The sequence below is a fragment of the Eulemur rufifrons genome, chromosome 1, assembly GCF_041146395.1.
Source record: "Eulemur rufifrons isolate Redbay chromosome 1, OSU_ERuf_1, whole genome shotgun sequence".
Lineage (NCBI taxonomy): Eukaryota > Metazoa > Chordata > Mammalia > Primates > Lemuridae > Eulemur > Eulemur rufifrons.
Window position 1 is genome coordinate 1,488,716 of NC_090983.1, and position 60,948 is coordinate 1,549,663.

Consider the following 60,948-nt stretch of genomic DNA (forward strand, 5'->3'; position numbering starts at 1 on the left):
GGTCTGGAAGGGCTGTGTGTGGGCGTGGCTTTCTTGGTTAACAGCGGAAGTCCTAGCACGCGGGAACTCTGGGCGCTGGAGATGGTCCGTCCGGTGTCCAGGTGGTGGTGAGCAGGTGCACAGGTGAAAATTCAGTGTGCTGAGCGCCAAGACGGGTGTGCTTTTCTGTGCAGTGTACCTCGGTGAAGCAACACAGTAAAAGCTTTCAGTCGCTGACTTTACAATGCCCCCATCAGTCTGTGTCAGCCCCCGTGGGCAGGACGGGCCCACCTCCCTTCCTGGCCGAGGAGGGCTCCAAGCCCCTGCCTGGCCCCAGGGCCCCTGCTGCTTCCTGAGACCCCCACACTCCACCCCAGCCAGCCCTGCCGGAGAGTTCCAGGACCCCCTCCAACCCGGCAAAGAGCCAAACCATGCGCCACACCCCGCCCCTCCCCACTCTACTTCTGGGAACATGGTGGGATGAGGAATTTGGGGCCCAAAGGAGTGGCTAAAAGGCTGGGTGAGCGTTACATAGATTCCCTAGCGTGGGCCTCTAGCGGGTGTGGGGGCCAGGGGAGTCAGAGCCTGCGGACAGGCCTCTGCCAGCCCCTTTCCAGCGAGCAGGGTCTCGTGTCACCAAGTTGGGTCACCTCCACTGCAGTCCCTGACTCCGTGTCTCCAGGTGTCCTGGCCCAACTGGGATCCATGTCAGTGGCTTCAGGAGGGCACAGCGAGAGCCAGATGGGCCACTGTGTGGGCGTGGGCAGGGGTGGGTGTCCCGTGGCTGGGTGGGCCCAGGTCTGACACCAGCCCTTCCGCAGCTGTGACCCCAGGGAGTCTTTCTCCATGAGGGAAATAAGTGCGGGGAGAAAAGGAGGCCACCAAGGACACATCAGTGTGGGGTGTGTGATGTGCATGTCTCTCTTGGGGATCCAAGTGCCCATTTGTGTCCCCATCCCTAGCCCCAAGCCCCAGAGAAGGGGACTCTGCCAGCAGTGGTCTGCCTGCCCCTCTGGCCCGTTGACGAGCCCAGCCCAGGCCAGCTCAGACAGCCTGCGTCCCTGGGTGGGTGTCCCAGGCCAGGGGCCTTGGTGACCTGGGGACTTCAGGGCTACAGCCTGTGGCTGGTCCTGTGTGATGACCTGATGGCTGCAGGGGGTGGCATTTCACAGACGACCCTTGCAAGCGTGGAGAGTTGCCTGCCCTGCCCCGTGGGCTGGGGCCACGCTGGTGGTCAGGGCTGGAACCCCTTCTTGCTGCAGGAAGCCTCGGCCCTTGGCCAGACCTGGGCAGGGGGCCACGGGCCAGGTGGGGCCGCATGACTCTGTCCTGCACACGGTTGCCCGATTTAACAGATGAAAACAGGTTAAATTGGCATTTCAGCTACACACGGAATAACTTTTAGTATAAACATATCCCTGGCAATATTTGGGACACACTTACACTAAAAAGCAGTCATTGATTATCTGAAATTGACATCTAGCTGAGCATCCTGCATTTTTTTCAGGCCAGCTGGGGTCCCAGGGTCCCCAGAGCCCCAGTCCCACCGCAGCCCAGGCCGGGCTCCCCTTTGTTTCTGGAGAGGCCCTGTCACGGGCAGAAATCTCCACGGTCACTTAAGGGAAGGAAGGAGATCGTGGAACGAGAAGAAACATACAGGCCTTAAACATTGCGCCTCTCGTGTACACAAACGCACCTTCTCGGGCAGCCTCGTGACGTGGGCAGGGACTTTGCCTTGACCGTGTACCGGCATAAACCGCACCCTGGGAGGCCCCACTGTGCAGAGTCCCCTGAGATCCTAAGAGCGGAGTGCCTGGAGCCTGCCCTCAGAGGCACACCTCCGTCACCCCAGCTTGGGGTCCTGGAAGGGAGCGGGGAGGACGCCCGTGCCCTGCAGCCTGAGGCTGGGTCCTGCTGGGTTTCCGATGTCGGCTCCAGGCTTCTAAGTTGTCACGACAACATCCAAGCTGACAGTTTTTGCCATTTTCACCTTACGCAGGCCTTTCCCAGTTAACCTCGTTTTCTCCCCCCAAAGCCCTTTTTTTTCATGTTCATTAGAATTCAGGGTATTTAATTAAGTTCTTTTATTAAAATAAAGAATGATAGAACCTGTGGCTTGTCCCTCACCTTGCTCCTCCGCATCCAGGCTCCGCCGCGGGCTGCATGGAGGAAGGACAGCAGCCGAGGAGCCCTCAGGCAAAGTGAAGTTTGTTAGGGTCACATCCTTGTGACGGCCAGGACAGCAGGGTGGCCGTCTGCAGGGGACTCTGGGCTCTAACACTAACCAGTCGGGTGAACCGGGCGACACACCAGGGCAGGCTTGGACAGGAAGCGTCCAGAACACAGCCGGGCATGAGGGCGGTGTCCCCTGCTGGGACCGGGGACACAGGACAGTGTGATGGGGGTTGGGGGCGGGGCAGGTGCTGACCCTGGTGCGGGCTCAGGTGCGGCGGGCCCAGCCTCCCGTGGACAGGTGGACGGGCCTTCGGCTCCCGCAGTGCTGCGCGCCGGGCGGCAGGGGGCGCCGGAGACCAGCCAGTCGGCCCGCCGGGGTCTGAGTCAGTCCCGCCCGCCCGGGTCGCCTGGGTCCGAGAACCGTCCTGAGCGAGCAAATTGTCCCTTCCAGAGGACCCGTCCGGGCCCTGCCCGCTGCCGGCTGGGCTCAGCCCCGGGTGGACACTGCGCTGGGTCCTGATGGGTCTCGGCCTTGGGCCACCGTGCACTGGGTCCTGCGGCCTTTGCAGGGAGTCACCGGCCTGGGGTGGTCTCGGGGCCCCAGACACAACCGCCCGACAGAATCCATTGCCCCCGTAGCCACGGCCCAGAGTTCTGAAAACGCAGCCCGAAGCCTGACCCGGGAGGTGGCTGCTTCACCTCATGAGCTGAATCCAGGACCTCATGGGGACCGTGTGAGATGAGGGCACTTGCGGGGAAAGTGAGTCCTTATGCTCTGGGTGGGGACGTGTGGGCAGCTGCGATGAAGGTGGGGAACCGCGGGACACAGGGGCGAGGAGGTTCCCAGCGTCCTTGAAATGCCCCAAGGTGGCCAGGAACAATGTGGACAGGCTGAGCCCAGTGGGGCGAGGGGACCCCAAGGGGCAGGGCCACGAGGCTGCCCTCACTGGGGAGACAAGGTGCACGGGGACGTCGTGGTCAGTGGGGCCGTGGCGTAACGAGAGTGGCCCGACCCGCAGGGACCCTCGGTGCTGGTTGCTGGGGTCCCCGGGGCTGGGACTGTCTCCTTCCCAACCACGGGCTTATGCGCAGTAAAGGCAGGAAAGTTCCGGTCTGAGGACACGAGTCCAGCTTGACCCCACACTTCCTGCCTGTGACCTTGCTCAACGTGAGCCCTGAGGCAGGAGCCCCCGACCGGGCTGGGGGCTTCCGAGGGTCTCCTCCTGGGTGGGCAGCTCTGGATTCCTCGGCCCCTCCTCACGGGGGCGGAAACCCAGCCAGACCCAACACTGCGCAGAGCGTCTCTCCTTGGGGAGAGGAAATTGGGTTTATTTCAAGTACTGACATTGAATTCAGTCCTAAAAATTTTAAAAATGGTCTGTGCAAAGATGTTTTTCTCTCCGTTTGATCCTTGGATACATTCCCAAAAGTTGCTCCCTGACTCTGCCTGCCAGCGGGTGACAGAGGCCCTCAGTCCCCTGCGGGGGATGAAATATTCAGGCTGACAGTTCAGGCAGGTGACACTTCCTGCCTGTCTCCAGCCCTTTTGTATAAAGAGCCCCGGAGCCGGCAGCAGACCGTCCGGGCTGTGGCTGGGCTGAGCGGACAGGCCGCAAGGTAACCTTGGGAGGGCTCGGACTGCACCCTCGGCCAGCTGGGGCTGGGGGGTGAGCGCGACTTCTTAAATAGTGAAAATTAAATCAGGCCAACCGAGGCAGGGATTTCACCTCCGAATAATGGCCTAACTGCTGACGTTGAAATTGCTTGAAAACACTAAGAAATTGTCTTTCTACCAGCACTGTTGGCCCCAGTGCTGCCCACGCTGGGGCTGGAGGAGGCAGCGGCCCCGACAGGTGGGTGTCTCTCCTCCCGCTGCAGGGGGACCTGCGAGAGCCGACCAGACGCCTGGGGAAGATGCTCGTCTGTGCGGTGCCGCCGGGGCTGGTCCTCTGCCTCCTGCTGGGGCCTCTCGCAGGTGAGGGCCACGAGCCGTGACCTCCAGCAGCCCTCCTGTGCCCTCCCTGCCACAAGCCCTGCAGTGGGTGTGGGGCGGGCTGGGAGTGCCCTGCTGTCCGCCCTGCCTTTCCCGGGAGCGTGGGCTGCCTGGGTGATGTCCCGTCTCTTCGCTTGCAGGGGCCAAGCCTGTGCAGGAGGAGGGAGGTACTGTGCTGCGGCTTCTTTCCTTTCATGTGTGGCAGTGACCGGTGCTCTGGGTGCGGTGGGGAAGAAGAGGTTTCGGGGAGGGCAGTGGCTTCTCCTCCCAGGCAGACACGTGGAGAGCCGGGCTCAGCGCAGGCCTGAGCACACAGCAGTTGGCCCTTGGCCAGCCTGGAGCTGCGCAGGCACAAGGACTCCGAGCCTCCGGGCCTGGGCCCTGCCCTCCAGCAACCTGGGAACACCCTGGGCAGGCAGCCAGGGCCCCTGCCCACCCCTGGCCTTCCCACCTCAGGCCTGGCTCCAGCCCCCAGGCCCTCCCCCCTGGGTCCTAACTCAATCCAGAACTGTCAGGGCTGTCCTCACCTGCACTCCAGGACCCGGGGGCTGTGCTCACCTTTGAAATCCCGCCAGGACACTGCCAGGGCCCCTGCACCCCCAACCCCAGCTCTCTGCCTGCTCAGGACCCTCCAGACTAGAACAGGCCCCATCCTTCCCCTCCTCCTCCTCCTCCTCTTCCTCTTCCTTGTCCCCCAGGTCAGGTGTCCCTAAGGGCCTAGGTCATCGCCCCACCCATGTCAGGGACAGCCCAGGCTCCGGCCCTGAGCCGGAAGGTTCCATCAGTGCAGGCACAGTTGGGCACCATCCACGTGCCCTGAGGCCTCCATGGACCCGACTCCGGGCAGGACAGTGGGGACAGCCCTGAGGCAGGCGCTGTGTGTCTTCCAGACCCCTATGCGGAGCTGCCGGCCATGCCCTACTGGCCTTTCTCCACCTCTGACTTCTGGAACTACGTGGAATACTTCCAGACACTAGGGGCCTACCCCCAGCTGCAGGACATGGCCCGCACCTTCTTCGCTCACTTCCCCCTGGGGACCACCCTGGGCTTCCACGTCCCCTATCAGGAGGACTGAGCAGCATCCAGCCTGGGGCCAGCCGCCCCCCTCCAGGCTGGGCTTGGCCAGGCCTCGGCGTAGATCTGGGGTCATCCGGGAGCCACGGCCCTGTGGGGGCGTTGGGGGGGCTGGCCTCACACTCAATAAACTCCTGATGGAAGATGAACAACAAACGCCTGTGGGTTGTCTTTCGAGAAGCAGCTGCACTTGGGTCCCATTTACTTCACCTGACAAATTAACCCAGTTGTATTTTGATTACTAGTGAGCACTTCCTCCATAAATACCTACACGTTTCTGTCTACACGCGTGTCAGCAGGGCACGCTCACAGGCTTAGGACTGGTGCTTCATGAGTTGCTCTCTCCGCCTAACTCTCACCATGGCCTGGGCGGCTGCAGTTCCCGCAGATTATGGGTGGGGAAACTGAGGCAGAGACGCAGGTCGCTGCCTGACTTAAGGTCCCGCAGCTGAGTAGAGGGAACCAGACCCCAGTCCAGGCGGCCCCTGCCTGGCCCCTGACCTGGGCAGCAGCAAACCCGCAGTGCCCACGCCGAGGCGGGGTGGCCACGCCTCACGACACGGCACGTCCCAGAGCGGTGCGCACAGGAATGACAGGCTGTCTGTGCGGGAGCGTCAGGGCCCGGGGGGCTTGGGGCGCTTGGTCTTCCCGGAGAAGGCTCCGGGCTCCGGGCTGCCGGAAGGAAGGGGGCTTCCCTGGGCACTCTGGGGGGGGGTAGGCAGCGTGGACAGAGTCTCAGGGACGGGCCTCCAGCAGTGGGACAGCGACTGCACAGCCAGTGACCCCCCAGCCCCCAGAAGTGTGCAAGTGGACACTGGAGCCCTCAGCTCCGCCCCGCTGCTGGGGAAGAGCTTGGTTTATGGGCTGCTCCTCTTGGTCCCCAGCGAGTCCCTGTCTCGTGGGTCTGACCTCCACTAGGGTACTTCAGGGTGACTCGCGTCCGTCGGTGTGGACCAGAGGCTCAACCACGTGTCCGGTGCTCTTCTGCCTGCACCTAGTGTCCACGCCGGCCGGCCGGGCGGCCCCTGCCCAGCCCACACCTCCCTCACATCTCCGCCCAGTCCCGTCTCCCCGGACCCACCCTCCCCAACACATCCCTTCTCTAGCGGTCCAGACCCCAAGCCAACCTACTTCTAAAGGTTGTTAGAGAAAAAATTATCCAACAGTCCTTGATAAAGCAGACGTTATTCAGGACCCTTGTGACAGGTGCAGGGGCCACTGTGACAGGGTTTTGCATGTGGGGAGAGATCGGGCTCTACTCCCAACCCAGCCCGGGCAGGTGCAGTTGATGGCCAAGGGCCGGGCGGGCCCTGGTGGGAGGTGACTAAGAGGAGACGTCAGGGTGGGGGGTTCTGGCCCAGGGCAGCCGGTGCCCAGACACCCCTGGGCGGGGTGAGGAACCTGGTCAGATACTGTGGGGGGCTCCTGGCTACACAGGGCTCTTTGCTAAAGCTGGATTTTCCAAGGAAGTGTGAGGACAGGCCTAGGAGAAGGTTCAGGGCCTGCAGTGAACAGGATAATTTTTCCTTTAACAACTTTTAACTTTTAACCTGAATAAAGTGTGGACAAGCAAAGAATCTTTGACAAAGTCTGGCTCAAGTTCCTCCCTCCCTCCTTCTCCTTTCCTTCCTCTGTCTTCCCTTGTCTCTCATTCACATTCTTTTTTTACAATCATGGTGAACTATAAGATAGAATTGGCCACCTCAACCATCGCCAAGTGCACCGCTGGGTGGCATTAAGCACAGTCACACTGTGGTGCAGCCGTCACCACCGTCTGTCTCCAGAACTTTTTCATCTTCCCTGAGCTGAAACTGTCCCCACCAAACGCTGAGTCCCCAGCCCTGGACACCCAGCGTCCTGCTTTCTGTGTCCACGGTCTGACGACCCTGGGACCGCAGGTGGGTGCTGTCAGACAGGGTTCGTCTTCCCGTGAAGGGCTCATTTCACTTGGCACGACGTCCTCAGGGTCCGTCCATGTTACAGCGTGTGACAAGACTCCCTTCCTATTTAAGGCTCAGTCTGTTCCCCACCTGTCCCCCCGCTCCTGCCTCAGTGGACCCCGGCTGCCACGAATACTGCAGCCACGAACGTGGGCATCCCAGTGTGTCTTCAAGTCTCCGCTTTCAGTGCTTTTGGGGACGGCCCAAAAGGGAAACTGCAGGATCGTATCTGACAGCAACTCTGTTACACACCAGCATCTGCCCGCGCCCATCGGCCTCTTGCACGTCCTCGTCGTCTTAGGAGAAACGTCTGTTCAGCTCCTTGGCCCACTTTTGAATCTGGCTGGTCGTTTGTTTTTGGCGTTCTCCCTACTTTCTGGCTGTTAGCCCCTTATCGGTGACTTGCGAGCTTTCTCCGGGCCCTGTTCTGCCCGTGGCCGCCCCGCTGCCAGCCCGGGGCGAACACCTGCCGCGGGCCACGACGACACCACCGAGTCGGCGGTCCTCCGGCGTCTAGACCTGCCGCGAAGGCCGCACCGGAAGCGGCCGCCGCGGCCGGAAGTGGTTGTAGAGCGCCGCGGGCCCGCGATGAAGCCGGCGGTGGACGAGATGTTCCCCGAGGGCGCCGGGCCCTACGTGGACCTGGACGAGGTAAGGCGGGCCGGGCGGGCGGCTCCGAGCGTGGGGAGCGGGGCCAGGGTTGCGGGGCCGGCCCGGCGGGCTGGGGAGCGAGGCGCGAACCGCCCCTGCCCGCGGAGACGAATGCGGACCCCGGGGGGACCGGGGAAGGCGGCGCGTCCGCCTGCGAGCGTGCAGCACCGCCCGGTTTCGTGGGCGCGGGCGCGGGCGCGGGGCCCGCCCCAGCCCGGGGAGCCGCGACGTCCGGCTTGACCGGCCGGGGCGTCTGCTGGGACCACCGGGCACAGCTGCAGTCGGAGAAATTGCGTTTATGGCTCCTTTGATGGAGGCAGCACACCCTGGGGAACCACGGGTTTCTCCACGAGCACGTGTCGGGAGTGACCGTTAGGGGATTTGTGGGAAGAAGGCGGCGTTGCTCCGGAGTGGCGCTGTCGGGAAGCGAGGGCACCTCTCTGAGTGGGCTCTCGGCAAATCTTGAAGGAGGGAGACCGGAGGGAGGCTAGAAACTGCCCCCGGTAAAGAAGGGGCTGTCAGTCATCGTTAACTATCGGGGGGAGAAAGGGGTGTTTGGCATTTTCGTGTTTTGCACGGTGACCTTGTTCTTTCCTGTAGTTAAACCAGATTATGAGGTGGTCTGGTTTTGTTGTCCTGACTCCCTCATGGTCACAGAGGGACCTTGTCTGATGTAGGTGTTCTGGGGTGTGGTTCATGTTCATCAACACTACAGCATAGCTCGGAGTGTCTGGCCGGTTCTGGGGTGTCAGGGCCGCAAGTTCTCTTTCTCAAGGCTTGGGGGGTGCAGGGATGGCCAGACGCAGGCCCTGTCCCTGGAGGTTCTGGTATGGCAGAGCGAGGCTGATAGCAGACACCACGTGCAATAGAGAGCTAGAGTTGCACTAGGGGAAGACGCCTCAGGGCTTCGGGGTGGCTCAGAAGGCTGAAGGACACGGTGTTTGCCAGGCAGACGGGGGCGAAGGAAGCAAGCCTGGCAGGAGCAGAGTCCTTGCCTTCCCTTAGTGACACCCACGGTTCACTAAGGGAAGGAACATCGTGCAGTTTGACGTGGCGGAGCTTACGGTGCCAGGTCATGAAGCAGCCTGTAGCCGCGCTAGAGCGGGTAGCTCTGTGCACCCACTGCTGAAGCACTTCGGTAAACCCAGTCTCCTCAGTCCTGCTTCAGCGTCAGTGCCTGAGGCAACACGGAACTGCTGGAGGGCTGTGCAGCCGGAGGGACAGGCTCTGATGTGCTCTGTAGGTTTGGGCTGAGAGAGTAGAAACCTGGGGACAGGAGACTTGAAGAGGGCCTGGATGAGGCAGGTGGGAGTGGGGCCGCACTGAACCGGTGTTTAAGTGGTGGCATGTGTGTGGCTGAATGTGATGGTGCTGAGGAGGGAGGCTGAGACGAGAAGGGAGGAAGCCGGGAGTGCTGGGTTTTGTCTGGGGGGGCTGGGGCATCCACGAAAGGGGACACAGGCCGTGCTTGGCTGCTTGAGGACCAGGGACGGGTTGGGCAAGCAGCTTTGGGAATGTGGGAGCCAGGGCAGCTGGGGATTTGTGGCCAGCTGTCCAGGGTGCTGCTATGGGAGGACTCTGCTCCGATTGTCACTAGGCAACTCTATGCTTGATTGAAAATCCTGAGCACATCAGATTGCCGGGCTTTGGCCGTGGCACGGTTTTACCACCACAGCCGAGCTGTGGCAGTGACGGTCCTGTGACGGCAGCCCCCACCAGAACCTCAGGGCCAGGGCAGGTCACTTTCCCGAGGCAGGTGGATTAGTTCTCAGCAGAAAGCAGGCAGGATGCGGAGCGGAGAAACGACCAGGCTCGGCTCTGCACGTCTGCGGCCTCTGGTGCTGTCCGTAGGGGCTGGAAACCCCGAGGTTTACGGAGAAGTGGTTGTGCTTCGGGAAATGGCAGGTTTGTTTTTAAAAGGCAAAGAGGAATCAAGGAATGCGTGGCCTTGAGAGACCTTAAAAATGTTTGGTATTAATAATTGCTTTGAATCCCCGACACGCTACCTTTGTCTGGAACTGTAATTTTGACTCCAGCTTGAGCACTTTTCCCATCACCCACCTTCCTGTTCCCTGGATACCGCAATGTGCTTGTCACCAGTTCTCGGAAAACACAGCTGACATAGCCTCGCCTTCCCGTCCCCAGGCAGGCGGCAGCACCGGGCTCCTGATGGACTTGGCAGCCAATGAAAAGGCCGTTCATGCAGACTTTTTTAACGGTAAGGAGCCGGGGTGGGGGTACCAGGTGTAATCTGCATGTTTCTACAGGTTAGGGCAGTAGAGCAACTTTGTGACATGAATAATTTGGATCAAAGGACAGTAAAGCCCAGACCCTGTGCCACTGTCAGGATGCAGTGCAGCCATACGAGTGAGGAGAGTGGCTGCGGGCGCCAGCCCTGGTTCTCAGGAGAAAAGTAGCAGAAATTGCTCCGTGTCTTGTGTCCCTGTAGTCGAGGGTGAGCCCTGGCATTAGTGGTAGCGCACGCCTGTGGACCCCAGACTGTAGCAGGTCTGGCCTGTCGCCTGGGACGTGGGCGTGAGAGCCCAGTCCGCTCGCCCGACGGTGCTCTCTTGTCCTGTGCTCTCCAGATGGCGCCTTCACGCTCCTCTCCCAGCCACCCCCGCTTGCCCGCGGGTCCCTGTGCTCTCACTCAGCTGCCTTGGCAGAGTGACAGCCACGCTCCGGCGCTCACCGCTCCCTGGCCCCTGGACACAGGACGCAGGGCGTGTTTCCGTCTTGTATTTAGAAGCTTTAGTGCTGTTTGCCAGGAACATGCCAAATAAACAGTGACAAGCTCACTTTATGTAAAATACGTAAAATCTTCAGATACGGTGAAGGGATATTGCCCTCGCTGTCTTCTGGTTTCTGAAGGCCTTGTTTCTTCAGATCATGTTAACCCTTGCTAAGGGTTCAAATAAGTGGAAACACAAGAAATGTTTCTTGCTTGGGAGAGTTAAGTGGTGTTTTTCTCCCTTGTTCATCCTGCTGCAGTCCGTGGTGCTCGCCCTACAGAGGACTCTGGCTTCCAGTGGCAGCTGGGGAGGCCGTCTTGCCGCGGTGGTTCCTGACGCACCGAAGGCCACTGGAACCCCGAGTCCACGCTCCTTTGTCTGCTGTTTTCAGCCAGTCACCTCCTGAGGGGAGAAGCCAGGCAGCTGAATTGGGGTGCAGGCTCCCCTGGGGCTACATCCTGGCTGTCACCAACTAGGAGTCGGTGACACTTGAGCCCAGCCTTAAGAGCTGAGTAGCCTTTCTCGGTTCTTCATGCAGGGGCGCAGCTGTCGGAGGGAACAGCTTGTGCAGGGGGGCGGAGTGCCCTCCAAAGCCGCCTTTGTGAAAACACTGCTCAGGCAGGGTGACCCTGAAGGTTCCTCACGTGGGCAGGACCGCGTGATTGCCAGTGCTGGCACGGTAGACTCACAGTGTGACCCTCTCCTCTGGAGTCCCTTCATCCTCTGCCAGCCCTGTGGTTTGGGGGCGGTCGGCTGTGTTCTGCTGTTTGAGTCGTGTGATTTCTAAGAGCAGCCCCTCAATTCTGATGAGAAGGCATCTCTGAGGGGGCTGGGCTGACCTGTCAGGGGCCCTGACACCAGGAGCAGCGCGGCACGCGGCTCCCCTTACGCCGCAGCTGGGAAGGAGGGAGCACGGGAGAGCGTCGCCCCTCTGCCCACTGGCTAAGCTCAGAAGCGCACACTGCCCGGTCAGGTGGTGACGTCCCAGGTGTTGAGGACGCCGTTGCTGTGAGAGCTCCCTGTGGGCTTTGGGTGGGGCTTCTGCCAAGGCCCTTTGTTCATGGAACAGACTGGTCTGGATGAGCCGTTGTTCCCTGGGCAGCGGGGTTTTGGCCATTTCTCTTTCCTCACTGTGTTTTACAAAATAGCAGAGGGTCCAGACAAGTGAGCCAGCAGGGACGTCACCGTGATGAGCCCCGACACAGGACGGGTGGGATTGTCTCTAGGAGCATCTGCTAGAAGGTTCTATGGAGGGGATAGCAGAGCAGAGGCTCGAAGGGTGTGAAGGAGTCAGCCAGGGGCAGGGACCGGGCGGAAAGTTCTCAGGGCGCAGAAGCACACTCAGCGGTCAGGAGGCAGCGGGTGTGGAGCCTGGCAGCGCGGTTCTGTCTAACCATTGAGGACTCGAACTTCCTCCCTCTGATTCATGATCATACTGCACATTTTCCGTGCACACAAATGGGTTTTACATTTTGTCTTTGCCCACTGAGAAGGAAAGGGAGTTTGGAAAATATATAAAAGTAAACAGAAGAACAACACGGCCACAGCTTTGCCCAAAGCAGCGTGCTGTGCGTTTGCTGCGTTTCTTCCGGCAGGAAGGGGCTTAGCCTGTGTGTCTCGAGCTTGGCCGTCCTCAGCCTCCCTTACAGGAACGTTCTGTCGTGGCCACCTCCTGCTTTCTCCAGTCCACCCGGCACTCGTGTTCCCGTGGCACACGGCTGGGTGGGCTTCCCTCCGCCCCGCCAGGCCCCCCCAGCACCTTCCGCTCGACTCTGCCCTCCCATCAGCAGGGCAGTGCCGTGGCCGCAGGGCCCACACGTGCAGACGTGGGCACTGACGTGTTCCTGGTGCCTAGCCATGCTGTACCGTGCTGTCCACGTGCTCCGGAGCACCCCGGCCTGCATTTGCTTAAGATCGTCTTCTAAATAAAAACCAGATTAAAAATACACGCTAGATAACGCTTTCGTCTTGGACTACATCATGAGCCATCGTGGATAAAACAGTCTCTCATGGGAACAGTCTTCAGTTAGATTGTTCACTGTTTTCTCTGTATTTTGAACTCCCGTAGAATTGGTTTTGAAGTGATTCCCTCAGTTGCTTACCCGTGGGTGCCCCGTTAACATGGCTTTGTTTATTTACCTAGATTTTGAAGATCTCTTCGATGACGATGATATCCAGTGACGTGCTGCCCAGCCGCGGTGCGGCCACGCCTCTGCCACAGCGCAGTGTAGTGGTCTTCTCAGAGGACAGTTTCAAATGGCTTAAAGAACTTGTGGGCATCACTTGCAATCAGCAGCTGGTTAGCCACGAAAGCGAAGAACGGTCTCAACCACCTGCACGATGCCGGTGGCCTCTAAGGTGACCAGCTTTTGTCCCTGTTTCAATTAAAAGAAAGCAACACATCACATGCAGAGTAATTTTAATTCTTTTATTGTTGAGTGACTGTTACAATCCCTAACAGTCTGTGTGTGTGTGTGTGTGTGTGCACGCCCATGGGAGGACCGTGTTTGTAGCGTGGCGAGCGCTGTTTTCAGCGGGCCGTGTCGGGTGACGGGGGGCTCACTGCTGCAGTGGCGTGTGAGGCAGGGCACGCCGTGCAGCCGTGCGCGGGTCGTCCTGCTGGCGGCACCCTGCAGGCCCTGCCGTGGGTCCCGTCCCTCGCCCCGGGTGGGCACACAGGCACCGCGCTCCTCCCGCCGCAGCCTCGTGTTTCCTCAGCCGCCATCGCCATCCCGGGCCCCAAAGAACTAGGGTGACAGGACAGTGACTTTGAGAGAGATGCCTACTACAGGAGCAATGTATGTTGTCCATTTCAAAGGGGACTATAACATCGGGTGTGGGGGGCGGGGGGGAGTTTATTTGTTTTTTAGGTTTCTTATTGGTCCAGCTCAGTCATTGACAGCGGCTGAATAAAATTAAGTTCACTGTTTCGTGTCCGCCTCGAAGTGAAGAATGTTCTCAGACCAGGAAATGCCGGGCCTCGTGGCGTCAGCAGTGCCGGTTCTCAGAGTTAAAGCCAAGACACTAACAGGCGACGCTGACCTCCACCCGGAGAACTCCCCGAGGGCATCGCCTGGCGCGTTTCCGGAAGGGACACTTCACCGCGGCCAGGGAGGTTTTCGGCAGAGCCGGAGTCAGGTCTGCCGAGTGGGTTTCCAGCTGGCGCTTCAGCTGTGCTCCTGTCCTCTGCCGGAGCTCAGTAGCCGACGCCCACCGGGGGCAGCCCCTGTCCAGCACGGCTTCCCGATGACGGCCGGGGCGGCCGTGGGTGGGTCAGCGCCGACTGCTGTGTCTGGAAACCCTCCGTGTGCGGCTCTGTGTGCGGCTCTGTGTGCGGCTCCGTGTGCGGCTCCGTGTGCGGCAGGGAACGGAGGCTGCTCCCTGCGTCTGAGACACAGCTGAGTCTGCGGGCGAGGACCGCAGGGTTCCAGCCGCCAGGCCTGTGTGTTTCAGGGGGCAGTTTCTCAGCACGATGGTGTCGAGGTTAATTCACAAGAGTAGATCTTGCAGTTTCCTACGTGGATTCCTTGCAGCAAGTGTAAAAGGCTCAGGGCAGACAGCCAGGTGTTTGGGTGGACTCTTCAGTGACCACGTGGTTCCCGCAATCAGCCCTCCACTGAGGTTTGCGACGGTCTCCCGGGGCTTGCAGTGCTCAGCGTTAGGGCGGTGGTTACAGCTCGACCGGGGGCTCCAGACTGGCCCCCGCGGGCTGCACCCCCAGGGAGCTGTGGGGTCCTGCTCGAGCACCTCCTGCCTCGGTTCCCTCTTGGTGAACGAGGATCTCGGCCTCTGGTTCAGCAGGAAGGAGTGGTCCAGGGTGCAGGAAAGACGGTTGGTTGGGAGGTCGTTGGCGGATGAAAATTGTTCCGATGTTGGAAGGACGCGGCTCCTTCCCTGCCCTCGGGCTTCTCCTTCCTGGGCAGGGGAGCCTGCGTTCTCCCTGCAGCCTTTGCACCTGCCGCTTGTTTGAGGAGGAGGCGGCTTTGCCGTTTGTCAGGGCTCGGGAAGCAGCGAGGGAGAGGTGAGCAGCTGGGTCCTTGGACAGACACAGGGAAGCTGCCACGGGTGCTTCCAAGATAAGCCACGTTTGTAGAAAGGGATGTTATTGACTTGAGAACTCTCGCTGCCGTGATTCGTGCTTGGAGCCAAGAGCAGGAAGCGCTGAGAGGAGGGAGCTCAGACACAAAGCCCCTTTGTCCCTCAGGAGGCCACAGCTGGACGTCCGGGGGCTCTGCCTCTGCTGCCCGGGCAGGGCCAGTCCCAGGGCGGAGGCGGCTGCTCCCCGCCCCCGCCTCACACACCTTGCGACGGGCCAGGCCCCGTGTCCCCCAGTGTCTAGCCCGGGTGGCCCCGCAGGGTCAGCCCTGGCCCATGTTGGCCACAAAGCATAACAAGGGTGTGAGTCACGGGGCCTCCTCTGGGTCCCCAAGTGCAACTCGCAAGTTTGACTTCAGTGGCTCTTCCTGGTCACTGTGCAGGGTGGGGAGTGAGTGCCCTGCACAGAGCTGGCCGTCGCCTGGAGGCGCGGCAGCGAGTCAGGGTGGTGACTGCTCGAGGACAGCCTGGTCCCTCTGTCCCCAGCATCAGGCAGCGCATCCGGCGCACAGTAGGTGCTCAGTGTTTGTTGAATGTAAATACAGGACAGCAGGCTGATGTCCGAGGGACTTTGAGAATAACCGAATCCTGGGCCCTTCCGGAGAGGAGAGACCAGCCCAGAGGTGCTGGCCGCATCCCAGCCCACCGCTGCCACTCGCGTCCTCACGCGCTGGGACAGGCGAGGGCCTCTCGGGCCTCCTTTACGAGGGCACCGAGCCCACTGGTGAGGACTCTGCCCCGAGACCTGGTCACCTCCTGGACCATCGCCTTGGGGGTTGGCACTCGGGATGGATCTTGGGGGACACAGACATGCGGACGGCAGTGCCTTGGCGCTGGAGAGTGCACGCAGGCTCGACGCCAGGCCGCTGCCACGCCGCCCGAAGGGGGACAGGGAGGCTGACGCGTCCGTGGTGCGCGTCCCCACCAGGAAAGCGTGTGGCAGGCTGGGCACTGGCCCTGCAGCTCGGCCCAGGCCCGACTGCCCCAGGGGGCCTGTGAGGGGGGGCCACAACGGCAGCTCCCGGTGGCTCGCGGGCTGCAGACCGCACTGAGCGACGTGGGCGATTGTAGCACCGCGGCTGCTCGTGTATGTAAACACGTACGAACAGAAAAGTCAGCAAAATAAGGTACCGTCATCCTGTGGGGCCACTGTCACATACGTGGTCTGTTGCTGACCTAGGTGTCGTCGTGTGGCATCACACGCCACCTGGCACACGCTGCCACACCTGAAGGGAGAACCGGACAGCGCTCCGAGACCCGTGGGAGACTTCAGCACCCACTCACGGTAACGGGCCGCCCGTCCGGACAGAGCAGAAGGGAAAAGCGGACCAGACAGGCCCGCACGCGTGTGCAGACACGCCACCCGTGCGGCGGCATGTGTTCTGTGTGTTCGCCAGGCCTGGGGAATCACTGGCCGCAGTCTGTTTGAAAGCCGCGTGGCGACAGGTGGGACTGGAGATGCATGTGCACTTTGACCCCGTGAGACCTAAAAGAAATGTTCTTTGCAGCATGTTTTTCGTCACAACAAAAAACATGGAAACAAACGAACCCTCATCCATGAACCAGGAGATGCTGGTGTGTCCGTACCAGGGCCCTGCACCCGCCAGACAGAGTGACCTGGAGCTGTGGCCGCTGGCGATGAGGGGATTCCACGGGGCCCTGTGGGTGGGGACGGGGGGGTGCACAGAGGTGTCACCTGCTCACATACACGTGGAATACACTGCATGTGATACACACTTCTTAGGTAAGTATAAATGTGTGTGTGCACAAACATCAAATTCCACACGCCTGCAGTGTGCAGCCCACCCTGGCCGTGGGCTACGACCACACACCTGTGCGTGTGATAGCGCGTATCTGTGGGTGTGGAGGCTTCAGAGAAGCCCCGCAGGGACAACACTAAAGAGCCCGTGAGAGCCCAGCGTGGGCAGTGTGGGGGCAGGTGGAAGCTCCTGGCCGCACCTGGAGGAGGCCTTGCAGGTGACAGCGTGGCAGGAGCCTCAGGAGAGGGCACACTGTCCCGAGGGAGGTCCCCACGGGAGGAAGGCAGGGTGGCCGCCTGGGGCGCAAGGGGTCCCTAGCACGGGGAGAGCCCGGTGGGGACGGCGCTCAGATGGCCTTCCCCCCGCCGACCCGGGGCCTGCGCCCGCTGTGCGTCCTCCCTGTTCGCAGCTGAAGCCAAGGAGGAAGGTCTGACCCTCCGGGTCAAGGGCCAGGGGTTAGCAGGTGCCATGAAAGGGGGACCGATTTATGAGCTTGGAGAGGGGCAGGGCCTGGCGGGGCCTGCGGGGGGAGGTTGTCTGGAGGATCCGGCACACGGGTCGGTCAGAGCTTCCTCGCTGGGAATTTGCCACGCTGGCAACACAGAGGGGAATTCACACAACTCCAAAGTCACTTGTGGGGCCGCAGACTGAGACCTTCCCCAGGGCAGGGATCCAAGGTGCTTTGTTCCAACCGGCAGTCCGTGGGTGCTGTTTGGTTTGTTATTTCTTTGGCTATTCCAACTTTAAAATTCATTTTGCTGAGACTTCATTTATCCTGTCCCTTGGAAGGCTCACCCTGTGTCCCCAACTGTCCCCAGTGCGGTTATGCAAATGTTGAAAGAACCTGCTAGAACTCTTCTGAGGCAGGAAAACCGCCAACCTGCCATGAAAATAACGTTTGGAACATTTAGTGGTGTTTGTTTATTTAGCATCTTGCTGGTGACCATAATAATCCCCAAAGATGCCATTTTCTGAGAGCCAGCACGGAGTGCAGCCCTGACGTGTCTCATGTCATTCCAGAGAAGGCTGCGGTGGCGCACTTCGCAGAAGAGCAAACTGAAGCCCCCCACGGAGAGCAAACCCTCCCCACCCCCATGCTCCCTGCAGCCTCAGCCCCCTGCCTCCCCGTACACGGGGCCCTCCCAGCCGGGCAGCCTCTCCAGGGGAGGGTCCTGACTCGCCCCAGGCCACGCAGCCGGCCCTGCCCTCCCGGGTGCCCCCTGCTCCTGACCCTGGTCTGTGCTGATGGCAGTGAGGTGGGCACCGGGGGCCACCACCCCTACCGCATTCCATTACGCTATTTCCTACCCGGAACCGCCGTGGAATCAATGCGCATTCCGTGCTCCTGCTGACGCTCCTGTAGGTCAGAGTCCTACAAGGAGCATCATTGGTTATGGCGTCGTCATCTGGCTTTATTTTGGGAAACGCTCTCTCTCTCCAGTACTGTGCAATTTATTTTTGCCACTGGTGCATGAAGGTGTGGATTTACCTTCCCCACCAAGACTTAATGCCATCAGTTTCCCTGCTATCTGCACACCTGGTAGAGAGCAGTGTCTAATTTTAATGAACACATCTGTACTTCTAGTGATACTGAACAGCTTTCAATGATGTGGTTTCCTGGTTGTGATGTTGTGCTGCAGTTTTCCGAGATGTTAGCACTGGGGAAAATGGGTGGAGAGTATATTAGATCTCTCTGTTGTAAACTAAATGTGAAAAGCTGAGGCCCTCTACCCCAGAGCACCTGCACATGCAGTCAAGCATCACTTAGTGACGGGTGTGTTCTGAGAAACGCATCGTTAAACAGTTTCGTCACCGGGCCAGCATCACAGAGCATGACTCAAACCTCGGGGTACAGCCCACTACACACCGGCTGTGTGCCCCTGGCCGGTGGCTCCCGGCTGCAGACTGCACTGAATGAGGTGGGCGATGGTAGCACAGCGACTGTTTGCGTATCCAGACACGCACAAACAGAAAAGTACAGCCAAGAATAAGGTATTATAATCTCGTGGGGCCGCTGTCAATATATACGGTCTGTTGTTGATCCTACTTTAAATCAATCATGAAATTAAAATCCACATGAACTGTGAGTTCTTTAATATGAAAGACTAAACAACCAGACTTTTAAAATATAAATTAGAAGATTATCAATGACCAAGAGGAGGCAAAGATTTTTTTCAAAATGACACCGAATGCACTAATCATAAAGAAACAGACTGATAAATGGAAGCCACAAAGTGGAAGAAGAGATTTGAAAGTCACACAGTCAACACAGTGCTTGTATCCACAATATGTGAAGAACTCTCACAAGTCAATAAAGAAAAGGCAGAGAATGGTAAAAAATAAAATTGCAAAAATAAGTACTGCCATATTACTCAAAATATCTGAAGGGCCACTAAGTATATGAGAAGAGGCTGAACCTCATTGGCCCGTAGAGATACAAACTTAGTACGAGGAGCCATCTGCCAAGATGGCCAAATTACAAGTCCACAGCATCTACAGAAGGTTAACCTGTGCCCACCTCACCACCCACAATCCACTGCTGGGAATTCCCAAGAGAGATCCGTTCACATTACACCAAAATACATGCAAAGGATGTCGTCATAGCAGCACTATTTTATTATTTTATTTTTAAAAAATGGATTTTATTGTGTATATTTAAGGCATACAGCATGATGTTATCCATATAGAGAGTAAAATGGTTGTGATTCTGAAACAGATTAATGGATCCATGCTCTTCCATAGTTACCCATTTTTTCCTCCCTGTGGCGAAAGCAGCTATAATCCAGTCATTTAGCAAAAACGCTGAACATGATACACTATTATTAACTGCGGTCCTCATGCTGTACGTTAGCAGCCTTATTTTATGAGACGGTAACTGGAAGCGAGGCAGTGTCTGTCAAGGGCAGGATGGATAAATCGGGGTCTCGTCATAGGTTGGAATCCTAGACAGTGACAGAAATGAGGGAACTTGTCACACACCATCACGGATTAATCTCGCCAAGATAACGCTGAGCAAAGGAGTCAAGCACAGAGAGCACGGCCCGGTCCTGTTCACAGAATCCCCCAGCGAACTGTGTGTCGGAGGCTGGTGGGGGGCGAGGCTGCGGGGGAACCACTGGGGGCCCGGGAGGATGTTATGGGGTTGGGCAAATACCATTTTCCTGACGTGGGCAGCGGTGAGCTCCCCAAGTGGCGGGTTATGACATGATGATTGGAGAACACACACACATACAATCTCCCGCGTTGCCTCAGCCCTACGGCCTGGCCCCCACGTGAGATCTGGGCCCCTCAGGGCCAGACCGAGTCCTGCTGATGAGTGGCTCACTGAGGGGACTGCCTTGGCCGTAGACTTAAGCTATTATTTCACCCAGGTCTCTTCGGTGGTGGATGAAGAGGAGCTGAAAGAGGGTGACGTGGAGGCTGGCCCGTCATCCATGCCTGCGAGAGCCCCAGGACACGCAAGGCCCTGCACGGGGTGGGCAGTGGGGGGTGAATGCATGTCAATATTTTTTTGCTGACAAGTTTGATTGGGACGCACCAATGTCTAACCTCTCCGACTGACACACATGGAATGGCGGGAAAACAGCAGCGGGTACGAGGCGGAAGACCGGCCCCTGCTTTGACTCCCGGTTTGTTGCTGTGCTCAGTCATCTTTGTGTCACTGGGGCCGCTGGCCCCTCCCTGCACCTGTAGGGTTCTGGATTCAGAGTGTGCCTCGTCCAGCTCTGCGTCCCACACCCTGTCACACCCTGTGCCTGGTGCACAGTCTGCCCAAGGCAGCCTTGTGTGGGTGGGAGGGTGGATGCCCAGCATATACGATTCCTTCTGGAAGGAGGGAAGGTGGGGGCTCCTCACTGCCCAGCGTCTCCCTCCGGCCCTCAGGACGCTCTGTCTGTCTCTGGCCACCGTCCTTCAAGTGGCTGCGCGACTCTGGCCCAGCCTCCACAGGGCCTCCTTCACGTCCTTGTTCCGCAGACTGTAGATGAGCGGGTTGAGCATCGGGATGACCAGGGTGTAGAAGACGGAGACCACCTTGCCCTGCTCCATGGACTCCACAGCCCCTGGCTGGGCGTACATGACAAACACAGTCCCACAAAACAGGGACACAGCCGTCATGTGGGAGCCGCAGGTGGAGAAGACCTTGCGTCGCCCGGCTGCCGAGCGCATCCTGAAGATGGTCACTGTGATGTAGCCGTAGGAGACCAGGACCACGAGAGTGGTGCCCACGATGATGAGCCCGCAGACGCTGAACATGACCAGCTGGTTGAGGGCCGTGTCGGCGCAGGCCAGCTGGAGCAGCGGGGGCACGTCGCAGAAGAAGTGGTCGATGCGGTGGGAGCCGCAGAAGGGGAGCTGGAACGTGAGGCTGGTCTGCACGATGGCGTTGAAGGAGCCTCCGCAGTACGTGCCCATGACCAGGCGGGCGCAGTTTGTGGGGCGCATGGTCACGGGGTACCGCAGTGGACTGCAGATGGCCACGAAGCGGTCATAGGCCATCACACCCAGCAGGAGGCCCTCAGTGGTGACCAGGAAAGAGAAAAAGAAGAACTGGGTGGCACAGCCTGCAAAGGAGATGACCTTGGTTGCCGAGAGGAAGTTGGAGAGGGCCTCGGGCGCGATGACAGAGGAGTAGCACAGGTCCAGGAAGGACAGGCTCCTGAGGAGGAAGTACATTGGGGAGTGCAGGCGGACCTCCACGGTGATGAGCAGGATCATGACGACGTTGCCCAGGACGGTGACCACGTACAGGGCCAGGAACACCGCAAAGAGCAGGGCTTGGATCGCAGGTCCACCCCCAAATCCCTCCAGCACGAAGTCCGCCTCTGAGAGGTTTCCATGTCTGAGGGCTGGCATGGCCCGCAGTCCCCAGACCAGGTAGGAAATTCTGCGTCCAGCAACAGTGAACAAGGAAAGCCAAACTGAACTTCTGAAGACTCGTAGAAAAGATGAACATCAGCAACGACATGAACAAAACCTGGCTGAAGGCGTGAGAGAGTTAATGACTCAGTGCAGAATTACGGAAGAACGTCTGTGACCCGGGACTCCAGTACTGAGAGCCCCTCCTTGCCCTGGAGATGTGAGTCTGCTTTGAAGGGAAGTCTGAGAGGCTGGGGGCTACGCAGAGAGTTTTTGCCTGTCTTTTGGAGCCAATGGTGACAGCAAGTGGCTACTAGGGACCACCAAGGACGTATCCACAGCAGTGCGTTTGAGTGAGGAGCAGGCGGGCAGCTCAGGCCCTGACCACGTCTGCTGCTGAGGCTGCATTAAAATGAGCTTTGCATGCTGGTCGCCCGACACCCTGCAAAGCCAAACGTACCTCCTTAAGAGGAAGACACACCTTCCTTGGTCTCAAGGTTTTTCTACAAAAATTTTGCATAAACTGTGCTAGACACACAATTAAACATTAAGGAGTTAAGGTAATATGAACTAAAATATCAGAAGCAATAGGTAACAGAAAAACTCCATAGAGGTTTCAGATTTTGGAGTTCACAGACATAAACTCTGAAATACATGAAGTTATCATGTTCAAAGGATAAAGGACAAGACTAAGGATTTCAGCAGAGATGTAGAAATTATAAAATAATCATAAGTAAAGTTTTTTAAAAAGTAGAATGAGTAAAATTAAGAACTCAGTGGATGGGTCTGACAGCAGATTAGAGATAAGTAAAGAAAAAATTGACCTAGAAAAGAGCACTGGAGAATATTTAGAGTGAAGCGTAAAGACAGAAAAGTTTGAAAAAAATCAGAAACGAAGCTGAGAGACAAAGAAACATACAGTGAGAGATTTACACTGTGTATCACGCCTTCCTGAGGAAGAGGAAAGAGGTGACTAGGCTGCACACCTACCTGCAGAGACAATGGCCAAACATTCTCCCAACCGCTGAAAGGCCTTCATCTAAAGGCCCAGGAACCCTGGAAATCCCAGCCGGTGACTGCAAACACCACCACAATAGAAGCATCACAGTTAGCACTTAGACCCAAATAAAGAGAAGAATCTTAAAAGCAACTTAAGAAAATAAAAAATAGTTCCATAAAAAGGACCAACTGCAGGAGGAAGACTGTCAACTGGCTACTTACCAGGTTAAAAACTAATGGAAGACAAACCAGAATCAATGGAATGATATTTCCCTTCACTTAAAAGATATTGCCAAGCAGAATTCTATGCCCACCCAAATGTCCTTCAAGACCAAAGGTGAATTCAACAATCACAGCTGGAGACTCCAATGCTCAACTTTCAAAAAAAAAAAAAAAAAAAAAAAAAAACGACTAGGTAGAAGATTGCAATGAAATAATACACTTGAATAACATTATAAACCAACTAGCGCTAACAGAAATGTATAGATCACTCTGCCGGACAAGAGCAGACTATATTCTTCTCAAGTGCACTTGAAACATTATTCAGAATAGACCATATGTTAGTCCATAAAGTAAGCCTCAATAAGTTTAGAAAGATCAAAATCGTACTAAGTATGTCCTCTGAACAAATGAAATAGAATTAGAAATCAATAACACAAGGAAATATGGAAAATTTACAATATGTGGAAGTTAAACAGCACATTCATAAATAACCACTGGGTACGAGAAGAAACCATAATGAAATTAGAACATAAACATACGTTGAAATGAAAACGGAAAGACAACATACCAGCATTTATGGGATGCAATGAAACAAGTGTTCAGACAGAAAGGTATCGCTACAAACAGCTATGTTAAAAATACATCTCAAATCAATAAGCTTACATCTGCCATAAGAAACTAATTTAAGAAGACCAAACTAAGCTCAAAGCAAGCAGATGGAAGGAAATATTAAAAGTTGGAATGCTGACAAGTAAATTAGAGAAGATCATAACAATAGAGAAAAATCAAAGAACCCAAAGATTGTTTCTTTGAAAAGCTTAACAAAATTGACAAATCTTTAGCCAGGCTGATGATTTTAAAAAGCAGACAAATTACTAAAATCAGAAATGAAAACAGAGATGTTACTTCTAGCCTTACAGGAATTAAAAGCTTTGGAAGAGTACATTAGAACAATTGTATATCGACACATTAGATAACCTCATGAAATGAAAACATTCTTAAAAACTCTTAGGTTGACAAAATCAACTTATGAAGAAATAGAAAATTTGAACAAATCTATGACAAATAAAGAGACTGGGTCAGTCATCCAAAAACTGTCAACAAAGAAAAGGTCAGGGCCAGATGTCTTCACTGGTTAATTCTGAACATTTCAAGAAAAATTAACACCCATCCCTGTCTAACTCTTCAAAAAATAGAAGAGAAGAAAAGACTTCCAAATTTATTCCATGAAGCCTGTATTGTCCTGGTGCCAGAACCAGACAAAGACATCAAAGGAAAATGACACGATAGATCAGTATTTCTTATGCACATAGATGTGAAAATCCTCTTCAAACTAGTAGCAAGTCAAGTCCAGCAGCGTATTAGACAGATTAGAGAGCATGGTCCAGAGGGATTTACCCAGGAATGCAAGGGTGGTTCAACATGCAAAAACCAATCTATATGATACACCAGAGAAATGGAATGAAGGAAATAAAACATGTGATCACTTCAGTAGATGCAGAAAAACTACAGAACATTGCTGAAAGAAATTAAAGAAGATTTAAAGAAATTGAAAGACATTGCATTCATGAATTGGAAGACTGAGCAACGTTGAGGTGGCAATGCTCCCCAAATTGACACACACATTCAAGGCAGTCCCTGTCAAAATTGCAATTACTTTCTTTTTTGCAGAAATGAATACCAAATACCCAAAACAACCTTGAAAAAGAAAAACAAAGTAGGAGGACTCACACGTCCTGATTTTAAAAATTTTGACAAAGCTATAGTAATCAAAAGAGCATTTACTGCATAAAGATGGATGTATGGACCAATGCAATAGAATTGAGAGTCCAGGAACTCACATATCTGTGGCCAATTGACTTTTGACAAGGGTGCCAAGACCATTCAACAAGAAAAGAGCAATGGCACTAGGTCAACTAAATATTCACATGCAAAGGAATGAAGTTGTACCCTCATATCATGTGCAAAATTTAACTCTAAATAGACCAAGAACTAAATATAAGCACCAAAACTATAAAACTATTAGAATAGAAGACACATCAGTGTAAATGGTTGTGATCTGGAGTTAGGCAACACTTTCTTTTTTTTTTTTTTTTTTTTTTTGAGACAGAGTCTCACTTTGTTGCCCGGGCTAGAGTGAGTGCCATGGCGTCAGCCTAGCTCACAGCAACCTCAAACTCCTGGGCTCAAGCGATCCTCCTGCCTCAGCCTCCCAAGTAGCTGGGACTATAGGCACGCGCCACCATGCCCGGCTAATTTTTTCTATATATATTTTTAGTTGTCCATATAATTTCTTTCTATTTTTAGTAGAGACGGGGTCTCGCTCTTGCTCAGGCTGGCCTCGAACTCCTGACCTTGAGCGATCCACCCGCCTCGGCCTCCCAGAGTGCTAGGATTACAGGCGTGAGCCACCGCGCCCGGCCAACACTTTCTTAAATACGACACCAAAAGCACAAGCAACAAAAGAAAAAAAATAGATTAAGTTGGGCTTCATTAAAATTAAAATCCTTTGTGCATCAAAGAATACTATCAAGAAAGTGAAAATACCACCCATATTATGGGAAAACCATATGCAAATTATTTATCTGATAAGGGTCCAGTACCCCCAAAATAGAAAGGACTCTTGCAACTCAGCAACAAAAATACAAATGATTAAAACATGGGCAAAGGACTTGATCAATATTTCTCCAAAGAAGAGATATAAATGGCCAGTAAGCCAGAAAAGACACTCAGCATCACCAGTCGTCAGGGAATTGCAATTCCAAACCACTGTGAGATATCACCTCAACCCTCAGCATGACTAAGGTTTTAAAGAGAGAAGAACGAGAGTGGGTGAGGATGTGGGAGAATTGGAGCCCTCACGCATTGCTGGTGCAAACGCAAAAGTGGTGCAGCCACAGAGGAAAGCAGCCTGGCAGTTCCTCAAAAAGCTACACAGAGTCACCGTGTGACACAGCACATCTCTGCTCAGTCGTGTGCACAAGAGAATTGAAAACACGTTCATGTAAAAGCTTAGACACAAATGTTCCTAACAGCAGTATTTGGAATAGCCAGAAAATGGATACAACCCATAAGTCCAACCCATATAGCCAACCAAACTGGATATAGAACATTTAGGCAGTAGAATTAGTAAAAACCTCCTGGAACACTGCACCCAACAGCAAGACACACATTATTTTCATGTTCACAAAGAGCACAGTCAAATAAGGGCTGTATTCTGGACCACAGAGGAGGTTTCCACACATTTCAAAGGGTGGAAGGTATACAGAATATACTTCTTGTGCAGTTTAAATTAAACTTAAATTAAATTACAAATAAATTATTTAAAAATCCTCATGTATATTTAAATTAAAACATACCTCCCAATAATCCAAGAGTCTAAAAACTAATTTTGGCATTTAAGAATTGGGTAAAGGCCGGGCGCGGTGGCTCACGCCTGTAATCCTAGCACTCTGGGAGGCCGAGGTGGGCGGATCGTTTGAGCTCAGGAGTTCGAGACCAGCCTGAGCAAGAGCGAGACCCCACCTCTACTAAAAATAGAAAGAAATTATATGGACAGCTAAAAATATATATAGAAAAAATTAGCCGGGCATGGTGGCGCATGCCTGTAGTCCCAGCTACTCGGGAGGCTGAGACAGGAGGATCGCTTGAGCTCAGGAGTTTGAGGTTGCTGTGAGCTAGGCTGACGCCACGGCACTCACTCTAGCCTGGGCAACAGAGTGAGACTCTGTCTCAAAAAAAAAAAAAAAAAAAAAAAAAAAAAAAAGAATTGGGTAAAGTGAATAATAACAAAATTGCTACCTGTGATGCATCTAAATCTGTTTAAAAGGAAATTTATAGCCTTAAATTGATGTTAGAAAAGAAGAAAATGAGAAAATCAGTGAGTTCAGTATTTACCTGAAAAGATTATCAAAACATGGCAAATCAAATCCCAAGGAAATAGAAGGAAAAACCTAAAGATAAGAACAAAACTCATGCAATAGAGAAGGAGCAGAGCCGGCTGACCCCAGGAGGGGAGTGTTGGAGAAGACTCGGCCTTGGAAGGACCAAGGTGCCCAAAGCGGAAAGAGCCCACGTGGCCGGGGCAGCTGTGCCGGCGGGACCTCGCCAGAGACCCTGAGCACACGGAGCAGAGACGAGAGGATGTCGTGAGTGACTTTGTTTTCATACATTTTAAATCTCAATAAAGGAGAAAACTACTAGAAAAAATATAATTTACCAAAACCAACCCAAAAGGGGTAGAAGATCTCAAAGTTTTATAGTTATTTTTCTGAAAATTCACACTTTAAAGTCTTTCCATGAAAAAGATTCCAGGATCAGACGGCTGTTCTCGTAAATCTACCAAGTACTTCAGAAAGTAATAATGTTCATCTCACGCGGAATCTTCAAGAGCGCAGAAGCAGCAGCCGACTTTCCTTACTACTGTGAAGTGCCTGGGTAATCCGGGTAGTCCCAGCGTCTGACGGGGACACTGTAAGAAAAGAAGCGTACACGCCACTCCCACCCATGAGCACATATGCAGATTTCCCAAGCAAAACAATAGACGACCTAATTCAACAACGCATACAAACGATGATACATCTACAACCAAGCAGTCTGTACTCCAGGAAGGACACAGACAAGAAAAGGACAACGCGGTAGAAACAGGGCGAGAGGCGTGTAGAAGCCCCGCACGGGAGCGAACATCCAAACACCAGTCAACGTGTGAGAACACGCACCAGCTTGCTGACCGCCGGGAAAGGAAACTAAGACCTTAAGGACACGCCACAGCCTGCCGGTTCCAGCGGCTAACGTTAGGCAGACGGGCTGTCGCCAGTGCTGCTGACGGGGAGGGCAGCAGGGAGGGAAGGCAGGTCGGTGAGGAAGTTCGGTATTTTCCCCGAAGCTGAAGGTGCCTAACCTTCCCTGCGACTTGACTTGCCCTGGCGACAGCGTCTGCCCAACAGAAACGTACACAGGTGTGGGCCGTTCCCTGCAGCAGTGATCACGACAGCTGCGCGTGGGCAATGCCACGCTGCCCACGCCTGAGGAACAGGTAAGTAAAGGATGACAAGCGCATCTGAGGGACTTCTGTGCCACAGCAACACCACACACCCACACAGCACCGGCGCATGGAACAGCGTGGCAGGATCTCATGGCAGTGACACTGAATAGCAAAAGTCAAACAGAAAAGAACACGCACTGCGTGATGCCACCGTATGGGGTCAAGAGATCTGGGGGAACGCAGCCCCCGTGCCCAGGGGAGCACTTGGATGGGAGGACTACAAAGGCAAGCTCAGGGATGTGTTCCTTGAATGCCAGAGCAACACCCACCTTTCCGGGGACTGGAGGAATTCGGGGTTCACGGGGCACCTGAGAACTTCGGAGCCTGCAGGGTGTTCTCTTTCTTGCCCTGCATAATGGTCGCGCAGGCGTCTGCTCTGTAATCACTCCTAGACCGTAGTTTTGTTGTGTGTGCATGTCTGTTGTGTGCTGTCCGAGGCTGTGGCTGTCACCGAGGTGGTGGCACTGGAGAGACAGGGTCCTCGGGAGCCTGGAGCACTGACCCAGGGACAGCTGCCAGCCCTCCTCCTTCCTGAGGAAGCTCAGACTGGCCTGGAAGGAAAACACAGGCTGCCCTTTACTTCCTTTGAAGACACCTGTTGCTCACCTGCTTTGTTGAGGGTGAGAAAGACGCCAGGATACGTCAGAAATGGCCCTGCCCCGAGTCGCTTGGGGGTACCAGCAGCTTTAACCCCTGCCCCCCGTAACAAGCAGAGGACTCGCCTTGGTGTGGGCAGCGCAGTCTGTCCCAGTTCCTGACCTCGTTCTCTGGCTGTTTGGGGTCCCTGAGCACCCTCTAATAGTGGCGTCTCAGGAAACTGTTTCTTAACTGAGGGGATCTGGAACATCACCATTCGTGGAATCACCTGGACAGGCTTTTAAAACACAGATCACCAGACCACGCTCAGGGCGTGGGATTCAGTGGGTCCAAGGCAGGGCTGGTCACCACATTCCTGACAGGTCTGCGAGTGATGCCCTCGGTGCCCGCCCTGGGACCACTCTGAGAACAGCTGCTGATTAACCCTCCACTCGTGTCTCCCTTATCCCGGAGACCACATTTCCAGTGGCGATTGGTGGTTCTACCAGCACCCGAGCCCTCAGGAGACGGCCTTCTGTCTGTGTTGAGGACAGCGCCACCACCAGCCACCCCAGACCGGCTTGCCTCCAGCGACATCCAGCCTGAACCCCCTCCAGCCTTCACCCCTTCCAGCCCGCACCCCCTCCAGCCTGCACCCCTCCAGCCCTGCACCCCCTCTATCCCACAGCCCCTCTGCCCCACACCCCCTCCAGCCCGCACCCCCTCCAGCCCGCACCCCCTCCAGCCCGCACCCCCTCCAGCCCACACCCCCTCCGCCCTGCACCCCCCCTGCCAGTGCTGTGCGTTCAGCCTTCCTCCTAGTCTCCCTCACTCGGACAGTCGTCCAGGTTTGCTGGTGGGCTCCAGCTCGTCCCCTCCCTGATTTGTTTCCCACCCCCAATAGCAGGAGTCATATAAGGTGCAGCTGGGATCATGCTGCTCCCCCAGGCAAACAGGCCGTGGCTTTCCCGTCTCCTGCAGGGCGCAGGAGGGAACGGGCAGAAGGATCTCCCTCCCCCGCGGTCTGCCCGGCCACCTGGGCTGGAGAATGTGCTGGGCAGCCCTGATCCTCTCTCTGCGGGGATGTCCGTCCAGCAGGTGAGTAACCCTAACCCTAACCCTAACCCTAACCCTCGCCCTAACCCTAACGCTAACCCTCACCCTCGCCCTCGCCCTGGCCCGCAGCGCCTGTGCTCAGGAGTCTGACCGGCCTCACCCGAGCCTGAGAAGTGCACGAAAGGTGATGAAGGAAGCCTGGTGCCCTCTGTGACCCTCTGTTTACGGTGAAAACTGTCCCCTCAGTATAAATGGTTCTGCAGCCGAGGCCAGGGCCCGACAGTGGGCACCTCCCACCCCACAGAGGGCAAGCCCCCCGTGCTCACTGCGGCCTCAGCCCGCGGCCTCCCCGTGCACGAGGCCCTCCCTCCCTGGCAGCCTCTCTAGGGGAGGGTCCTGACTCACCCCAGGCCACACAGCCGGCCCTGCCCTCCCGGGTGCCCCCTGCTCCTGACCCTGGTCTGTGCTGATGGCAGTGAGGTGGGCACCGGGGGCCACTGCCCCTGCCCTGGTCAGCTGTGACTCCTGTGCAGTGACGTGATGGGGCAGGGTGGCACCTGGGGTCCCAGTGACAGTAGCCAGGTGCCCGGGTCTGGCTGCCGGAGGCTGCTGGGTCTGCGGTGGATGAGGGGAGGGGACGGCGCAGGGACCTCTCCGTCCTCACTTTATCTCATGTGAGTTGGCAGCAGATGGAGGCGCTGGCACTCGGGGTCACTCTGCTGGGAAGAGGCTCTGTGCCTGGAGGAGGGGCTGGAACTCGGGGCCTCCAGGGGCCAATCAGGGAGGCTCTGGGCCCCTGCCAGGCGCCGGGACTCCGGGTCCTCCGGGGTCCTCTGTTGCCACCCTTGCCCCACCCCCGCCTGACCTACATGGCTGGGGACCGAAGCTCAGCAGTCCCCCAGGTGGACTGTCCCCTGGACGCAGGTGTGAACTGCTGGGTCCTCAGCCCCCCGCCCGCCACAGCCCCGTTCTTCTGAGAGTTGACTTGATCTAGTGGAAACAACTCCGCTCAGCCCCTCTGCTCCCTCCTGTCGCCCCCGTGAGGGCCTGACTGTGAGCCCCTCCCTCCCGAGCAGGAGGAGACCCCTGAGTCATTCTCTGTTTGTGGAGGAAGGATGGTGTGAGGGCGGGTGGGTGACATTTGAAAGTCTTGATTTTCAAAATTATAAAACCAAAACCTGCGTGAAAAACTCAAGCAATTAGAAAGCTTGGAGCCCACGGTGTCCTCTCTGTCCCTGCCCCAGCCCAACCCCACTGGCGTTTCGGGGTCTCCACTCCCAAAGCTGGGGCGAGGGCCAGAGGCGGGTGGGTGTATGAGCTTGTGTGTTCCGTTTGGTGTGTTTTTTCTTTTTTCTTTTTTTGTTTTTTGATTGAAGGTTTCTATTTTTATTTATTTATTTTTTTTATCGCGACCTACATGATGAGTGCGATGTGCACTGTCTGGGGAATGGACACGCTTGAAGCTCAGACTCGGGGGGATGGGGGGGCGTGGGCAATATATATAACCTGAACTTTTGTACCCCCATAATGGTGTGTTTACTTCTTTTACAAAATATGATCACACTAGACGTCAGGCCTGCAATGTGATTTTTAACTGAATGTTGTGTTAGTATAATTGTCTTCCTAAGCCACTGCCTGTGTCTCTCAAACGTCTCCAGGTTTCCACTGTGGGGGATGGTGACTCGTGCACCGGACTCGGTACCAGTGGGCATTTGTTGTTGCATTTTACAAAACAGCACAGTGTCGCGGTAAGTGGCTTTGCTGTGTGCGCTCAGAGCGCAGATTCCTTTGGGCTGGAGTCAGCCCCCGGCAGCCGCGGGGCTGGGCGGCCGCGTGTCCAATGTCCACACTCCACAGCCCATCATGCGTTCCTTCACGTGGCGATAGCACCGTCAGCCCTCCACGCAGGGAGCAAACCAGGGTTGGAAATATCTGGAAGAAAATAAAAATAACAATAGAATAATAAAAACATATAGTAATACAGTATAACTACATAGCATTTACATAGGTAATCTAGAGATGTTTTAAAATACAGATCTCTTTGGCTGCAACTCCTAAATGTTGATGTATAGAGTTTTCAGTATAATTTAGTTTTACCTAGTTTGAGTTTTTGTTGTTGTTTCTTCTTTGACCTGTGACTTACGTGCAAGAGTGTGTCTTACATTTCCAGATATTTAAGATTTTTTAGTTATATTTTTATTGGCATCTATTTGATCACATTTCGTCAGGGAACATGGCCTGTGTGAGAATCGCACGTGGAAATATCCTGGCGCCTGCCTTATGCCCTAGCACACGAGTGATTTTTGTAATTGTTCTATGGAATCTTAAGATGAAAATCTCAGTTTGATGCAGAATTCTGCATATGTCCTTTAAGATCAAACTTGTTAATTGTGTTATTCATTTTTTCTGTATCTTAGATGAATTGTTTTTAACTGCTTAACCTATCAATGATTGAAAAAATATATTTATACTACTATGATGATGGATTCATAGACATCTCTGTTGTTATACTGTTTATTTCATTTATATTTTGAGGCTATTTCTTTTATATTTTTACATGTTTAAAGCTGTTTATCTTTTTGGAAGTGAAAGCTTTCAGCATTATGTAGTGGCCTCTGTCTCAGTGAGGTGCTTTGTCTTAAAGTCTAGGATCTTCTCCCACCAAAATTAGTACAGCTTGCCAGCTTTCCTTTGGTTGGTAATTGCCTGAGATACATTTTTCTGTTTTTTTACTTTAAATGTTTCTATGGACCAATGGGTTTAACAATGTTTCTCATAAATAACATATAGCTGGATAGTGTGTTTTTCAATACAATTTTATAATCTCTGAGATTGGTTGGTGAGTTCATTCTGATTATCAATACAGTCAAGATTGTCTTACTAATTTGGCTTTGCGTTGCTGTTCACTCCACTTTCTTTTCTTCTTCCTGCTGCTGCTCCTCCTCCTCCTCCTCCTCCTTCTCCTTCTTCTCCTTCTTCTACTTTTTAGCATCTTTGAGTTTATTATTTGTGGTGTCTATGATAGGTCCACTCCAACATCTCTGACTTCCTCAGCCTTTGGATTCCTTCCTCCTCCTTGCACTGGGAGGATGGTGCGTTGCAAACTCATTCAGTGCTGGCCGATGCTATCACCAGGTTTCCATCCGCCAACCACACAAACCACCAGGACACCCTTAACCCATCAGGCTAATAGAGTAAGTTCAGAATCTCTGGCTAGTGCCCCATTTGCCCCATTGTCACACTCTGGCCCCTTGGCTCACCTCCTAAACCTCTCGCCTGTCCCCCAGCCTTCTATCAATATTAAAGAGTGAGATATTTCAATTCTTTTGGAACTCAGGTCACCTCCTCCTCTAGGCGGTGTTGCACTAGTGCTGTAACCACAGTAGTTAGACCAAACTGGTTCCACTCTTACGGAACAAAGCTGTGAGTTGTTTTCAGTGGCCGTGGGCCACAGGGTGAAGGTCACAGAGCCTGAGCGTGCCCACGTGGGCCAAGCGTGCAGCCGTGGCAGAGCTAAGTGCTTGGACCGAGGAGGAGCAGGAACTGAATTAGGAGCACTGTGTGGCAGGCTCCAGCCAGAGCATGTCCCCTGGCGTTACCCCATTGCGGACTCCAAACAGATCACGCCTTGTTAGCCTCTAAGACCTGCCCCAACCCCCAGCTCAGGTGACTTTTTCTGCTGTAGTGACCCACCCACTCTTTCCATGGTAATAAATGCGTTCCAACATTTCCCTTCTTGAGTCACATTTAATAACTCATAATTTTCTACAAAACTATCTATCTCTTATAGATTTATGTGTTTGTTATCTTAGATGCGCACAAAACATTTTCTTACATTTCTTTTAGTATTTTATTCATCATTCATTTTTTTCATCCTTCTTCCTCTTTTTATTATATAGTACTGCCAAGTTTCTTCTTTCTATAAATGTTAAGTATATCAAGAAATACAGAAGAGGTACTTGCTATAATGCATCAGTATTTGTTTTAATACTCAGTCCTAATTTTACCTACTTTGCTCTTTCATTTTTTACATTATATTGATGAAGAATGTACCTTTCTTCCTCTCCTTATTATAGTATTACCTGTTAAGTTTATTCTTTCTATAAATTTCAAGTGTCATTAATGTTTGCTTTCATCTTAATTTTTCTAAGCTTTTTACATTTTATTTTTTAATCTCTTAACATGAATATTTGGTTTTTAAATTTCACATTTTTACATTTGGTTGTAAGGACATTTAAGGCTGCAAGATACCCTCTGAGGTTTTACACCACCTCACAGGTCTGCTGCGAGATTTTCCTGTTGATTGTTTTGCAGATAATTTCTGATTCCTCTTCTGATTTCCCCCTTTGGCCCAAGCCATATCTAGAAGTAGGTTTCTTAATTTGCAAAAGTTAGGATTCTTTGTTCTCTTCTAATTGGTATTTTTTAATTTTATTGTATAGGACTAAAGAACCTGGTTTTAAAAAAAAACGTTATTTTTTTAAATTTGTTAAGATTTCCATTTATGACTTAGTCATAAGCTATGTTTGGAACATTCCAATTTTGGAAAACTCTCATCTATTATCTCTTCAAACATTGCTACCAGCTCATTCCCTCACTCCTTCATTTGTAGACTCAAGTCACACACATGTTAAGCTTTGTCACCACATTCCCTAGGTCTCTTGTGCTTCATAAGCATTTTTCATTCGGTTATTTTCTTTTGATCTGTATTCCAGTTTACTCATGCTCTTTCTAGCTACATCTAATCTATTGTTGAACAGATTGTATTCTGTATTAAAAGTCATGAGGCTTAAAAATACTTTTCACTTTCTTATTTTTCACAATTTTTTTGTTATTCTTTTAGCCCTTGTTTTTTTCTTCTTGGAAACATTTATTTTTTCTGGAATACATCATGCACAACTGCCTCATTGTTTATTTGATAAACAGGATGTGCCAGAACCTTGTCTTTGGGAGCCTGTGCCTACCTACATGGGGCCATGCCTCTCTCTACAGCTCCAGTTCCTACAAAACTCCACTTTCTAAGCCTGTGGACAAACACCCCCCTATACACCATAGGAAAATTGGGGAGGAATTGGCTGGTCTAGATTGATTCAAAAGTACCTCCCAAGTTAATCACCTGGTGAGTGCCCAGACTCTCTTTCTGCTTCTTGTGTCTGTTCAAACAAGCCCACCACCCTTCCCACAGCAACCCTCTCCTGCATGTCTTGGATGTCTTGGGGCTTTATACTATGTTGATTACTTCACAGATCTTTTCCTTCCTGAAGAATTCTCCAAAATGCCTGCTTGCTGATGAAATTCTTTCTTGATTTTTCCAAATTATTGTGAATTTACTACATTCAGTAACTATATTTTGCATCAATTAATGGGGTCGGGGGGAGAGAGAGAAAAGCGACTGTGCCTACTCAGCTGTCTTGAGCCAATACAGCTTTAATTTGTGTAACAATGTGATACAGACACCTCTGTCAGCCAAGTATTTGGATTTTTATCATAAAATTTTATTAACTTTCAAATTAATTAATCTTATTTGATAAAGAGGGAGCTTAAAAAGATTCAAAGGATAAAAAGGGTTTTAAAATTCCTGAACACATGAGTACTAGTATATGATTTTTCAAGATACTATATTCAAATAAATGTTTCAAAATAGTCATGTTAGTTAACCTATCTTTATGCTATACTGTACAGCTAAAAGGGCATTCGCATACTTAAATTCATTCTAACAATGCTGTGAGTCAAATATGAGTGGTGCTTGGCAATGCTTAGTGTCTTTCTGCAGAGACCACTGTCAGGGCGTGAACCGAGACCCAAGCCCAGGTCTTCTGAATGCAAATCCGGCCCTGATCCTACTGATCCTACATGAAAGCTGTCCTTTGAGAGTTACTCTGTATTCCAGCCCTGTCAGGAGTGAGTTAGCCATCACCCTGGGCTGTTTACTAATAATGTCAGAGTTTATTTTTCCCAATCCTAAAGAAACATACTCCCCTGGGTTCCATCTTCAAATGAACTCTGCTGCTAACAGGCCTGAAACTTCAGCCTCATTAAGGAGTCTCTGATGAGCTAATCAAACATGGCTGGAGTGTGGCCAAGGAAAGGCCCATGGAGGATCCACATGCGGAGACAGGGAGGATGGGGATGTGACCCCCAGGAGCTCAGCCTGGAGAGCCTGGGGATCCCGATGAGCTGGGCTTGGCTAACAGCCCGCTCCCAGGGAGCACATCCAATCAGGCTGCACCATAACGAACTTGGGCTTTTGACCCCAGCCCCTGGTGGCCAGCTTGGCAAGTTGCATCTTCTAAGGGTTCAAGTTGCCAAACCACCAACACCTGCCAAGTTAAGCCTCATAACCCACAGCCCAGAGGAGAAGTCCGTTCTTACACAGAGGCTCCTCGTTTGCCCGCGCTACCAAAACACTGGTTCTAAATAGCTCAGCATCTCGTGGGACCAGAATCAGAACCTGGACATGCCCAAAATTCACCTGGTCGTATCCCATCATAGAATGAGGCCTAGACAAACTGGAATTTTACAAGCTGCTTAAACTCCAACGTCGATCCCAAAGAAAAAGGTACAACAGTGACAAAACTTTGGAAAGGAATGATTAGGAGGGATTTTTTTTCAACCAGATATTAATATTTATTATAAAAAGTAATCACATCTGGTACTGTTGGCTGCTGAGAAAAACAGCCATTTAGTTGTTATCTGGCCATTAGCATAGCACCTGCCCACAACAGAAACTGAATATACTGGATCCCAGCTTTCTCAGCCTCCCTTGCAGCTGGCAGTACCAGTATTTGACCCAGTTGTGACCAGTGAGATGTAAACCATCCTGGAATCATCTGGAAATACTTTCCTCATGAACAAAAGAGATGAGAGGGCAAGACACACTCTTTAGAGAAGACGAACGGCTGCCCGACATCCATTTTCTGTTGTAATATTGTACAAGGATCCCTGAGAGCCCGTGACCACCCAGAATAAAGATGGTCACTTTTGTCTTTTTTTAAAATGGCTGTGGTCATGTCACTAAGTTCTGATCAATGTACTGTAGCCGAAGTGGCACATGACAGTTTCTCAGAAACTTCCTAGGCTGCTTATAATACAGATGGCACCATGTTGAACCAGGACTTCAAGTTCAAGTGTGGTGGGGCCAAAATGCAGAAGGAACGTGAGTTACTGTCACCTACCAGCCCTGCACCACCTGCCTGGACCTTCATGTAACAATAAGGGGCCTTGTCTCGTATGCAAGCCACGTTGTTTGCGTTTTCCATCACTCACAGCTGCTCTAGCCCTAAATAACTCCCCTGTGGTCCCTTCCCTCTGTCTTTGGACGTGTGGCCATGGTGTGACGTTTGGAGCTGCAGTAGCCATCTTGATGCCACGAGTCAACCACCCTGAGTGTAATGTCAATGCTGCGAGGAACGGCGAGAAGGAAGACGGAAAAACCTGCGTTTCTGCGCACCTGACACGACTGTCAGACCAGCTGCTCCTGACTGACTCGTCACGCACGGCAATAAACCATTATTGTTTAAACTACTTTAAAAAAAATATTTTTCACTTTCAGACAAAAACATCCTAAATGATTCAGAGAAGTTAACTAAAACTGAATTGTTAGTAGAAAAACAGACACACGAGCAGTGGAACAAACTATAGAGTCTGAAAACACATGTGCAAAACGGTATCTCAAGCCAGTAGAGTTTGAGGGTAAGGTTCCTCCAAAGTTGTCACCTTATATTACCTAAAATGTCAATTTACCAATGAAAATTATGACACACACACAGAAACAGGACAGTATGGCTCACGCAGAGAAATCAAGCACTGAGCGGAAACTGTCCTTAATGGGACCTTGACGGTGGACTCACTAGACAGACAAATGAAATCAGCCATTATAAATATCTTTAAAGAACTAAAGAAAATCATGTTTAAAAAATTCAAAGAAAATGTGTTGATGTTTTATCAAACAGAAAATATCAATAAAGAGATAGAAATTACACATACAACATATATTATATACATTACATATGAATGATATATCTGTATAGATATAAATAGAAATTATGGAGACAAAAAGTATAATAACTGAAGTGAAAAATTCGCTGGAGGTTCCCAACTGCAGAAGACGGAATCAGCAGACTTGAACGTAGGTCAATAGAGATTATTCAGTCTGAGGAATAAAAAGACAAGAGAATGATTAAGAAGAAATAGAGCTTCAGAGACCTATGAGACACCATCAAGTGTGCCTACATACACATAATGAGAGTCCCGAAAGAAGAGGAGAGAAGGGCAGAAAAAAGATTTGAAGAAATAGTGCTGGAAAACTTCCCAAATTTGATGAAAAACGTTAGTCTACTCATAGAATTTCAAGTGTAGAATTCATTCAATCAATGATTTTCAAGTACAATAAATCTAAGATACCTACCCCTAAACATATTATAGTCAAACTTTCAAAAGCCCAAGACAAAAGAGAAAGCAGCAAGGGAAAAATAACTCATCACATAATGAATCCTTAATCAGATTAGCAGCTAACTTATCATCAGAAACCACAAGGTCAGAAAGCAGGGGGATACCATGTTCAAACTGCTGAAAGAAAAAGGTTGTTGACCAAGAAATCAAAATATAGCAAAACTGTCCTTCAAAAATAAAGAGTAAACTAAGATATTCCCAGATTTTTAAAAATAGAAGAATTTATCACTAAGCCTACAAGAAATACTAAAAAGAGCCTTTCAGACTGAAAAGAAAGGATACAAAATCTGGCTTAAATCCAAAGGAAGCTCATGCCTGTAATCCTAGCACTTTGGGAGGTGGAGGCAGGAGGATAGCTTGAGGTCAGGAGTTTGAGACCAGCCTGAGCAAGAAAGAGCGAGACCCTCTCTCTACTAAAAATGGAAAAAAGCCGGGCATGGTGGCTTGTGCCTGTAGTCCCAGCTATTCAGGAGGCTGAGGCAGGAGGATCGCTTGAGCCCAGAAGTTTGAGGTTGCTGTGAGCTAGGCTGATGCCACGGCACTCTAGCCAGGTGGACAGAGTGAGATTCTGTCTCAAAAAAGAAGAAAAAAATCCAAATGAAGAAATAAAGAGCACTGCTAAAGGTAACTAAATAGGTAAATATGAAAGTCAATATACATTTTGGTAACTCTTTTCTTCTCCTAATTTAAAAGATAATTTCACAAAACATTAATCATAAAACTGTGTAGGTTGGCTTATGTGAAAATGTAATTTGTGTGGTAATAGCACAAAACAAGGGAAAAGGAAGGGAGCTATATTGAAATAATGTTTCTATGTACTATTAAAATCAGTATTGCCCCAAACTGGAAAAGATGCTAATTTTAATCACCAGGAAAACTATTAAGAAAATTACTCCAAAAACATAATAAAGGAACTAAAAGGGTACACTAGAAATTATATATTAACATAAAAGAAGGCAGTGATAAAAAAATGGAGAAAGAAAAGGACATAAATCATGTAGAAAATGAATGTTGCAATGGCAGACAGAAATCCTCTCACACTGATAATTACATCAAATGTAAATGCATTATGGACTCCAGTCAAAAGGCAAAGATTAGTACAATGAATTTTAAGAAACAAGATCCAATGGATGTGCTATCTACACATAATACACACTTTACATTCAAAGACAGAAATGGGTTGAAAATAAAAAATGTAAAAAGATCAAACATACAAGTAGTAACTAAAAGAGAGCTGGATTAGGTATACTAATATCAGTATTATACTAATACTTTAAAATAAAAATTGTTGCTAAAGACAGAACATTTTATATTGATAAATGGGCCAATTCAGCAGGAAGATGAAATATAAACGTATATGCACCTCGCAACTGAGCCCTGAAATATATGAAAAGAAAAATAACAGAATTGAAGAGTGACATAGACAACTCAATAATAACCGTTGGAGACTTCAGTGTTCTCAATAACTAATAGAACAACTAGACAGAAAATTAGCAAAGAAATAGAACACTCGAGCCATGCTATCAACCAACCTGTCCTAACAGACATCTCTAGAACCTTATACCCAACAACAGCACAGTACACATTCTTTTCAAGACCAAATGGAACATTGTCCAAGATAGACCATATGCTAAGCCTTAAAACAAGTATTAATAAATTTAAAAGAATTAAAATCATCCAGAGTATGTACTTTGACCACAATAAAAATAAATTAGAAATCAACAACAGAAGAAAATTTGGGAAATCCACAAATATTTGGAAATTAACAGCATAGTTATAAATAACAAATGTGTTAAAAAAAAAAAGAAGTTACAGGAGAAATTAGAAAGCATTTTGAACTCAATGAAAATGAAAGCACAGTGCATAAAAATTTAAGGGATGCAGTTAAATCAGTGCTTACAGGGAAATTTATAGCTTTAAATACCTCTATCAAAAAAAGAGAAAGATTTCTAATAAATCCTATTAAACATCTAACTTAAAAATTTGAGGAAAAAAAGGAAAGCAAATTTAACCAAAGGCACACAGAAAGAAGGAAATAATAAAGATTAGAGTGGAAATAAATGGACTAGAAAACAGAACAACAGAGGATTCCAATTAAACAAAAAGTTGGTTCTTTGAAAAGATCGGCAACATTGTCAGACACTGAGCTAGACTAACAAAAGAAGCAGAGGGCGAGGGCAAAAGAGAGAGACACAGGTCATAAAAAATAGGAGCAAAATAGTGTATATCACCATGGGCCCTTCAGAAATCAAAATTATTATAAAGAAATATCTGAACAACCTAATGCTAACAAATTTACAACTTAGAGAAAATGAACAAATTCCATGGAAGTCACAGATTACCAGATGGACTCAAGAAAAAAATATAAAATTTGAATAGACAATAAGAAGTAAAAAAATTTAACAAGTAATTTAAAATCTTCCCACAAAGAAAAGCTCAGGCAGGCCTAGATGGCTTGATTGACTAGTGAATCAATTCTCTCAAATACTTAAAAAAAAACCCCAATACTATAAAAATCCAGAAATCTATGCATGCTGATATGACCAAATGATTTTTCACAAAGGTGCAAAAGCAATTTAGTGGAGGAAGAATAGCCTTTCAACTAATTGTGGTGGAGCAATTGGATATCCATAGCCGAAAACAAACGAATAACAAAAATAAAAAATAAAACTTCAACTTAAATTTCACAACTCGTATAAAAATTAACACAAAATGGATCTTGGACTTAAATGTAAAAATTAAATTATAAAACTCTGTATTTTTTCTTCAACTACATGTAAACCTACAATTATCTCAAAATAAAAAATTTAATTAAAAACTCACCAGTGAACTGAGGGCAAAAAGAAACCTAAATGAACTAAGCTCTAAAAAGTGCCAAATATTTTGCAGGATAAAATGATTCCACAGCTGCTCCCGTCCTTGGCATAACTGCATGGGGAAAGGATCCGTCATGGGGGGTAGGGGAGGGGGAGGAAAAATCCACCAACTTTTAGTGAACTCTCAGCAGCCGCGTTGTGCCGGCATGCGAGAGTGGGATGTGGACGAGCCCCCCACACTAGTGGGCTTGTGCCCCCTCAAAAAGCTTTCACCATTGTCTTCACCTAGTGCTGGGGTAGAATCCCACTGTTTGCAGGGAAAATGAGAGTTAAGAGAGGTATCCACTGAGGCAAACAGTCTCTCTTAAGTCCTACGACATCACGTTTTTGGGGTGGTGCAGGAGAGCGGAGAGAAACCCACCAAAGGCACTCGAGGCTCTCGGACACAGAAGGCTCAGAGTGTGGCAGCTAAAGTGAGGAAAGCACTGCAGGTAATCTTGTATTCTACCTCTGAATAACTGAGGGCAGGGCAGGAAAACCAAGAGAAACCCCTCCAAGTCTTCCCTAACATTCACAGGATGAAGGACTGGGGCCTTCCCATTTTGGTAGAGGGCAACAGGACAGAAGAGATCTCTGTGACACAGAAAGCAGGTATCTGGACTGCGGAGGAAAGGCAAAGCCACCCCCAGGAAGCTGAAATCCCAGTGCTCTGGCCCGAAGCATCAGGGAGAGCCCGACAGTTGCTAAGGAAGCGGCTCAAGTCTCAGACCCCTGAACTCTCCCTGGTGCTCAGATCCTTAACTCTGTGAAGGAAAAGTCAGATACCACCCGCCAAACATCTGAAGCTGGTGAGAAATAGAGCAAACTAAAGCTGCCACAAAGACCACACCTAGCGCAACCACAGTCAGGCCTCACTCTAATGCACACACACACACACACACACACACACTTCTCTACATCACAGAAAGTCAAACTTCCAAAAAACAAAAATAAAGGCTGGATCTTAAAAGCAGCCAGGGCCGGCAGGGGCTGGGGGAGATATAGTACCTAACACTGAAATAACATTAAAATGACTTCTGACTTTTCCTTGCACACAATGGAGGCTAGAAGACAATGGAACAACATCTTTAAGGTATTGGAGGGAAAACACTGACAGCATAGAATTCTATATTCAGCAAAAATATCAAAATGAATGCAAAAACAAAGACCAGCCAGAGAGAAACTGAGATCATTTAGAACATTTAGACATGCACTATGAGAAATTCTAAAGGAGGATCTCCTGGCAGAAAGGAACTAATATGAGACAGAACCCTGAGTTTTAAATGAGTCTTCAATGAAGGAATAAAGAAGACCTAAATGTGAACATACGGACCAACATAAAAGAACAGTTTTAGAAAATATAGGAGCAAAAGCTCAGGAGAGGAGTAAATGAAATTACACAATGTAGCATCCCTATACAGTTCATTTTATAGCATAATATTAATTGGAGACAGACCATGATATGTTAAAGATACATATTTCAATTTCTAGAATAACCCCTGACACTAACTGTATTGGCTTCCTATTGTTTCCATCACAAATTACCACAAAATTCGTGGCCCAAAACAATACAAATCTATTATCTGACAATTCTGTAGGTCAAAGAGTCCAAAACGAGTCTTACAGAGCCAAAATCAAGACATGGAAAGGGCTGCATTTCTCCTGGACGTTCCAGGGAAGAACCAATTCCCCACCTTGCCCTGCCCGCGGAGGCTGCCCACGTTCCCCGGCCCCCGACTGCGTATCTGTCCTGCCTGCCACCCTCTCTCCTCCTTCTCTGGCTCTGGGCTCCCCCCTACCTTGTAAGGACCCTGCGATCCACTGGACCCACCAAGATAATCCGGGATAATCTTCCTGTCTACAGGTCTTTACCGTCTCACACCTGCAAGTCCCTGCCGGGTCCGGCGGCACTCACAGACTCTGGAGGCCGGACGTGGACATCACGGGGGTCTCTCCTCTGTGCTCCACGCTAAGGGAAGAAAGGCAGCTAAAATATCCATGTGGAATAGAAAGTGGAATATTTTAAATATGCACAGTTTACCCAAAAGAGAAGAGTGAAAGAGAAACAAAGAAAAAAGGGAACAGGAACAGACACTAACTCGGGAGACTTAAAACATGTAATTAATTACACTAAGTGTACATGAAGCAAATGCTCTAAATAATAGAGTGGCTTTTACTTTTTTAAAAAAGCAGTTTCTAATTTTAAAATCTATAACTTTACTTTAAAAAGGCAGTTTGTTTTGAAAGTGCTGTTGACTCAGCTTCACTGTGCTGGTCCAAGAATTCAAGGGGCCCCGTCTCACCTCCCGAGTGGTTTCCCGGCTCTGGTGGACGGGAACAAGCGTCTTTCTCCTCCAATAAATATCAGTTCCGCAGGCCGAGAGCGTTAACTTCTTTCCCAGGGAGAAGGGAGAGGTAGGCCAAGGGAAGTGGAAGCTTTGCCCAAAACTCCTTGGCCGTGGAATTCTCAGCCCAATGTAGGCTAACCAGCCAAACAATTTCATCCTAGAATTAGCTCCACACGCAGACTCCGTGGACAAACCGGAGGTGACCTTGGTGGTAGATGCTAGCATGGCATCCTCGAGGAAGAAAGCTCTTCCAGCAGAATCTCGTCTTCTTCTGAGCATCGATAACCTAACAGAGATCCAAGGAACATCTAGAGTCAGCAGGAAGTTATTTCAGAAAGTTGGCAGAAAAGAAAGTGAGAGGAAGGTCATGACCCCAGACATTTCGTGGTGCTGATCCAGGCATTTGCGGGCGCGGCAACGTCCCCACGACTCTAGGTGGTTTGGGTGGATGCTGCTGTCGCCCTGCATATTCAGAATCTTACTTTTGTTTGTCAGCAGTCACCTAACAGAAAGTGGGACCGTTAGAGTCCTTCCTCCAGACTTCGTAGTGCTGGTAACTGGAAGGGCAGCTCGCAGCCCCCCAGGAAGTGCGGCAGGAGCGTGGAGCACGGAGACCGTAGGCTGCTGTTCTCTGCGCGGTAGGGAAAGACCATCTGGACCAACAAAGCCAAGCGATGGGCAAAACCAGGGTCTGAAAAGAGTCTGGACAGCCCTAGAGCCCTGTGCCTGGGTACCCCCTGCCCCTCCTGCCACAGACCTTCCAGCAAAGCCCTGTTCTTCAGGGTCTTGTTACGATTGCTCTGCCGTCCCGTCTTTCCCAGCGTAGACTATGTTTCTTTTCTCGTGGGAGCGTCTTCTCCAAGCCACAGAACATTTCTCTCCACCTCAGAGGTGATTCTTCTCCAAGCAGTGAGCAGTTATTCCAGTTAGAGCTGAAGACCTCAAGCTACGATTTCTTTACCTTCTGATGTCATGCGAACTTTCTAGCTTCTGAGCCTGCGATCGGCAGTGACGTCACTTTCATCCACAGCAGAATTTCCGGATGTGACAAAGATTGATATATGGGTTTCTTTCACTAAGGCAGTTAGAAAACGTGGGGAAAATTAAAATACTCTTTGTCTGTGTCAGTGACAACTATTCTTGAAGATGACTGGAGTTGTAACAATATTATCCCAATAAATTCAACAACTTAGTTGAAAAGTCCAAATATTTTAAAAATTCATCTTATCAAGCCTGAAATAAAGCACAAGAGAAAACCTGAAAAGCCATGTATCTATTAAATAAGTAGAATTTGTGAACAAAACCTTCTTACCAAGGAAATTCCAAGACCATGTCGTTTCATTGAAATTGCTATCAAAGACTTAATGAAAAAATAACCCCATTCTTACAGAAACTCTTTTAGAAAATAGACGAGGAGCTATTTTCTCACTTGTGGTTGAAGCTCGTAAAACCCTGCTGTCAAAACACATAGGAGACATCACAAGAAAAGAAGACTCCAGACCGATCCCTCATTAGCATAGACACAAAAGTCTCTAAAACTATTAGCAAACAAATCCAGCAATATAAAAAAGGATATCTCATCATGACCAAGAAGGGTTTATTCCATGAATTCAAGATGGGAGTACATTCACAAGTTAATCGTTATAATTTACAATATTAACAGAATAAAAGAGAAAAATCATATTATCTCAATAAATGCAAAAAAAAAAATCTTTGACAAAAATTCAACATCTATTCAAAGTAAATATCTCAGAAAGTAGGAATAGAAAAGTTGAAGAAAACTGCCTCAAGCCAGATAAGGGCATTGACAAGAACTTATAGCTAATATCACAGACGATGTTGAAAAACCGAACTGAATGTTTTTCACGTGGGGTCAGGAATGAGGCAGGGTATCTGCTTTCACTACCGTATTTAACATTGTGCGGAAGGTTTCAGCCAGTGCGAGAGAGCAAGAAAGAAAACAAAAGACATAGAAATTGGACAAAAAAAATTAAAATGTGGTTTATTAACAAATAGCACAATTTTCCACATAGAAAATACTCAGAAATCTGCAATCCAACTACTAAATGTAGGAAGTGAATTTGCTAAGGCCACATGACATAAGTTATTATACAGAAATCAACTGTTTATCTGAATACTAGCAACAAATGAGAAACACAAACATTTGTTTATCGTAGTATCAATAAAATAATAAGGAATAACTGCAATGGAAGGTGTGTAAGATGCCTACACTAAAAACTCACGACTTGAACACAGAAGTTAAGCCCTACATAGAGGGATGTCTGATGTCTGCGTTGCAGCAGGCACGTCTGAGCTGCAGACACAGCGCTCTGCCGATGTCCCGGGCCTGATGACACACACTCAGGTGTGACGCTGGGGGCATCTGCAGCTCTCACGGCACACCGAGCTCATGGCTGAAGCCTGTGAGTGCCACCCGGTGGAGGACACTGCGACTGTGGACCAGAACATTCCCAGGTGCATCGACAGGGCGTTACTATATTAAGAGACAACTGCTAGCTTGCCGTGGGGCACCAACTGACACCGCCCCTAAGATGGGCATAAAACAACCTCGAAACCTGAAAGGCCCTTAGTGTCTTGAATGATGTCGGAGAAACAGCCCCATAAGGAGGGCAGAGTCCAGAAGAGTCCAGAACAAAGTGCAAATGGTTTATACAGGAACGTGCTGCCAGGGGAACGCCAGGAGGCGCCCAGTTTCACAAGCAGGTGGCCGACTGCAGACCCACCGAGGGGCTGCGGCCCTCCTGCCGCGTGGCAGCATCCCGTGGGCAGCTCTTGTCCGACAGCGAGAAGCGGCGTGTTTACGGACAGCAGTTCCAGGGTGGGGCACAGCGCCCTGTCTGGGAGGCCGCGCCCCCGTGGCCGACTGACGGAAAACCTGACGGAGGCAGCAGGCGCAGTCAGCGCCAGGGGCTGAGGCCACGCTGCAGTCCTGGAATCAGAGCTGTGACTGCAGGTGTTGGAAGCAGGGAGGATTCCTAAGCAAGAAACTAACTAGACTTTGAACCCTTACTCCAGAATTTCTAGGGTTGCGGGGGTGGGTTGTGCCCCCGCCCCATCTGAAAACAGCTGGAGTTGACGAGGTGTGCAGCTGTGTCACCGTGCGGCGGAGACAGCGGCTCGCGCTGTGCGAACCTGCCCTGTGTGAACGCGTGGGGCCCAGGCTGTGGCTGAAACTAACATCCCTTTCGCAGGTGGGAAAGTTTGGGTTAAAATCAATGACAAACGGAGAAAAGGAGAAGTAACAGCTGAGGGTCAGGGAGCACGTATGTGGGCTACAGGACGAGAGAGGTCCAGACAGCTTCTAGAACAAAACGTAGGGGACATCGTCAAGACTTTTGAGAATGCAAACATTTCTTGGACACGATGTGGAAAGTGCTCACCTAAAGGAAAGGACTGGTCGGTGGTAAAGAGGGTACCTGTCCGTTAACCACGGAATAACGTCTCCGCACCAGCACGCCTGGCCGGCGGGGCCGCGTGTCCCCCCACGCCGGGCAGCGCCACAGCCGGTCTCCTTCCCTCCGAGTCCGGTGAGTCTGTTACTGCAAGTGGCAGGTGGGTGTGAGGACCAAGAGTAGCTCCGAGGCCTCTCCCAGGCCTGGCCTGGGCCGGCCTCTTCTTTGACGGAGTGTCTGTTCCTGTCGTCTGCCTGTCCCCTGCCTGGGCCGCCTGTGCTCTGTCCGCTGGGACACTGGCGAGTCGGGGATTACCTGCGAGAGTGACGGCCGCCCGCCCTGTGCCCGCCTCTCTCGTGCGGGGCTCGCGAGTGCCCAGCAAGTGCGTCTCCCAGGCTCCCGCGGGGAGACGGGCCTCGGAGCTGCTCCCACCTCTTCTGCCGCCAGAGAGCCATCTTTGGAAATGTTTGCAAGACAGGCCTGTTCTGGCTGAGACTGATACGAAGGTGTTTGTGTTGGGCATCTATGTGGAAAGAGAAGCTATTATCTTATGCCAGAAACTCAAATGTCCCTGTCCCCTTGCGAGTGACAACATTTGTGGACTCGCAGGGTCCTGCCCTGTCCATTCTCCTTCATCTAGATCATGTCATTGTGTTGGGAAGGTTTTCTGTCCCCAAGCAGGAGTCACACCCCTCCCTGGCCCCAAGGAGAGAGGGCGGCAGACGTCTGGTGTGGACGGGGCTGTGTGGCCAGGGACTGAGTGGACAGGGCAGGACGCCCGGGCAGGGCGCTGGGCAGGTCAGCAGTGAGCGACGTGAGCTTCCTCCCAGCCCTGCCGGGGCGCCCGCAGCCAGGACTGCAGGCTAATTGGCGATGTGGGGCGGTCGCTTCTCCACAGCGGGGTAATTGGACCCTGGGGTCCCCACATCGATGCACCGGGGGAAGGAAGACAGCGGCCGCTTCCTCCCAGCGCCTCCCTTAAACCAGGGCAGGGCAGCCGGCTCCCGGGACTGGCCGGGCTGCGTCAGAGCCGAGCAGTCAGGGGTGTCGGAGGGCCGGGCACGGTGAACCGCTGGGCTGTGCTAGGCTGAGGAAGGCCACGCTGACCCCGCAGCCACCCAGGGTAGGTTCCCACAGCGTCCTTCCCTCTCAGGGAAGTGACTGGGTCTGGGTGGCCGTCCCTGGATCTGGTCCCTCAAGGGACCTGGTTGGAGCAAGGCCAGGATGGGGACCCCCACCCCCCACTGGCCCAGGACCCACTGCGCCATGCAGGGACCCCTCCCCCAGCACCCTCCCCCTCCGCAGGCGGAAATCTTCACCCAGGGCAGGGGTGCGACTCCCATCCCCATGTCGTTCACCCCCTGCTTTGCCTGCCCTTCACGAGGTGACCCTGAGCCCCCACCTTAGAAGGACGGGAGAAGCCTTTGCAGGGGGTCTGCTGCCCGGGCATCCAGCACTGCCAGCCTGTGGATGACGCCCGCCCTTTAGGTGCCCTCGCCCCCTCACCCTGCCCATCCACCGCACCCCTCCGTCCCTGCTGCGCCTGCCGGGGGGCCAGGCTCCCTGTGTCTGAGGTCAGTGGCCGGTTCCATCTGCTGCCAGGTGGAGCAGCAGGACTTGTGCCTGGTGAGGGGGATACAGGGGGCGGCACGGATCCCAGGCCCCAGTCTAACTGCACCCTAAATCCTCGGCTGGAGAGCACCCCCATCCCACAGCGACTGGCTGGACTGTGCCGTGCTGGCGATTTTCGGGGAGTGGCTGGCAAGGGGTGCGCGGGAGACGTTCTAAGTTCCCTAAGTCCCTTCCCCCTCCCAGACCTTGCCGTGGTCCCCTCCAGCCTGCTGGTCCCCTCTGCAGCTCAGACCTCCGGCTGAGCATGGTCCCAGGCAGGGGCACCGGGGCCTGACCTTCCCCAAGAACACATTCCGGGGGACCCGAGTTCGGTGTGGATAAAACTTGGGGTTCTCGTCCCGCACTGTCCACTGTGGCTGTTCACTCCACGAGACGGGGTCGGGAAAGCTTTCAAAAAAATGTCTAGGCCGGGCGCGGTGGCTCACGCCTGTAACCCTAGCACTCTGGGAGGCCGAGGCGGGTGGATCACTCGAGGTCAGGAGTTCGAGACCAGCCTGAGCAAGAGTGAGACCCCGTCTCTACTAAAAATAGAAACAAATTATATGGACAGCAAAAAATCTATATAGAAAAAATTAGCCGGGCATGGTGGCGCATGCCTGTAGTCCCAGCTACTCGGGAGGCTGAGGCAGGAGGATCCCTTGAGCCCAGGAGTTTGAGGTTGCTGTGAGCTAAGCTGACGCCACGGCACTCTAGTCTGGGCAACAGAGCAAGACTCTGTCTCAAAAAAAAAAAAAAAAAAAAAAAAGAGATGTCTAGTTCTCTCTCCTTCAAGATAACAAGGGGGAAAAGGATGAAATTTTTTTGGGAAATGTACCTTGCCTAAGTATGTACATCTTGTAATCGTCTCACTTCCCTGAGAGTGTCCTGCTCTCCCGAGCCGGGTATGACTTTGCTGCCGCTGCTGCTCCCCTGCAGGACAGCCTCTGCCCGGGGCCTCCCGGGTCTGTTTTCCCACTGCGGGCACCAGTGGGCTCCCAGTGCCAGTCGGACACCCCCTCTCAGTCCCTGTTCCCCGACCTCCTTAGCTACGCGGCCCCAGGGGCCCCTCTGTGCTGGGTTGGACCTCGTGTCCCGAGTGTCTCCCGCCTCTCCTCATCCTCCCAAGTCTGGAGAGGGGGCTTCTCCGCCCGGGCCCGGCCGTTCCCCTGGGGGTCTCCAGGCTTTCCTCGGCCACCCTTCCTGGTCTCCCGGCTGTCAGCGGTGATGTATTGCTGTGTCCTCCTTGCTCTCGGGGACTCTGTCGGGGAAGCTCGCCGGGACTCCTTCGGAACACGCTGACACACGTTGGGCTTCTCCGCGGCTCCTGGCCTGGCCTTCGCCTCGTGCCCCGCCGACCCCAGCAGCTGCCCTGGGCTCCCGCCTGGCTCAGTCCCTCCCTCCTGATCCCCACACGCTGTCCAGAGTCACACTGAGGCTCTGGCCAGGCCACTGCCCATCCGAGGGGAAAAGCCAGTGTCCTCGTTGCGCCCAGAGGCTCCTCCCGCTGCCTGTTGGGGAGTCTCCTCCGGCTCCAGCCGCGCCTGCACCTGAGCTCCCCACCGCGGGTGCGGCCCCCGCTCTCCCCTGCGCCTGGCCGGGTCCCCAGCAGCAGGTGGCCGGCACTGGGCCCCTTCGCGACTCTGCCCGGGCGTCTCCTGCCGGCACGCGCCCCACCCGCACCCGGATCGCGCCTGTCCTGGCCGACGTTTCCGTTCCACGGTCCCCTTTCGCATTCCAGACAGTTTACTCACGTGCTATGGGAATTATTTATTTTCTGACCTCTTCCCTGCTTTCGCTAGAAGTTGTATCTCACAAAGGCAAAGTCTGGGACGGCCTTTTCCCTCCCGACTTATCCCAGTTGCCTGGAAGGAGGACCTGCCGGCAGAGGGAGGCGCTGGTGAGCCCTGCACGGGCATTGAATGGGGGCCCGCCCGTCTCCACATCGGACCCAGCTGCCCCGCACGCTCTCTCCTGCGCTCTCCGCGGCCCCCACGGCCCGGCCCGCACACCCAGCACACCCGAAGCTCCTTCCTCCCTTCCCCAAACGCACCACCCTCCCTCTGCACCCCAGCCGATGGCGGCTGAGGCCCGGAGACCCCTGAGATTCTCCACGTCTGCGAGCATCTCTCAGTGGCGTTGGGAGCTCCAGTGAGCCTGTCGGGGGCAGTGAGTTCTGAGCGGGTCCTGAGGGTGCTGGGTTCGGGGGCTGGTGGCAGGACAGCGAGATGTTCTCACGGGGGATTCCGGGAGGGAGTGGGGTGGGAGAGGGGCTGGCTGCGGGCTGGGGGGTTCATGGGATGGGTGTGGCCAGGAGGGGCATCTGCAGCTGTTCCCTGCCAGGCGGGTGGTGGATCAGGCTGGCCGGGAGAGACGGGATGAACCCAGGGTGGGAATCTGGAGAGGGGGTCCCCGGGCACCGAGAGACCAGAGCTGGCTCCGGGGACACTGCAGATGTGGGCGGGTGGGACCTGGCATCTGCTCAGGTGTGGGGTGCGGAGGACGGAAGAGTCTGGGCTGAAGCTCAGTTCCCGCCAGAGCATCAGGGCAGGTGGCGGCACGACGTCCCAGACGGGCAGCACGGAAGGGCGGGGACTGCGTGGCTGGGGCAGTCTCTGGTCGTTGTCTGGACACAGGAGCTGGGTCTGCAGGGAGCCGGGGAGGGCTGAGGGTCACCAGACGGAGATGACAGTTGGAACCCGGGAGTGGATGCGTTGCTCTGAGTGTGGGCGGTGTGGACAGGGGCAAGGCCGCAGCACCCCATGTGGGAGAAAAGGGGAGCAGAGCAAGAACTGGAGCGTGTGCGCAGAAATTAGCAAAAGGCTGGTCACTGCGTCCATGGGGCAGCCAGGCCCGCGGTGCTCAGGGACTGAAGTGTGCTCAGTGTGGCAGTAGGGCGGGAGGGGCGGCTGCAGGTGAGAGTTAAATATGAGAGGGGAGGGGGCTTGTCGGAGGCATCCGTGGGAATGGGCACCCCAAGGAGACAAGGGACATGGGCCCCGGGTGGGGCAGAGGCTCATGGCCGAGTCCCCACCCACAGCCACACTCGGGTAGCACATGGGCTGGCAGGCGCCACCGGCCGAGAGGGGCAGCTGGGAGCCGTGAGTCTGCACAGGCCACGGGGACGCGCGGGCGCAGGAATGAGACCAGGGGCCTCAGATCTTCCAGCTTCTCGAAAGCAGGCAGATACCTGTGCTTCCGCGGGAAATGTCCTCACTTTCCACAGTGACGCCAGTGGCAGCTGTGGAGGACTGTCCTTCTCGAACGTGCAGGATCAAAGAGGCGGCATGACACAGGCGTGCTGGGATGGGCTCGAGCAGTGCTCAGAGCTCACTGGAATTCTCACTCTGCCCACGATAAAAATACGTCCCCTATTTGCTTCTGAGATGTCACTAATAATCTTCAGTTGAGTTATTTAGAAATTGGTGCTGAACGAACGTCCACGAGCACCTGCCCGTACTGAGTCTCACCGCAGGCTGAGCCTGAGCTCTGCGGCTTCGTGTCCGTGGAAAGGCAGCGTGGGAGGGGCAGAGGGACACCCGAGGGACCCACAGGTGTCGGACCCTTGGTCCTGAAACGTATTTCCTGATGTCACATAGGAAGAGCCCAGTTGTGCCCGTTCCCGTCTTGCAGGAAGGATCCGCTCCTGGCATGGGCGGGAGACTCATCCAGGGGAAGCATCTGGGCCTGTCGGTTTTCTCTGAAGCAACTTTAACAATTGTCATATTTACGCCATCATGAGGCTGAAACTTCTGCTTCACTGCAGTTGGTTTTCTCAGGAACGAGCCCTTTCCTTTAATGTGGACATTTACTCTTGTGTGATCGCTTTTAACAATCGTGTGTGCTCAGTCTGTAAAATGAAGCCACAAGGGGACCACTGAGCAGGACACGTGTCAGAGGCTCAGCAAGGATGGCCAGGCGGTGCCTGTCATTTGCTGTCTGTCTGCAGTTTGTCCCCTGCGTTGCATTTCCCCATCTTCCTGCTAGCTACAGGTCGGTCTATTTGTCCTCCGCTCGGGGCTCACTTAGAACAAGGCTGTGCAGCTATTAAACAATCCTATTACTTTCCCTAACTAATGAAAAATGATTTTCGTTTTCTTTTTCTTTTCCTTTCTTCTGCTTTCCTTGGGTTTGCTTTATAATTTTTCCCACTTTTTGAGTTTAATACATATTTTTTCGTCTTTCTGATTGAAAAGTAAAAGCATTTGGTGCCATAAAATGGCCAGTGAGACCAGTTCTGCCACGTCACATACACATAGTGTCGATGTTGTGACTTTCTGTGTAATCTGTGATTGCAGCTCTTATTTCTTCGTTGACTTGGGAGGCAGTAGGCTGCTTTCTGCCTTTTTCACGTGGTCAGGAATGTTGTGTTTACTCTGATGCTGCTAATTTCAATTTTTTATGCCACTGCTTTTAAGAAAATGGGTTGTCTATGATTTTTACTTTGAAGATATATGGGACTTTTTTTGATGCTATTACAGATCATTTCTCCAAATTTTCTAAACAAAGGTATTTAATTTTTCAGGGTACTGAGTTTAATAGACCCCAAGTCAACATTATATTATAGTACTCTAATACTCTACATTTTTATCTACTTTTACCTGTGAGATGTGTCAAACAGTCAGAGGCATGAATTAAAGTCTGCTACCATTACTTGTTTCTGACTATTTCTTCTGATACCAAAGTCAGGTTTTTGCTGAACCTGACTTTGAAGTTGAAGTTATATTATTTCCTGAAAGGTTTATAAATAAAACAGACGATTTGGGGTCTTAAATTTTTCTTGATCAATATGAATTCTGAAATCATGCTTTATTTTTGTTTATTTAATATATCTGAACCTAAGCCTGTAGTTTCAACTGACTTGAAGTTTTTAGTCCTGCATCTTACAGATATTATATAATAGATTATTTTTTCGGAAGGTGGAGTCTTTTCCTTTTGCCAGGTGAGTTTATACTAATTACATATATTTACATGTATTGTCACAACTGATATCCTTACTCCAGCCATTGCTGTGTTTAGTTTTATGTGCTTTCTTGTTGGCTCCTTAACTTCTACTTTTTTGTTGTTGTTTCAAGACTTATGGGATCTACATCCTTTTAAATTTTATGATTTACCATTAAAAATTTCAAGGACTCATATTGCTCTAATTATAAACTTCAAGAAAAAAATAGCTTTTTGATTTTGTCTTTTGAAATGAGGCAAAATACACTTTTCCTTATGACAATCTTGCTTCTCGCAGGTTTTTCCTCATATATTTAAACCATATTTCTCTCTTTTTTCTCAAATAATTATCATCTTCTATTGTACATCTTCTCAATTCACAAGGATTGACATTTGCATTTTGTTTTGTAACTATGTGGGAAACACTAGGATGAAACGCTGTGTTTGAATGCAGGTGTTTTCCCTCACTGCCAGTTTTTTTATGGTGTAATAGTTTTGGTTAAGGACTGTGATTGTATCTCAGGTTAATAGCTACGACTTTTGAGTTTCGTATTTAGAAGGGGTTTGTAAGTCCTGTATTCGGAACAGGCACCTGTGAAGACTGCCCGTTACCCTCACACAGGGACAACTGCAAGTCTGAACATAGCATCCTAGTTTCGTGCCCTTCATCCCTCTATAGAGGCTTCTCTGGTGTTTTCTGGACTCTGATTTTTATTTCAAAATATCAGCGGGTACAAGTGTTCTTGTTACATGGAGGAATCGTACGATGCTGAAGTCAGAGCTCTCAGTGTGCCTGCTGTGTGTCGTATCTGATGGGTAAGTGTTTATCCCTCCCCTCCCACCCTCCCCCTTCTTAGTTTCCAACGTCCTTTACAACACTTTGTGACCCTGGGTACCCACCGTTTAGCTCCCACTTGTCAGTGAGAACGCGTGGTGTCTGTTTTTCCATTCCTGAGATACTTCGCTTAGGAGAATGTCCTCCAGTTCCATCCATGTTGCTGCAAAAGACATTATTTCGTTCCTTTTTACAGCTGAGTAGTACTCCATGGTGTATACACACCACATTTGCTTTATCCACTCATCAATCAATGGGCACTTAAATTTCCACATCTTTGCAATTGTGAATTGTGCTGAAATAACATTCAGGTACAGGTTTCTTTTTGATATAATGACTTATTTTCCTGTGGGTAGATACCCAGTATTGGGATTGCTGGCTTGAATGGTGGGTCTACTTTTAGTTCTTTGAAGAATCTCCATGCTGTTTTCCATAGAGGTTGTATTAATTTACAGTCCCACCAACAATGTATAAGCATTTCTTCATAGCACGTCTACACCAGCAGCTGTTTTTTTTTTTTTTTTTTTTTTAATGGCCATTCTGATAGGGGTAAGGTGATATGTCATTGTGGTTTTAATTTGCATTTCCCTGATGGTGAAGGACATTTTGTCATATGTCTTGGCCATTTGCATATCTTCTTTTGAAAAATTTCTATTCATGTCTTTTGCCAATTTTTTTTTATTGCTGATTTATTTGAGTTCTTTGTAGATTCTGGATATAAGCACTTTGTAGGATATGTGGTTTGCAAATATTTTCTCCCATTCTATAGGTTGTCTATTTATCTATCAATTATTTCCTTTGCTATGCGGAGATTTTTAATTTAATTAAGTCCCATTTATTTATTTTTCCTGAATCTGCCTTTGGGGTCTTAGTTGTAAATTCTTTGGCTAGGCTGATGTCTAGAAGAGTTTTTCCTATGTTTTCATCTGGAATTTTTATGGTTTAAGGCCTTACATTTAAGTCTTGAATCCATCCCAAATTAATTCTACTATACGGCAAGAGATAGGAATTCTGTTTCAGTCTTCTGCATGTGGCTGTCTAGTTTTCCTAGCACCATTTATTAAATAAGGAGTGCTTTCCCCAGTGTATGTTTTATCTGCTTTATCAAAGATCAGTTGGTCATAGATATATAGTTTTATTTCTGGGTTCTCTATTCTGTTCCATTGGACTACATTTCTACTTTTATACAGTACCATGCTGTTTTGGTTACTATAGCCTTGTACTGTAATTTTAAAGCAGGTAATGGGATGCGTCCAGATTTGTTCTTTTTGGTTAAGATTGCTTTTGCTGTTAGGGCTCTTCTTTGGTTCCACATGATGCTTAGGATTATTTTTTCTAGATCTGTGAAATATGACATTGATATTTTGATGGGAATTGTGTTGAATCTATAAATCACTTTGGGAAGTACGGACATTGGACATTTTAAGAATGTTGATACTATTGATCCATAATCATGGGATGGTTTTCCATTTGTTTCTGTCATCTACAATTTCTTTCATCAGTGTTTTGAAGTTCTCTTTGCAGAGATCTTTTACCTTCTTGATTAAATTTATTCCTAGGTATTTTATTTTCTGTGCAGCTATTGTAAATGGTATTGAGTCCTTTATTTGACTCTCAGATTGACTGTTATTAGTATATAGAAATGCTACTGATTTGTGTGCATTGGATTTATAACCTGAGACTTTGCTGAATTTATTCATTAATTTTAGGAGTCTTTTGGTGGAGTCCTCAGGGTTTTCTCAATATAAGATCACATTGTTGGCAAACAGGGATAGGTTGACCTTCTCTTTCCCAGTTTGGGTGTCCTTTATTTGTATCTCTTGGTTGATTGATCTGGTTAGGACTTCCAGTACTTTGTTGAATAGAAGTGGTGACAGTGGGCATCCTTGTCTTTTTCCAGTTCTTATAGAGAATGCTTTCCTCATTCAGTATGATGTTGGCTGTGGGTTTGTCATATATGGCTTTTATAATTTAGAGATATGTTCCTTCTATGCCTAGTTTGTTGAGGATTTTCTTCACAAAACTTGCTGGATTTTATCAAATGCTTTTTTCTGCATATATTGAGATGATCATATGGTCTTTGTTTTTGCTTTTGTTTATGTGGTGAATCACATTTATTGATTTGCATATGTTGAACCATCCTTGCATCCCTGGGATCATAGTATATTATCCTTTTGACGTGCTGTTGAATTTGGTTTGCTAGTATTTTGTTGAGGGATTTTGCATCTATATTCATGAGGGATATTGGTCTGTAGTTTTCCTTTTTGTTGTGTCCTTTCCTGCTATGGTATAATGGTGATATTGGCTTTGTAGAATGAGTTAGGGAGGGTTGCCTCCTTCTCAATGTTATTGAACTGTAGAATGGGTGACAGTTCTTCTTTGTAGAGCTGGTAGAATTCAGCTATGATTTTTTTCTGGGCTAGGGCTTTATTTTGTTGGGATATTTTTTATTAATGTTTCAATCTTGCTACTTATTATTGATCTGTTCAGGATTTCTATTTCTTCCTGATTCAGGCTTAGGACGTTGTGTATTTCCAAGAATTTATCCATTTCCTTTAGGTTTTCTAGTTCATCTTTGTGGAGGTTTTCATAGTAGTCATGGATGATATTTTGTATTTCTGTGGTATCAGTTGTAATGTCTCATTTTTCATTTCTGATTGACCTTATTTGAGTCCTTTCTCTTCTATTTCTGGTTAATCTGGCTAGTGGTCTACTGATTTTGTTTATCTTTTCAAAGAACCAACTTTTTGTTTCATTGATACTTTGTATATATATATACATGTTTCTATTTTATTTAGGTCTACTCTGAGTTTTATTATTCCTTTCCTTCTGCTAGATTTGGGTTTGGTTCCTTGAGGTGTGACATTAGGTTGTTAATTTGTGATCTTTCTGTCTTTTTCATGTAAGTAATTTAAGGCTATGAATTTTCCCTTAGCACTGCTTTGACTCTATCCCATGGATTTTTGGAAGTTTGTGTTGCCTTTGTCGTTCAATTTGAAAATTGTTTTATTTATGCTTTGATTTCATCAATAACACAAAGATCATTCATCAGTAGATTGCTTAATGTCCGCATACTTGGGTAGTTTTGAGAGTTCCTCTTGGAATTAATTTCTCATTTATTCCACTGTGTTCTGAGAACATATATGGTATGATTTCATGCTGAGACTTGTTTTATGGCCTAACATATGATCTATCTTGGAAAATGTCCCATGTGCTGATAAGAAGAATGTATATTTTGCAGTTTGGGAATAGAATGTTCTATAAATGTTATGTTCATTTGTTCTAGAGTTCCATGTAAGTCCAGTGATTCTTTTTTGATCATCTGCCTCAATAATCTGTCTAGTTCTGTCATTGGAGCGTTGAAATCCCCAGGTATTATGATGTTGCTGTTTCTTTCTTTCCTTAGATCTAGTAGAATTTGCTGGTGTCACCTTCTCTTGTAAAATCAACTCCAAAACCATGCGAAATGTCAAATATCTACTAGTTTAGAAAGAACATGTCAGACACCAAAAATAAACCCAGAAGATGAGGGAGGGGGACATTCATGACTTATCGCCTGGAGGAGAATGATCTGCAAAGAGGTGGGGACTTGCCTTATTGTTAATAGAGTCCTTGGAAAATTCCAGATTGTAAAAAAGATGACACAGTTTCAAGATTACTGTGGAATATTTGTGGTGGCCAAGTGTGGGCAGGGTATTCCAAAGACTCGATCATAGAGTCTCTGAGACCTAGAACCTACATATCTGGTGCCAAATACAATGCGGAGTGCTCTTTGCTCTCCACTGCTGCTCACGGGAACCAGGTATCCCATCTCTGGGCACAACTCACCCCGACGTTCAGCTCCACTTTCTCTCCTTCCCAGCTGCCCTGCAGCCCTTTGTTCTTGCTCTTTGATGTCTTGCAGGCCTGTGGCTCCCAATCACAGAGGATGAGGGGAGAGAATGTCACCGAGGTCACCACGTTCGTGCTGGTGGGCTTCCCCACAGTGCCTGGGCTGCAGTATGTGCTCTTCCTCCTCTTCCTGCTCACCTACCTCTTTGTCCTGGTGGAGAACCTGGCCATCATCCTCACCGTCTGGGGCAGCGCCTCCCTCCACAGGCCCATGTACTACTTTCTGGGCATCATGTCATCCTTGGAGATCTGGTATGTGTGTGACATCATGCCCAAGATGCTGGACGGCTTCCTCCTGCAGCGGAAACGCATCTCTTTCGTCGGGTGCATGACGCAGCTCTACTTCTTCAGCTCGCTGGTGTGCACGGAGTGTGTGCTCCTGGCCTCCATGGCCTACGACCGCTACGTGGCCATCTGCCACCCCCTGCGCTACCACGTCATCATGACCACGGGGCTGTGTGTCCAGCTGGTGGTCTTCTCCTTTGTGAGCGGCTTCACCATCTCTGTGATCAAGGTCTACTTTATCTCCAGCGCCACATTCTGTGGCTCCAATGTCCTGAACCACTTCTTCTGTGACATTTCCCCCATCCTCAAGCTGGCCTGCACGGACTTCTCCACGGCAGAGCTGGTGGATTTCATCCTGGCCTTCATCATCCTGGTGTTCCCTCTCCTGGCCACCGTGCTGTCCTACGGGCACATCACCCTGGCTGTGCTGCGCATCCCCTCGGCCACCGGCCGGTGGAGAGCCTTCTCCACCTGCGCCTCTCACCTCACTGTGGTCACCATCTTCTATACAGCCTTGCTTTTCATGTATGTCCGGCCCCAGGCCATTGATACAAGGAGCTCCAACAAGCTCATCTCTGTTTTGTACACTGTCCTCACCCCCATCCTGAACCCCCTGATCTACTGTCTGAGGAACAAGGAATTTAAGGATGCCTTGAGAAAGGCCTTGGGCTGGGTTCAAGCTCCACCATAGAGGGCAGACCTTCTGCCCTTCCAGAACGTCATCTCAGAATATACAACCTCTGCGGTAAGGCCATTTGATTTGTTTTAATGGAAACTCTTAGCATGGTTGTTATGCTGCATTTAATTTAAAAATTACTTCCATTTCTAACTTCTCCTTCAGAGAAAAAAATGGGATTGAAGTTAATATCACAGACATTTTGTTGGTGTTGTAATACCATTATTTTCTTTGTTTTATGTATGAGCAAAGCAGGACTTGGTAAAATTTAATAAATTTTCCTCACCTTTAAAATTACCATATACATTTCAGCAAACAGCAAAACATGACAGGTCATCTGAGATTTTAAAGTCCCCAATAGGCCGGGCGCGGTGGCTCACGCCTGTAATCCTAGCACTCTGGGAGGCCGAGGTGGGCGGATCGTTCGAGCTCAGGAGTTCGAGACCAGCCTGAGCAAGAGCGAGACCCCATCTCTACTAAAAATAGAAAGAAATTATATAGACAGCTAAATATATATATAGAAAAAATTAGCCGGGCATGGTGGCGCATGTCTGTAGTCCCAGCTACACGGGAGGCTGAGGCAGTAGGATTGCTTGAGCCCAGGAGTTTGAGGTTGCTGTGAGCTAGGCTGACGCCATGGCACTCACTCTAGCCTGGGCAACAGAGTAAGACTCTGTCTCAAAAAAAAAAAAAAAAAAAAAAAAAAAAAATAAAGTCCCCAATAAATTGCAGTGTGTTAATGTACTGAAATGTTGCACTCTGTGGCAAAATGAGCTCCAAGTGTCCCCAAAGAAAAGTGTGTCTGGGAATCGTAAGGGACCACAGATACTTGTTTTAAATACACAGAGGCATTCAGTGCATTTCCCTGACAGTCCTGGGTGGACAGCACCTCTGCTTTTTCCTACATCAACTCCTACCCCCGTCCAGTCAGCTACTATGAAAATAAAAAGTGCTTTGCTAGTGTGTGAGTTCATCCTGGGTGGACACATGCAGATACCCAGGCAGGCGGGGAACCACCTCTATCCTGGTCGCTGCTGTACCCTTTCAGCCCAGCACAGTGCCTGGTGCCCATGGGCACCTGGGAGACAGGTATGGGATGCGTGGGCAGTGAGGAGATCGACAGAGCAAGGAGAGAGAGAGCAGACCCAGAGGGGGCTGCAGGGGGGACTCCAGGAGGGCAAGGAAGATGGGATGATATTCCTTAGAACAGGAATAGGAGTTATTCAAGTTAAAAGGTGGAGAAGAGGAAAGGCATTCCAGGCAATCCTAGACTAGCAAGGCATCAGAGGCAGGAAGTAGCACAGAGCTGTGACAATCTCAAAGTCGCAAGCATGGCTGCGGCCTGATGTTCAGCAAGGGGTCACCCTTGAGGGGAAGCTGGAGTACAGCACCCCAGAGCTTCCAGGGGTAGCAGGTCAGAGCCGGAACCCTGACTGCCCACAGGTGTGGCAGGCCAGAGTAAGACCCCCTGAGTGCTCACGGGTGTAGCAGGCCACAGTCGGAACCCTGACTGCCCACAGGTAAGGCAGCCCAGGGTGAGAACCTTGAGTGCGCACAGGTGTGGCAGGTTAGAGTAAGGCCCTCTGAGTGCTCACAGGTGTGGCAGGCCAGACTCAGAACCCTGAGTGCTCTCAAGTGTCAAAGACCACAGTCACAACCCTTATTGTTCACAGGTGTGGCCGGCCAGACTCAGAACACTGAATGTTGACAAGTGTAACAGGCCAGAGTCACAACCCTTATTTCTCACAGGTGTGGCAGGCCAGGTTCAGAATCCTAAGTGTTGACAGGTGTGTAGGGCCATAGTCAGACGCCTGATTGCTGACAAGTGTGGCAGGTCAGAGTAAAAACCCTGAGTGCTCACACGTACTATAGGCCAGTCTCAGAACCCTGAGAGATAACAGGTGTGGCAGGCCAGACTGGGAACCCCAAGTGTCCACAGGTGTGGCAGGTATAGGTAGTCTCCGTGATCCCACAGGTGTGACAGGCCAGACTGGGCACCCTGAATGCTCACAGTTTGGCTGGTCTAACTGAGCACCCTGAGATCCCACAGGTGTTGCAGGCCGGATTCAGAACCATGAGTGCTCACAGGTGTGGCAAGTATAGGAGAGCCCAGAGAGGGCACAGGTGTGGCAGGCAGAGTGGAACCCTCAGACCTCGCAGGTCCGAGGCAGGCAGAGCAGAACCCTGAGAGCCCACAAGTGTGGCAGGCAGAGCAGAAGCCTGAGTGCCGACAGGTGTAGGGGGCAGAGCAGAACCCCAAGAGCCCACAGGTGCGGCAGGCCAGAGTTGGGACCCCGAGTGCTCACAGACGTGGCAGTCAGGGCTGAACCCCGAGAGCTCCTCAGTGTGGCTGGCAGAGCAGAACGCTGTGAGCTCACAGGCGTTACAGGCAGCAAGGACTTCACGCAGCCATTAATGCTGGTGGTCGGAGGGATGTTCAGATTCTGGCTTTAGACATTCCACTTGGCAGGTGTGTGTGACACAGACCAGGG

At 50.7% G+C, this 60,948-nt stretch overlaps 3 protein-coding genes across 3 annotated transcripts; 2 read left to right on the top strand and 1 right to left on the bottom strand.

Annotated features, from left to right (window-relative positions):
- The first annotated feature begins 4,068 nt into the window (after positions 1 to 4,068).
- OTOS (otospiralin) lies at positions 4,069 to 5,222 on the top strand. Its single transcript, XM_069465455.1, has 3 exons — positions 4,069 to 4,129; positions 4,288 to 4,314; positions 5,038 to 5,222. Exons 1-3 carry the CDS (start codon positions 4,069 to 4,071, stop codon positions 5,220 to 5,222), a joined length of 273 nt encoding a protein of 90 aa, XP_069321556.1.
- Positions 5,223 to 20,311: 15,089 nt separating this feature from the next.
- On the bottom strand, positions 20,312 to 21,253 carry LOC138380920 (olfactory receptor 9S13-like). The gene has a single exon (XM_069465355.1). It carries the CDS (start codon positions 21,251 to 21,253, stop codon positions 20,312 to 20,314), a length of 942 nt encoding a protein of 313 aa, XP_069321456.1.
- Positions 21,254 to 57,532: 36,279 nt separating this feature from the next.
- On the top strand, positions 57,533 to 58,471 carry LOC138381306 (olfactory receptor 6B2-like). The gene has a single exon (XM_069465468.1). The coding sequence runs from the start codon at positions 57,533 to 57,535 to the stop codon at positions 58,469 to 58,471; it is 939 nt and encodes a 312-aa protein (XP_069321569.1).
- Positions 58,472 to 60,948: the final 2,477 nt, after the last annotated feature.

What these genes read in the sequence shown, in the direction of transcription:
- OTOS (XM_069465455.1), top strand. Translation starts at nt 4,069, where the DNA reads ATGCTCGTCTGTGCGGTGCCGCCGGGGCTGGTCCTCTGCCTCCTGCTG. An exon ending in CCTGCTGGGGCCTCTCGCAG is followed by an intron (nt 4,130 to 4,287) that starts GTGAGGGCCACG and finishes CTTCGCTTGCAG; the next exon opens with GGGCCAAGCCTGTGCAGGAG. An exon ending in GCCTGTGCAGGAGGAGGGAG is followed by an intron (nt 4,315 to 5,037) that starts GTACTGTGCTGC and finishes TGTGTCTTCCAG; the next exon opens with ACCCCTATGCGGAGCTGCCG.
- LOC138380920 (XM_069465355.1), bottom strand. Translation starts at nt 21,253, where the DNA reads ATGCCAGCCCTCAGACATGGAAACCTCTCAGAGGCGGACTTCGTGCTG.
- LOC138381306 (XM_069465468.1), top strand. Translation starts at nt 57,533, where the DNA reads ATGAGGGGAGAGAATGTCACCGAGGTCACCACGTTCGTGCTGGTGGGC.